The following is a 72,089-nucleotide window of genomic DNA, read 5'->3' as shown; positions in this document are numbered from 1 at the left end:
AAATCGACATGATTTGTCTGAGAAGATGAACAGATTAGACATTTTATCTCGTCAAGTCGGCTTGGTTAGGACCAGAATACGAGAAGTCGAGACACTGGATCTCGCCAAGTCGACTTGATTTTGACGAGAAAACAAGACATGGATATTGCCTAGTCGACTTGACGAGGAAGAGAAGACGAATAATAAAGATACTGGAGCTTGTCAAGTCGACTTGATTAGGACAAGAAGATGTGAAGATAGATTTTGCCTATGCTAGATCTAATCAAGTCGACATGAATTCGCCAAGAAAAACAAGGAGACAAAATTCACTATCTCGCCTAGTCGACTTGACTATAGGATCGAGACGAGATACTAGACCTAGTCCTCTCGTCCAAATCAAGTCATCTTGGCGAAATCAAGGATCTTATGTTCTCCTCTTCTCATCCTGATAAAGTCGATTTAACGAGATCCAAGACCTCGTCTTTTTATCTTCTAATCTTGTCTTTTTGTCTTCTTGAATCATTTTCCTGTCTTTTCGTCTAGCTTTCTCGTCATCTAAACCTGATTTATCTCGTCTTCTGGGGACACTTTTAAGCTTCCAGGGGTTGTTTCACAAAGATCCTAAGTCGAACTTAACTCTAGGTTGAACTTAAACAGTATGGAGGGCTATTTGCAGCCTTAAAATAAAATATGTTCAAATGCAAATATTCAAGTATTTCAAGACTTTTCATAAATTCCACATCAAGAACATGAAATCTCCTTAATAAGAGAAAATATGAATGATTTGAAACATGTTACGCCTTTTAGAATAACTTTTACAAAATATTTTCAAAGATGCTAACAGCTTTCCATAATTGTTAAGTCCAACTAAGAGATAAGTTCAACTTAGGATCTTTGTGAAACACCCCCAGATCTTTGTGAAACACCCCCAGATCTTTGTGAAACACCCCCAGATCTAACAGAAATAGATTCGCCGAGTTCCAACAAACCGACGCCTCGTCTTCTGGTCCTTAACAAGTCGACTTGCCGAGTTGTTCCTCATCTCATGTTTTTATCCTAAACACAAACAACTCGTCTTCTAGTCTTTTAAATTTATGTCTTCCTGTCCTAAATTACCTCACCATCTCGTTGGCACTTTTAAACTTCAGTAGTTAAAGAATTAACATAGAATCCAACCGACTTACATGTCAGTAAATGGTCATCAGCCACTGTCTGCAGGTTAGCTTTGATGAGGGCCTCTCTTAGCATCTCGCCCTGCCCGGTTCTCCCGGTCCGTTGATTCCAGTCTCGAAGCATTTGCAAAGTACCCTGGCTTGTGACGCTGCCGAACCGGAAGTTGCTTTTGATGTAGTTGCTGACGGGACCTTGTCGGAATCCGAGTGCTTTCCCAAGGTTTCCGATGTGGCTTTCATTGGTGACATCTTCTGCTACCCTGTTCAAGATCTCGTCAAAATCCTGTTCTGCTGGGCCAGCCATCCTGCACAACATAGCGAATGAAGTGTGAAGTTTGGAGAATAATAATAAATAATGATATTCCGCGTTTATATAGCACATAATCGACGATGTCTCTAAGCACTTTACATATATATTGTTATACCGGTCATCGGAGTATGGCCTGCGCGCACACAATGTATGCACACTCCACTCCCTGTGGAGCATTCCAGCCTGGCGCTATTTTACAGACGCTCATAATGCTGAGCAAACTACTTTAACTTTCGCATCCTACCGGGTATCCATTTAACATTTTGGGTGTATAGAGTGGCAAATGTAGATTAACGTCTTGCCAAAGGACGTTAGTGAAGACTGGGAATTGAACCCTGTACCTTGTGATGTACAGTCCGGTGATCTATCCACTCGACCACAGCACCTCTACCTGTTTCCTAATGTATGATCTACTGTTTTTACGTCAACATTTCTACTGGTAACCAGCCATGATATTCTATCCAGTCTTTGAACTTGTCATCATTGCGCTTTAATATAATAAATGTAAATGCAGATAATGTACATTGAGTGTAAGCCTAAACTACAATCGAAAGTTCAATCAGATAAATACATGCTGAGTTTAGCAAAATAATATTTTCAAAAGTGAATTAGAGAAACATAAAAAGTATCACGTTAGTATCGACTTAATAGTAGAAATTGCAGTGATTCAGAAGAGAGACTTATAATTTATAGACTTGTAAACAACAACATAGTTTTCAATAGGCAATTGGAAAAACGTGATGGACTTCAAAATTAGAAGTGATCACTCAAATCAATCTTCATTAATTATCTCTACTTTAACCCCTTTCTTATCAACTGACTTTTTGAAAGAATCTTGCAGGGAGAATGCATAAACGAGTGGCTTACTTGTTTCGTTTGTTGGCTCTCGAACGATTCCTGCGAAATAAGTGAATAACAAACAACATAAAAACGTAAAGAATAATACAAAATATACAAACAGTAACATCTTTATGTCGAAATGTTGTTACATATATATATATATATATTAACGAAATTAATATTTATATGACATACTATTATAAATTTTAAGTATTATCCGATTTATCTGTTAAAAAATTGCAGGAGACCGCAATCATAAGCGATGCTTGCCTAGGATGGTGGCCTCAAAGGAAAAATCTTAACGCGAAATTTCAAATAAACATTATTCGTTCATAATACGATATTTGTGTATGAGTTTGTGAGTGTATTGTGCGCGCGAGTGTGTTGGTGTAGCGAACGGTGGATGTGCACGTAGCTCTGTGTTGTATGTATAGTAGGGCAATAAACCCATGAACAACGTAACTATACTAGGAATACATAACAACCTTACAATTATTTGGAAATGCGCGTGGTACCAAAGACCTAATATAACACTTTCATAATTTCAAAATAGGTCATTCAAAAAGGAGGAAACATAAGAACTCTATTCGCGGATGTTTAGTGAACAACCATGCAGCAAGGGTTTATTAGGGGCTTTTAGATTCGCACGAAAACAATGGGGATTGCTACGACCGACGTCCTTTAATGCACTGCCTTGAATGGACGTCACACGTATCAGTCCACGCAAATCTAAAAGTCCTTATTGCTGCTTGGTCTACAACGTACCAGTTTGTCTACTACCCAATTGGTCTCATATGGTCTAATTATAATGAAATTATAAATAATGATAATCATTAAATGATTATTAGACCTTAGTTTACACCTAGAAAATTATTTCAAAAATCATTTATGAACAATAAGTTATTATACATCTGATGAAAGAGTGTTTTAAAATTCATATCATTGCGAAGGGGAAGCCTTACAGGCTTATATAATCATCTCTCAAAAATGTTGAGATCCAGATTTTCTGCCTTCAGCGGTCCTCCGCAGAGCGTCAAGATTCGTGACGTCACATGCGAGACACGGCTAAGCCACCCACGGAAAACGGGAAACCCCCTCTTTTTTATGGACAAAGGAAGAGAGTGATGATGATGCCAGATGCCGTGAGTCATTCTACACGTGAACAACATCTTCACCGTCACAAGCGACTGCTTTCTTCTGCTTTTCTATTATTCTAGGTAAGCTTATTCTCGTTTCTAAAATTATTAGCTGTACATGTGGTTGTTATCATGAATTTTAGGTATCACCCTAGCTCTAGATACTAGTATATTCCATTTCGGGAATAAATGGACCTTTATTAATGAGATACGTTCCCAACTTTGTGACTGTGAATATACACCCAAATGTTTGGACAAGTTTGTTAATGGTGAGTAACTTTAGTGTTGAGATACATATGTCGTCGGTATATTTGTTAGTAAACAGTATACCGAATTGATGAGTTTTGCACTCAATTATCCTTTCATCTAAAGGTTTAGCATAGCATATATATCCTGCTAAGTATAATGTTTACGTTTAATAACCAAGCAATTCCAAATTACTTTTGCATCCGCAAAATATAATAAGTCAAGTTAAAGGTCGGGTGAAATCCAAATACTGTATAAGTTGATTCCTGTTGATGTGCAGGGCTGCATACAACTCATAATTTGTTTAATATTTATTTTTTTAATCTAAATTTATTTCATAGATTTTTAAATTTTAAATAATAATAATAATAATAATAATAATACAATATTTATATAGCGCAAAATAAACATAAGTTTAAAATAAAATCTACATTCTCAGACCTGCTAAGCTCCACCCTAAAAAATGCTCCAGATCTCATTTATCTTGTGACATCATCTGTCAATCATTAGTGAGCTAACAAACTTCACCAGAGCTGCACACTAGTTTACAATAAACCATACAATACCAGATAGGTTGCTATGTCAGACGTGTTGTAGCATAGCCAGGAAAAGAAAGGTATAATGTGGATTTATTGTATGAGCATGTGAGCATGTGCTGAGCTAGGGAAAGTTACATACCACTGTCTCTCGTTAGCTTACTAATGATTGACAGATGATGTCACAAGATGAATGACATCTGGAGCAATTTTGTTTAGGGTTGAGCTTAGGAGGTTCGAGAAAATTCTTTAAAAAAAATGTTTTAAAATGTTTGAAATATATCAAGATGTTTGAATAACAAAATATGAGTTGTATGCAGCCCTGCAAATTAACAGGAATCAACTTATATTTGGATTTCACCCGACCTTTAACTTGCCTTATTATATTGTGGGGATGCAAAAGTAATTTGGAATTGCTTGGTTATTGAACGTAAGGATTAAAAAGAGCAGGATACATTCTATGTTAAACATGCTGAACTCGTTGGAACTGCAATTAAACCTTATACATTACCTGTTATATACTTGGTTATTAAGTGAGTTACGTGTTAACGACCGCGATCGCTAAGTTCGATTCAGGAACTAAGGTCGCTATTTTCCCACAAAAATACAATCTCAAGCTCTTTTGTTTTGAGGGAAGTTTTACGTTAGTATTATCTTTCAAATGCCGTTAGACTGTAACCTTTTCATTTGTTTGGCCTGCAAATGGAACATAGTTATGTTCCTTCAAAGGTAATTTGTAAAGTTGTTTAGATGAGAGGAAATGCTGCCAAGGAAGGGATTTCAATGATAGATGTACAATTAATTGAAATTAATTTCTCCCAATCATATTATTATCATTTGATTAAATTACAGGTGAATGTAAATCGTCACAAAGCAATGAATATTGGCTCTATATACCATTCCTTACATTTAAGTGTTGACAGATTTTAAAACTCTGCTGTAGCTGCTACCGACACGACCGTGTTGTTGCATTTGTTTTAATTTGGCAATCAGTCAGGATGAATTTTATTGCCACTAAGTTTAATGTTGATATCCTGAATTACAACTTACAAGCTCTTAGGATAAAGTTATATATTTTCATGACATAAATACAAATTAACATTTTAGCAGAGATTGCAAGACAGAGTTAGGCTTGGTTTAGAGCTGTACAAATTTGTTTGCTGGCTTATGTGCCTGCAGACTGTCTAACGGATCTCTGACCTTTATTAGAGTTATTTACTTTCCAGTTTTAGCATTATGTGTCTAAACCCAATATTAAACAGGTACTTTTATAAATCAATATTATCAAATAAAATAGATACAGGATAATTAACAGACCCTTGATGATTCGTGGATTTATGTTTGATAAATTTCAACCGATCTAACACACAAATATATATATGAGATAAAATCTATATTTGATTTATCCGACGGATAACTTAATAATTAACCTTTCAATGATCAGTTATGGCTGAAATGGGGGGGGGGGGGGGGGGGGACGTTACTGAAATTCCCCCAAAAGCTCGAGTCACAATGCTCCAAACGAACTGTTGACTCAAAGTAAAATGAGGGTATTTGGGTCATAATTGCAAAAACATTTGCGCACTAATACCAATTTGTAAGATAAGATAAGAAATTGATTCGTCTTTCTAGAGCATTACATTAGATCATGACACATAAATTTACAATGCAAAAGAAAACAAATTATGGCAATGATAAAAACAAAGTTAACTTGAAAGAAAAAAGACGAGGAGAGCGTGGTAAAAGCAGAGCCTTTGAATGTTTTTTGAAACAGATATATGACGCCATACAAATGCTGTTCATCATCATCCCCTCTGTTGCCCTTAACAGAATGGAGCAATTACAATTTAGAGTAGTCAAAATTGGACATATACACGCACTTTCAAATACTACCGACGGTATACATTGTATGTACACACACTTTGGAAACCGAGACGACGTCCTACATAATGATATACGAGGCCCGATTGATTCCCGCGTGATCTCTCCCAGATTTCCATTATCAAAGCAGTCATATTGTGAACAAATATTATTACAATGTAGTTATTTATTCAGTGCATAATTCTCCTACACGCACTCAACCATTTACAATCGTCAAACGGTGTCAAGCAGCACAGTTCGCGACCACTGCAGCTGCAGGCTACACTACCACTTGACTTCAGTCCCATGTACTTAAAACGGATGTCGCACTTCCGTTTGTATGATCTTGCTTTATCATAGGGAATTGCAAGTAATAGTATCAATTCTACAAGCGGAGTTCATATGATCGGTGAATAACGTGCATTTGCCCTATGGAAGGGTCAGAGTACGGTAAACATCATTATATATTCATTACGGCTATTCATATTCAAACACTGTTATAACTTACAAATGACCTCCTCTCTAGCTGAATAAATGAACTTGAACTTGAACTGGCTCTCGATGTCATGCATGTAGTACCGTAGTAGTAGTGCATACAAAATTACACGCCCAGTCGACTAGGTGGGTAATTATTATATTCGTGAGTATAGTTGTACTGCTACTACTATGTGCTAGCTTCATGTTACGTGTGTAAAATACATGTGCTTACCTTTGTTGTTATCTGCATGGATATTATATAGTTTCAAGTAGCAATAATATATCAGTGTTACGTTGAGGAATAATCCATACTGTCTCCCGTGGGTCGTGGCCGTGTCTGGTTTACAACGGGATTTCTCGATCCGGATATCTGACCTGCACCTTCGAATATCGCTGTGGTAGATATAAATATGACGTGTATGAACCGAGTTTATTGTGCATGAATATACCGGTAAGTGGGATTTTGCGGCATGCAAGTGTAGATTTGAGTCAAAACTATTTGCTATGTGAATAAATGGGAACATACACGATGAACTGAGCTAGAGGTAGGGGGCGTGGCCTAGTCAAAATATACGTCACGATATTTATGAATAGTCATATTGACAGCGCGCCGAATCAAACTTGATGTGAGCCCCATGTATTTCTTGGTTTGGTACAACAATCTGATATTCTTATCACATCAGTTCCAATTTGACTTTATAGTTCTTTCGGAAAATAATGAATTGTCTAATTGGTATTTACATATTTACAGGTGTAGTTGTAAATTGTAGGTTTGAGAATGTATACAAATATATAAAATAGCAATACTGGAAATAAAACATGAAGGCCTATACATATATAAATATATATACAATACTGTATGTCTTTATAATTCAAATTAACACAGTCTATTAAAAAGCCTAACATTTAATTAAGCGCTAAAAAACGTTTACCCCAGCTGAACATACCAAGGGAAAATTGTACGTTTTGTGTAATAATTACAAGCCAGAAAGCGATTAGACTGCTTAGAAAATTCATTGAAATGGAGGATAAAGTCCATTTTAATCATGTTATAGAATACATGTCATGATTACGGCTATAATATCGTCATTAAAAAAATCATCTCATAATAAACATAGATTACATGAAAACCTGATAAATTTGACAAATTGAAATATTTCACTGGCTGGTTTAAAAGTGAATATCAAAATTCTTCAAGGGATGGAAATACGCGAATAATAAAATATCCCTCCTAAAAGGGTTGTTTTAATGGCAATGTGAAAGTACTTCTTTATTTTGGAATATTTGTATTAAAAAGAGCTTCAATTTTGACGAAATGAGGAGTCATTCGAAAATTAAACTAGGAATGAGATGTCGTGTGATAGCGAGTAATAGATTTTATGAACTCTGATATGATATCTTCATCATCTAGAATAACACAGATCAATTACAGTGATTATCTTTATAGTAAGGAGTCTGCAGGAGTTTGCTTTTTGCTGTCCTTTTTCTTAAATGAATCATGTCTAATTTCGTTTATCTTAGTTGAAACAACATTCGTATAATTATGGATGTTCATGAAAGACTGGAAAGAGGTCACTGACATGGATCATCCTGAAATAATTCTTAGAGTATTAGCGAGCATATGCATGTACTCACTTGCATATCTTCCCCATCATTATCCCCAATATCGAACTGTAGATCCTCTTGGTGTAAGAATAACTTATTTAAAACATATATTTGACAAGTGGGTGGTTAGGCGATAAGAGGTGGAAATATTTTCTATCAATTTATATTGATAAGGTAACACTAAGCCACTAGTAAACTTAATTTGATACCAGTAATTTCACAGGGGTATGCTTTATAACTCTAAATAAGTTGTGATATTTGTTCCTGATAACTTGGTATTTGACATGTTTAGTTTATAATGACTCTATTTTTGTTTTGTTAAAAAAAGAAAGCTAATTTGCAAATCTGTTTCCCTGATGTATAATTTGGCCAAGGGCTGTGTTTTCTCAACGATTTCAACAGATACACATGAATGTATATCAGCTTTTAGTGAAGGTAGTGATGACGATCATAAATGTTTCTCCCGCCATCAAAATAATGGCTAAATGTTCCATCACATGAGAGAACTTGGACACAAAGAGATTCATGTGGATCATATATTTTTAGCTTTCTGAGCATTAGATTAAACCACATACTTTTCAAGTGAAACGGAAGGTACATTAACAAAATAAAATAATATGAAATTACATAATGAAAAGAAAATAGATTTCATTTGATTAGTTATTGTTGTGGTAAAATAATTGATATCGGATACATGATATTTTATATTATCAGACTTCGCTATAATTACGTTTACGACATCCGTTTCCTTGGCCCGTTAAAAAGGGATAAATGTAAATACTGTACTTGGTATCACATGGTTTGTAGCACTTTTTTGTGGTCATGCAATCTTTGAAAGAAAATAATTCTAGGTACAAACAAATCATGTGTTTTTGTCAGTTAGATGTTTCACGATTTGACTGATCTATAGCGTATACTTAATTTGATGGAGAAAATTTGTAAACATAAATGTTTGTCAAGTAGGCTACCTTAAAAGCTCTTTGATCGATTCATTATATAAACTCTACATATTATCTTTACATGCAATACCCATTAATTATAATGAGAAATCAAATGGCAAGATAATAACCCTAAACCAAATAAAATATTTCTTGTGCTCCTTATTTTCGAAGCTGGTGAAATTGATTTTCAGTCTATATGTAGTTGAATGCTGCATTAATTAAATGAGCGAACATTGGTGGGAAGGACTTGAACTTGAAAGCTAGCATGCTATGTTCAAGTTCATGGAATGAAAGGTTACAAAGCATGCAGCATGATCCTAGAAGATAATCACTTATGGAGTAGGGGTCGGGTATTTGATAAAGCACACATAAATATAAAGTGCGGAATTGAAGGTAGCATGAGCAGAGGCTCAGTTGGTATAAACAGGGACGTGATAGAGAAGGATTGGAATCAAGCCGCTCTCCTTTGACCCCATGCTCCAAGCCACCGAAAAGTTATGCGCTATAATCTGCAACTGTTGACCAGGTGGTGAGATAAAAGAGCGCATGAAATTTCAGGATTTAGAATTCCTACATCAGAAAATGGTATCACTGCAACTGTTCGCTGTCCCTTCCAATGATTTCTCATCCATTGTTGAATGTGTAAAGAGTAGAATAAGCGAACACAAACTTGTGTACTTTCATCCTTTTTTAAACTTGAAAAATACAAAAAACACGCGAAAACACGCATTAGCAAACTTAATGTTATTGAAGATTGTAAATCATGGATCAAATAACGGGACATTAAAGCATGCACAAATTAGCGCATCATCCTAAAATATTGAGTTTTTGACAGGATGTAATTTTTCTTTTACCAACTCTGGCACACAAATTAAAGGAAGGACGGAGTTCTAAATTTGAAAATTTGTTTGATGCACTATTCCCAATAAAATCCCCATATAAAGTTTTTGATTTACACTGAAATTTTGCCGGTAATTTAATATTTTGTAATAAATGTAAAACTGGTGCCTGGCTTCCGAAAGTCCCCGCAGTGGAAGCGCGGTTCGGAGCATGGAACTTCAAAGCCAAGTGGAATGTTACACATCCCATTGTTACGCTTTATAACTCAAGAATGCGTTTGAATAAATTACAAGAGTTTCGCCTCCTTTTCTTTCACCTCCCTGGTATAAAGCAGTGGTCTCGTAATCCGACGACCCGGGTTCGAAACCGAGTCGATGCGCTAGTGCCCTTTGATAAGACATTAATCCTCATTACCAGGTCTCTCGGAGAGGACTCAAAGCCGTCGGTTTTCTGGTTGCTTACTAACAAGCATTTATGCTTTTTTAGCAGTCAGGTTAAATATCCACCACGAGTCGGGGAAATTGGTTACCGAGAAAGGCCTCACCACATACATTATAGTCCGTGGGCCAGAGGGGGCTACCGTGCACCCCCCTATGATCCTACTTCTTAGGTGTCAATTTGTTCATTGGGATCCATTTTATCAGAAAAAAGGATGTTCCCAAGAAAAGAACTCATTTAGACATTGTTTTTTGCCACTTATTTGAAGATATGTAAGAATGTCGGTTTTTCGTGTTTTGCACACTTTCTTAATAGGATTTGTTAATTATGTGCTTACATTTCACCCTGTTATCCAGCAGATACAAGTCTAATCTCCACCAAATTGATAACAAATCTTTGTAAATCATACAAAAAAAAGGTAGACACAATTATGTTGACTTTGTATACACATTATGTTGAAAATCCATAAAGCGTGACGTATGCTCGACTTGGCCACTTCCCCGACCTCTAGTTCCGCTCATCGTATGCTATCCGGTCGACTTCTTCCGGGGTGCGTGGTAACAAAAATTAGTATGCCATTTATATCTTAACGCACCGGAAAACGGGATAGCTACTTCACACAAACAGTGGAACATGATTAGAAACATTTAAGCAGTACAGTGGTGAAATGAAGGCTCTAATTGATTCTCAAACGAGAGGAATTGTTCGATTTACTTTTCAGGTAAACTATAAACGACATGTGCCAGTTAAGTTTTACCCATATTGTTGTCTGGACCCTGAAGTAATTTGAGGGAGGCCCCCTGGACATGCCACTCGGCGATACGTATGACTCAAATTCCAATGAACAGGACCATGCAGTGACTCACTTCCGAGTGATTGTGTGCCTCACCACTTAACCATAAATGCTACATTATTGTTATTACGGTGCCATATCACGACACTACAGAATGACGATTTGAGTATTCCTACATTCAATACATTTCTCTCTTTGAAATTGCTCCCATCATTGTAATTTTCTTGCAGTAAATGTTACGCGCGATGGACGGGATCCCCGACAAGACACTCCTGGCCATCGCCAAGGCCATCTCGAACAATGAAAAGCTCCTAGCACTCGTACTGGAGTTGGACTTCAGCTACGCCGATTTCGTGAATTTTAAAGCGACCAATCACAGCGGAGGGGAGGTCACCTCGTCTGGGACTATCTCGATGATATTTACCTGGAAGGAGACAACGAGGCGAGAAGATCAAGTCAGGGTGTTGTCCAAAGCACTTGAAAAGGTGGGATTAGTGGAAGTAGTCGAAGAATATCTGCTTGTACGAGATGTAGGTAAGTGAAACTGATAATAAGATAGTAGTGGAAAAAGTTTAAAACATTCAATTTACACCAACCATCATACTATTTATTCGATGAGTACATACAATATCATCATGGTATTGTACGTTCTCATCGAAAAAAAATAGTGATAGCAGATCGTTTCTTAAGATCAACCTTCGGCGAATTCAATCGCCTTGTGCAGCACCTATTAACAAGTGCTAACACGATGATGAGGTGTTACGAAACCAGAACATGATTGCTATATGGGGCATTCAATAAGGTATTGAAATTACCCTTCAGTTGATATTGTGAAAACAGTTGCTATCGTTTAATGATAATTTTAGCTACATTGTCTAACTTACAAGTTGTTTTTTCTCCAAACAATCTTGGGAAACATTTGAACAAGATTATCGGGTGCCTAATTAATTCTTAAAGAAGAGCACGTGGAACAATAGTTTCCTCTTTCTTAAAAACAAATGTTTTAAGAGATCCACTACGAAGATGAATATCATATGGAATAATTTATAACACCCATTAAGCTAAATATTCCCGAAAAACACCTTGTACGTACGTCACCTTTTGTAATGTGCGGATGTTACAGTGACATGTTTATTTACTTATTCCGAACAACATTTTCATGGTACATACATTAGGGTTTATTTGTCGTACCTTTCGAGTTTACTCTTTCGGGTCTGTTTAACATTTTATTTGTAATACATTTTTAGCACATCCATGCTTTGGGCAGTGATTGCTCTAAATGCATAAACTGGGACTACACCATGTAAAAGATATCTGTGGATATTTTGGGTTAAAAACTATGTGCTTTACAACGAACAGGTTTCAAACTTCATCGTTGGCCTATTAAGTGATAACCGGCCAGGCTCCATGCACTAGGAAGAATTATGTGTATTTCTTTTTTTACTTTGAAGAGTTACTTTTCTCATCCTCTTGAATTTTTAGCAGATGGGTCGGAACAACCTTTGGGGGAGAGTAACAGTGCTTCGAACCAGGCAGAACCTGTTAGAAGGTATGGATACGGTACTAAATCAGTTTTATGAATACACCTAAACTTCTCCTTTGAAAAAAAAGTTATTTCCAAATGGAATAGCTTGGCTACTTTTACGATTCAGAAAAAGATGTGTTCTTCTTCATTTAATTTGTTTATTTTGTTCATGTTTAGTTTTGTTTTGTTTTTCCTTTCATACCATTTCCCTATTTATTTAAATTTCTGCATTGGTTTGACTTCCCTATTGAATAGTGCTCGACAAAAAGTCATGAAAATATTTCTAGAAACACTACACTAATTTCCATATACAAATTTGGTTAGGGCCTACGTATTTATATAAAGAGTTTGAATGGTAAATACTTTTAGTGCTTTCTCTATTAATGATGATAATAATAATAATATGTCTTGTTAATCCAAGGTAGCCTCATCAGTATTCATATTGTTCTCCTTGAGGGCCCTGCAATCGTATTATTGCCCCGGTCATCGGATTCAGGCTTTGCCGCACACAATTTAGGCACATTCTCCACTCCTTGGGGGAGCATTCCAGCCTGGCGTCACTTTTACAAGCGCACACTCACTAATCTAAGCACATTAGCTTTCGCATCCTACCGGGTACCCATTTGACACCTGGGTGTATTCTTGATAATTTGCTTACTTCTCAGTGTCTTATTCGCCAGTCTTTCCGCCTTCCTGCATTCAAACCATTTTTCTTCTTTTCTTCAAATAACAGTAGCAAAGGAAACAGAATCAACCATTACGTCTCCCAGGAGCAACTGAACAAGATCTCACGGGAATTTCCAAATGAAAACTTCGAATCCTTCAGCCTAAAATTAGGCATCGGGGCGAACCAGGCCAACAACATCCTGGTGAAACATTGCAAGGACTACCGGAAGGCCTTGATGGAAATCCTCATGGCCTGGAAGAACAGGACCAGTGGTCCTTGTCAAGACCTAGAAGATTACTTGAGTGCTTCAGGGGCAGAGGATTTGATAGCGAATATACTGTATCGATAGAGCCCGGGGTCGGTTATGAGCCAAGAGACCGAACTCCGACTAGACCAAAATGTAGGTCTCGTGGGCCTACTGTATAGGCTAATCTAAAGGTGTGTGAGAACGACGGCCTAACAACTGCCACGAAATCAACAGTCCTTGATTCCCTCCAGACTTTTACAATTTCTCACAACTTTTCGGACGACCCAGAGTTACCAGAAAAATATATTCGGTCTCGAGGATTGTGGATCTCGTTATCATTCTGTCGGTCTCTTGGACTGTGAGTCTGATGCACCATCGCTCTCTTGGACTGTCGGCCTCGCGGGTTGTGTGTATCGTCGGCAGTGTGCCTACCACTACCAGCATATACTCGCCATGCTGCACCCGGACTGCCTATAATCAACGTCTAAAATTTACAGATTATAAAACGCAACACTAAAAAATAAAGGCTGACATAAATGCAGCAGTACAAAAATCCAAAGAACATATCAAGTTCATCTCTCATATAGAAAATAAGAATTAGCGAAGTTAGTAATGATAACGTAGTCATGGAATATGTATATATCATTGGCTAATTTTTCCTTTTTAGTACTACTTTTTATGAGATATGTTAAAGAATATAGACAAAAAACGATCGCAATTACTTTTGAATTGTTAAATTACAGGTCATTTCAATAAGCTTGTCTGTCACTTTTTAAAATGTGCGAGCATTACAGTACGTAATCCGAACTTGAGTTGTGTAGGATATATATATATCATCCCGGGTGAATATATGGATAATAAATTGGACATACGTCAAGGAAATACTATTAAAACAGTTCAAATTCAAATTGGTCTATAAGTTATTCGCACGTGAAGGAATACTTATATCGTTTTAAAATATCTGATCATGTTGTTGTTAGAAGTGCAATTGCACAGAAAATTATTATCATTTATTTTATGATTGTGAATAATCCAAAATGTTTTGGAACAAAGTCTCAACATTTCCCAGAATAACAACACTTTTGTTTTATAATGAACAAAATTATTACAGTGATATAATTGTAGGCATGCAATGTGATTATTTAAATTCAAAATATGTAGTTTTTAAAAATCTATTTATTATTTTTTGCTTCTTAATGATAATAATAATAATAATGTCAACTTATAAAGCGCACATATCCATTCTAAAAGACTGCTCAAGGCGCTCTTGTACAACATCAAAATAATTATACAATATTAAAACTACGACATAAACAAATTATACAATATTAAAAATACGACATAAACAATCGGTGCTTAAGTTTCTTCTTAAATATTTCAATTGATGATGATTGTCTTATTTCTAATGGTAAAGTGTTCCATAGTTTGGGTGCAACGTTAGCAAAAGCCCTGTCCGCCCATTTGTTATTGGTTTTGGGTGAACATAACTGGAGCTGTGAACCTGAACGTAAATTCCGTTGTGGGGTGTACGGTTTCAAAATCTGAAATGGGGTGAAGAATGAAGAAGTGTTTTGCAAGTAATGAGTAACAGCTTATACATAATTCTTTTTGAGACTGATAACCAATGAAGAGATTTTAATATATCTGACATATTGTCTGATCTACTGCGGAGAGTGACGAGCCGAGCTGCCATGTTTTGAACTCTTTGCAGACGGGTTATTTGATTTCGAGGAAGGCCAATATACAATGAATTACACATATCCAAACAAAATGTAATAAAAGAATGAACAATCTGCACAGTGGCTTTCTGATTCAGATATTTTCTGATCCTCCAAATATTGTGAACATGGACATATCAATTCCTTCGCGCTCCTTTTGGGAGATCAACCGACCCGCGCGCATTTTATATTACATGACATATGGTAAAATTCTCGACATCTTTTTACACTTTTCTTTACCATTAAAAATCGAAATTGAGAATAATATCCTCAATCGAGATATGAGAAGAAGGAAACATTTCCTTTACATTCCATGTAAAACCATGCCCTTACTTGAAAAAAAACCTCCGTCACTTTGACGTTGAACTTTACAATCCATTTTAAAAAAATTACTCTCTCATACACAATGTCAATGGATCGGTCGCACTGTGCTCGATTGCCTTTCAATAAACCAATCTTTAACTTTGCAGCAACGCGTTTTGCGTCAAATTTGTAAATCCTCAATCACAGACAATGACATATGATACGTAAGCTTTTCATACATATAAATTTCATTTTGATTGATTCATTTTTAGCTCCGTCAATTTTCATGTCAAATCATGCTTCATGTCCCATTTTAGAAGCCCGACCCAGGGTTTTGTGTCAGCTAGCCCTGTATGCATGTACGTAATGCTATGCATACACATATAACTGAACATGCATAAGTACAGTACATGTACACACGCAGCGCAGCGCGTACGAGCGCACTGCACTACATTTCATTGGGTCAGTACCATTATGAAAATAGGGGAACAATGAGTGGGATGGGTTTAGTGCCGTCACAATAAACTTGCGCATTACACGCGTACGTATAATTAGAGCAATTTATGCACCCCCAAGAAATAATGAATACAGCCCGACCTCTCTACACACAGAACTGCACAGATACCGCACAGTCCGGTCAAGGCGGTACGCGTAGCGTTAAACTGCCAAATTTACAGAAATTGTGAGGAGCGCTTTTGCTATGAAAGGAATTGATATGATGATGCTGAACTAACAACATTTGAAATCTGAGATTTCACGGTCATTCCAGCATCAAACAAAACTCCAAGATTACGAACCTGATTAACACATTTTATTTCTGAGTTGCCAATCATGATCTTCTGTGCAGAAAATTTACTCAACTGCCTGGCAGATCCAATCAACATGTACTCAGTTTTATCTTCATTTAACTTCAGAAAGTTATCATTCATCCACTGACTAACCGACCTAAGGCATGACTCGAGAGTTGCCTACACAAAATAGAAAATGCAATTTTGCCAACATATTCGAAATCTATTGAAAGGAAATCTCATGGAGGGCAAATGTTTAAAAGTAACACTTTAGGAAAAAATGTTGATTATGTTCAAAAAACTTAAAATGAATTTTGTGATATAAGTGTGATTCATGTGTTTTTCTTTGTAATCAATACAATTATGTATTTTGTATGCAAATATTATTCAATTAATAAATGATGGAGAAAAGGAGACTTTGTAAAATTACTTGTGTTGAATAAGAGGGCTAATCTGCCTTGTTATTTCTTACATTACAAATAGTATATTGTCAGATACTAACGGTTAAGAATTTAAAGCGTGACAGTAGATGCAATATTTAAGACAATATAAAGTACTACCATAACGGTGAAGAGAGATACAAAAACAAAGCAAAAGATAACTTACAATTGTAAATATTTAGTGGGGGAAAAAAAGAGAAAGTAAATACAAACAGCTTGTTTAAATTAGCATTTATATACAAATTACAAGGCAATAACTGAGTTATACAGTAGGTGCGCCATGTGAGAGAGAGAGAGAGAGAGAGAGGATTGAGAAGTCCTGAAAAGGACTCTCGGTATTCTTTCTTGAGGATGTGTAGTCCTGAAAAGGACTGTTTGTGTAGTCTTGACAAATACTGTTGGTTATCTTTCTTAGCTTATAGTTCTAAGGAGATCTATAGCGCTTGGAGAGGATGAGTGTCGGGAGTGGCTCGACGTTTCGAACAGTTTGACTATCCGTCGTCAGTCTCCCACTTAAAGACATTATCAAGCCTTAAATGTCGTTGAAATTTCACCTTTTCATTTTTTTTGGCCTGCAAATGGGACATTGTACCTTAAAGCTTACATGTATTTTTTAATAAAAAAACACCTTTAACTTTTTTGAGGTACTATTGTAACTTCACCGTGTCCTTTATTTTCTCTTGTTGGATGATCGATATTAAAATATAATTAAACAAACAGTATGAAAAGTAAGGGGCCTCACAATGAACTATGGGGGGGGGGGGGACCCCGCAAGTAATTCCTATAAAGTCAGACAGTTTAGAATTATAAATAATACATTGACGACGATTACTAAGGTAGCTAGAAACTGTCAACAAAGGCCTTTGACAGATCAATGAATACACCGATAGCGAGTGAATTATGGATGTAGAGTTAACTTGATTGATCATTGCAGCTTTTTCACTTCTTCACTTTCTTTTCTTTTTCCCTCTCTTGCTCCCTGTTCTTGTCTATTCAAGTTTATGTTGTTTCCCCCTTTTTCTTGTAATGATTTATTTGTAATATGATATACCTGAATGATTTGTAATGTTTTTTTTTTTTCGTATTAATGATCTACATTGTATTTCTATTTATAATTTATCAATTTCATTGTACTGAATTTAATAATGTTCATAATCATGTTGAAAATGTATACAATCCAACCCTTTGGTTGCCATGAATGAATTAAATAAATAAATTATCTTCAGAGTGAGAGTTGAGCTGAGTAGTCTTTCCACGAGCCAAATTGATTTACAAAACGACAAATTTGTATAGGTTTTGTTGTAAATGATACGTTCTAGAATCTTGGAAAAAACAAAGAGTATTGAGATACGTCTTTAATTGCTAACTTGTTTCTACTCCACTTTTGAAAAAGAAATTGGGTTATTCTTGCTAATTTCATTTTATCTGGGAATTTACCGGCACTAAGTCATAAATTAAATACATGGTTCATACATTAGGTCAATAACAGCTTTAATAATTTACTACAATTTACTATATTGCCCAATGAATAAAGAGGTGGCGCTATTAAAAAAACGTTCACAGAGCCATTGATAACTACCTCTGATAACACTCATGGAGAGGTATTGCTGACTTAATGTGTAGAGAGCAACGAGTTGGACACACTATAATAAAAATGATATTCCGCTTTTATATAGATCTTAATTAATGCAACTGTTTCTAAGCACTTTACATATATCCTATTACCCCGGTCATTGGATTTTCCGTATACACTGTGTGCACAATCTCCACTCACTGGGGAGCATTTCCAGCCAGGTGTTACTTGACGCTCAAATACTGTTTGACCGGGTATCCATTTAACACCTGGCTGGAGAGTAGCAAGTGCAGGTTAATATCTTACCAAAGGATGTTAGTGCCGTGTCGGGATTCGAACCTTCGACCTTTGCATATCCAGTCAAGTGCCTTAAACCACTCGACCACGACACTCCTACTATAGCAAATACTGCTACTTTAGGGGAAGCTAAAACCAAAATAATATATGTTTAATGTTGTCACCAAGTAAATACCAAGATGGCCGAGTTGTGTTTAAAGATTGCTCTAACCACTGTACGTGCACATGGAATATCAAGTTGAAGAGAAACGAAGAGAGAGAGAGAGAGAGAGAGAGAGAGAAAGAAGCAGAGATTTTTTTATTTGCATATGCTTTACATGAAAAAGAGAAATACCAGTTCATTGTCACCATTCGACACGCTTCTACAGTTCCTTTATATTTTAGTCACATGATCAGCATACAATTAATACAATTAAACTGCTTTGAGCGCGGCAGACAAGCAATGCACATTTTGACTTTACCGAAAATGAGCGATAATTTTTCCCTGTCTCCTTGCACACGTGGAATAATATGTGAATAACATGAACTTTGTACCCAACCGAGTGGGCCACCCTGGGTGCAATCTGCCTGTTTACTACTTCATTTGTAAGAAATGATTTCAATTGTACAAACACAATACAGTACACAGTTTTTATATATGCCTCAAGTGACTCTCACACTCTGCCATGTAGGCCTACCGTGTGCCACCGTGCGCGAAAATGTCTGCGGACGGTGGAGAACGGCGAGGGCACACGGTGGTTCGTTATCAAAGCGGGTAACACGTTAATAGGGCGTTGGCGCTTATTTACACCCGGTGGGACCCGGCGAAAGTTTTGGGCATGTTAAAAACTTTGGCCGGCTGGCACCGGCCGCAGGCGGTAAGAGGACGGTGTTGAACGGTATGAGGACGGTATGAATACGTTATGAAAACGGTCACACTGTTTGAACACGTTCACAACACGCTCATAACTCGTTACAGAACGGTAATGAAAAATGGAGAGCGGACTGACCGTTGCCGTTCAAATCGGGGTATTTATGGCAGTCGTGTCATGACGTCAGCAGTCCGGGGACTCGCTCACAGGACGCTCCGAGCGGTGAGGGGACGCTAAGTGACTGGTAGGTGGCTGCTACAAACCCGGTGCACACGTTCGAGACCCGGTATGGGCCCGGTATGGAAACGGCCAAAATTTTCAACAAAAGTCAATCTGGGCGGTGAAGACGGTAGAAGCACGTTCAACACCCGGTATGCGCCCGGTGAGAACGGTCAGAAGATGGCAACGAAACGGTGAAAAGATTAATTTTATGATTTTTTTTGTTTTGCGGCCGGGGACAAGTTCGCTCAAAACCCAACGTTCTGGAAGCGTGTTTACTCATATACTTTATCAGTGAGTTCTGGTGCTCAACACACAATACCACATGTTGTTGTTGACGTGCATTTGCGCAAACGGAAAGCAATAATTAAAGATCAGATAGGACAATATAACTTGTAAAGGTTTACAGAGATATATGCACGTTAAGGAAACATCAGCAGCGAGAATAGAGCAATGAATACTTACTGTGGGTTTAATAGACTAACATTACAACGAAAAGGCTCAACTCGCAAACCTGTATCAGATGGACACATTAGATCACAAGCATCAAAAGTTGTGAAGTAATCATGTGTGTGTTCTTTACTCCCTTAATTGCTAGTAAGTTATTTCAGAGAATGTATTTCCATCATACCCCGTATACAAGAATGGATAATGCTGATAATCAGATTTAATAATGCAGTTGGTTAGCAGGCACAGACTTTGACTGGCATTAAGCATCAGAAGACAATTGAGGAAGCGAAGCGAGTGAGGGTGCAGGAGTGGTGTGGGAGGGGGACAGTTACCCATCCCCCAAAAAATTACCCCTCTCCCGGCAAGAGATTTTTGCATTTTGATATGTGTAAAAGTGCTCTTCGGTGAATGTTTATAGTATGCTTTATTATATCCGAGAATCTATTTCCATCATACTCTTTATAAGTTCAGCCCACGGTGAATAAAACATATGGTGTTGTAGAGGACAACCTGATAGTCCAGGCCTTGTATTTCCACATTATACAAATTGGAATCAATGTAAATCTGTAAACACCATCGAGAAGTTGTCAGTACTCATTATGTTTAATTTTACTTATGTCTGTAAAATATACGTTATGATTGCGATATGATATACATGTAGAAAACTTGTTGATATGCTTTACATAAGTGGGGTAGAATATTATCGCTTTGATTAATCAAGTATGTCTTTGATAACAATACGTACAAGATTCCGAAATAGAGTACATTCTAAGAAATCATGACAAAGTAGGACTTGTCAAAGTAACTGATTTTTGGAAGAAAATATCATTAATGAATACTAGAATCAACAGATTGTGCAATGCATATGTTAGCTGTCAAGAGACCCTTATATTATATATTTATATATAATCGAATTCAGATGTAATTATGATTGAACACATCACTAGAAATTGGTTATATCTATATCTAATTTAGCAGGGTACTGATGATTTATGTAGCTATAATGTAACTATGACTATAGAGAGAGGAAAGGGGAAGAGACGGGGAGAGAGAAGCTGGAGGAGAACATGGATCAAGAAGAAGCAAGTGAGAATGGAAGATGTAGGATAGACCGGGGCGGACCCGGGATCAGTTTTGACAAGAAAATCCAAAAGTGGAAAGGAAATAAGAAAACGGGAAGGTGTTAAAAACGATAATTATATTGCTGTTTGGTCTACAACCAGTTCATCTACTACCCCATTGGTCTATTCCCATATGGTCTCCACCCAGCACGTGTACTTTACACATGGTCTAATGATCATTTCGTATACTTATCATTTGGTCTAATTTATATTGGTCTACACAGTAAAAACGCTGTTTAAAAAAGTGATGTTCACTTATGCGGTGGTCACATCCCGCCGTACTTGCAAGTGCGTGCTGTCTACGTGCAAAAACGTGGGCAAAATTTGGGTATCCGTACGTGTTGAGTACCGCCTCGGTACGGATTTGGGAGCACGCAGACACACCGTAGCACTTTTAGTGCATGAGGAACTTTCGCTGCGTTCGGGCTGCGTTCGGGCTACCGATTCACCCCAGTGCGTGTGACGTGCGTGCCCGGTACTGCCAACGAGCGCACAACGCACTGACTCCGTGCGTCTTTTAAAGGCGCACGTTATAAGTGCGTGGTCCGTGCTTACTCGCCACTGATGCAGTAGATAGTCTCTTCGGTGGAATGGGCGGCATCTTGAGGCAGCAACAGCTGGGACTTCTGGAGAACATCGGAATGTCGTCCTATATATAAACACGAGTTCATCGCACGTGCACGCACTTACAACATGCGAGTGAGTAAGGACACCGTACGTGAGCAGCACTTGTAAGTACGGCCTCCGTACGATAACGTGGCAACCGCACGGAGACTGTACGTTGTAAGCACGTTGTAAGCACGTACAACGCACTTACCACGTGCGCAACGTACGATGCACGCAACCGTTCACGGCCAGGCGTGGCGTGCGGGCCACGTACTTACACAGTGCGTGTGACGCGCGTTGCCGGTACTCCCTTCCTGCCTTTGCCACTCCCTCCCTACGTTTTCAGAAAAACGTGGCGGCCGTTGCCTCCCCAAAAACCGTACGGACTAAAAACACGCACGGTGGGATGTGACCAACGCTTTACAGTTGTACACTATCTTAAACAACAGTTGATCAAATTGTGAACAATGTTGCTCGAAACAGAAGTAATTTTGTTAAACATTCGTTGTTTAAAATTTAATGACTGCTATATTTACTATACGAGAGCTTTTAGACAGTGTTGTTTACATATGACGTCATGTGTCTCGTGCCAGTAAAGTGCGTGTTGGCTAAAGGCTTTATTTCACATTGTTATGTTTAGAAACAGGTTCCTTGAAACTAACATGCAATTGAAATTGACATGCCACTTAGGGGGGGGGGGGGGGGGGTAAGCGGACACTTTTTTTTTTTTTTTTTTTTTGGTCTCGGAATTTGAAAATTTTACATTTTTTTTCGTTGGGGGGGGGGGGGGGGGTAAGGTCACTTTACGTTAGCCGTGGGCATAATTTTTTTTTTTAAATTTTTTTAAAAAATAATTTTTTTAAATTAAAAAAACAAAACAAAACAAAACAAAACAAAACAAAACAAAAACAAAGGGGGGGGGTTTAGTTTTTTTTAGGGGGTTTACACACATAAAAATTCCAAAGGGGGGGGGGGGTTGAAGCCCCAACCCCCCCCCCCCCCCCCCCCCTGCGTACGCCCCTGCAGCTGTTAGGGCACAGCTCATTGTTATTCATATTAGATGCATACACACAATGCAAGTGTATGCAAGGGTCTTAAAAACAGAAAATTGTTCTTTGTATAAAAAGATTATTTTGAATGTATTTAAACATGCACAAATATTTGATTTGTTCATTTGTGTGAAAATTATTAATAAATAGCTTGTGGAGGGCTCACAAATTGAAGGGGAAAAAATATGTACATATAAAATCGAGAATATAGTGAATGGCTGGATAGCCCAATCAGCTTTTTTTTATATGACAAAACTGTATACAATTATTTAGCTGTATGTGTACTTTGAATGAGATAAACACTGTACAGAAAAATAACTTGCTCTCTTCGCATTTCTTTACGGTCGTTTGTTTGTCTCACATACAATTTCTTACAAAACAATAGACACCAATTGACGCAAAATTAAGTATTTCATGTCTTGATTAGCTCCATGTCAACCGAATTACCATTAATTAAGATTAATCTTGCACTGGAAACAGTTAGATAATCTGAAAGGCCTTGGTATATCTATCCCATTATCAATACAATTTTGCATAATGAAATTATTAGACCTATGTGGCATTCAAAGAGACTGAATTCATTAAAATACAAGTCTTCCCCATTCATACGCTACTGATTACAATTAAAAATCTATGCATAAAAGTGGCGAATTGGACTTTGAATGCGATAGTTGAGTACCTGCAGTAATAAACTAAAGTACGTCAATCATATCTATATACAACTCGCTCCTAGATCATAATCAAATGATTGGTCAGCCTATGAAATCGATTTACTGAGACTATCATACGTTTTCTCATGACAAATCGTGCAATGGTTTCCAGTACTGCCCTACGATTGTTAAATACACGATGCACAGCAGTGCGTGAGGAGGTCAGTTACTTTTAACGTGTTTAGAGGTAATGTGCGCGCTGAGGTAAGACTAAAAGCGTTGGATCAAAACACTACATGGAGTCCGGCTTTTGCTGTATAAGTTTGTTAAGTTTGCTTATTACATAAAACTGACGAAAGAAAGTATACACTAGGTGAAAGAAATCAATGGAAATAAACACAATATGTAAATAAAAATTCGATCGCTATTGCCGGGCCTCATTCGTGCTCAAATCACAGTGACCAACACAATCACATCAAATCAAACATCGCTCAGTGTTTGTTTCGTTTATTGGTCAGTGGAGACCTCTTGGAGCAAATTTCACAACATTCTTTGTTGTAAACATGACATTTTAAGCCTTTTTTCAAAGGAAATTACTCTTAACACCCGTCTTCTCCAAAGGCTTCGTGGCTCGCTGCTACCAATTCCTTTTTTTCTTTTGCTGAAATTATAGTAAGGTTGACAATGACAATTGACAATGATTTTTAATGATTGCTGGTGAAACTTCGAGAAAATACAAATATGATAGTCGTCGTAGCGGATAAAAAGGCAAAGTTCGTATGAAAAAATAATTCTCCGGCCGACCGACATTATACATCTCACTGAATTCATCGAGCGAGAATAGGGACTTTTAGATTTGCACGACGAGAACGTGGACTGCGACGTGTGACATCCTTTTAAGGCGATGTGAAGGATGTCACACGTGGCAGTCCACGTTCTCGTCGTGCAAATCTAAAAGTCCCTACTACCGACACAGCTGGCCCCACACAGCAACATTTTTCTCCGTATCTTCCTTGCTTCCTCGACGAGATGACTCCACCCAACAACCGCCTCTCTCTCTTAATCCCACCCTCCTCTATCATGCTCTTGTCCTCCTCTCTCTCTCTCTCTCTCTCTCTCTCTCTCTATCTCTCCCCCCTTTTTTTGCATCCCCCATTTCTTCCGTTTCATTTTTCAATACGACATTTTTTTCAATGTGACGTGGCCCCGGAAGCTTAGGGGTTTGAGGCATTTAATTAGGGTCAGATGAGCATATTTTGATACCTTACTTGTGACACTGACAGGTCTCTAATTGGCGGGGGGGGGGGGGGGGTCCAAAGGGCTGAGCCCCATGAAGCCCTGGGATTTTAGGCTTTTAATTACGTTCATAATTATGAGCATCCAGTGGTCGCCTTAGGGCCCCTGGTGGGTCTAGGGGGTAGAGCCCCGGAAACCCAGTGGTTTCAGGTATTTAATTAAGGTCAGATGAGCATCCAGGGGCCTGCCTAAGGGCCCTTGGTGGGGTCAACGGGGCGGAACCCCCGTAATAATTTTGTTCAGTTAGGGGGGGGGGGGGGGGTTGGGGACTCAAGCCCCTTGAATCCCGCCGTCTGCAGGCTCTGACATGAAGGCTCCTAATTTATTTTTTGGGAATTTGCAATTTTCCAACAAATGCATAAAAAAAGAATAATTTACAAAAGAAATTGAGAAAAAATCCCGGAAAATCATGTCATTTCAGCAACATTTGTAAATCAATGGTATCGAATTAGAAATAAACCACGTTTGAATTTTATTTTTGGGGCAACTGCCTCCCTATCAGTATGCCAGTGTTCAGGGGCTGATGTATTCTCACCCCTATAATAATAATTTAAAAAACACGCGCTTTCCCATCCTCTCACAATATTTCCAGTATATGCGCGTATCGCTATTATAAAATGACTTTTTCTTTATTTTTTACTACTGCTACGGACACACAGAATAAAGGGAAATAAAGCTTGTTAAAATAAAGTTAAATTGTAACGTTTAATTTCCAATCATTTTTTCTGTTTCACACACTTTGTTTTGGCTTAAGTAAAAAATACAGTAGGTAATTAAACTTATCTTTAACAAAATGATTCTGATTGGGTAGTTTCCCGTCTGACATCGATGCCGGTCACAGCTCGTCTCGTCCACTTGGCCCTGGCCTCCGCAGACGGCGTCTTTGCTCCACTTGGCCCCGGTAGTCGCCCCGGATTCTTGACCTCCGCAGACTGAGATACGATGGTGTGCGTCCCGATCCCAGACAAGAGCTAGCCCCCGACGAAAGCTATGGAGAACCGGGTGGCAGTTGATCGAGCTAGCCTCTCGTCCCGACGTGGAATTACCCTCAGATATTGACTTTAATTGCCGACTTCTAACATGACGTTCAGTCTATTATAGCTTAGGTGGTTCTCCTCGATTGCAGAAAATCCACCTCTTAATATACCCTACGGTTACTAAGTAAATTCTAAAAACATGACTACAAATATTTGGAGAGAAAATGATCTTACAAAGGAAAATACTTGTATTGAAAAGAGGCTTCCTAAATGTGTGCCAAACAACAGATAAAACATGTACACTGAATTAATGACTTCCCCAGGCCTATTCATATGGAACAATACATCTTGGTCTGAAAAGAAAACATCTGACCTTAACATCTTCACCTGACCTTAACAAAGAATACTCCAGACCAGAGAGCAAAACAAATAAATTTATTTCCTGACACCCATCCTCTCACAACATTTCCAGTATATGCGTGTATCGCTATTATAAAATGATTTTTATTTAATTCATGTTTTATTATTTGTTATTTTCTTTTGGTAAAAAATACGGATAATTTTTACTCCCTTACTGCTGATTTTTTTGTTCTGGGGGGGGGGGGGAGTGAAAATGCGTTTTGCCCCCCCCCCCCCCCCCTCCCCACACACACACATTTTTGATTGGGGCATCCGGTTGAATTGGACTTTGATAAACTCGTTTAATTGCTGTTTCCTTTCCTGAAGAAGCCATTGCCATCAGGATATTGCCAGATCACTGTGTATAAAATATAACGTTTCGTCTTTCACGATTTCAGACTGACAAGGACAATTAAGAGTATACATATCATAATCATAACTTCTGAGTCATGGCAGACAGTAGTACTGCAGGTTCAGGTATGTTGATTTATATCGATAATAGCAAACAGGGAAAAAAGTAAAATTCTAACCTTCGATTATCTGTATATTTATGTCCCTGCTTATTAGACATATCTGCAAAATCACCGGACTGTGGATTACGTTCTAGTTTTGATGCCACAGGCACAATAATGTGATAGATTTACACAGTTGTGTATTGCAAAATATTACTCATTTGACCAAAAACATAAATCATTAGTTAGATGAGTAAGTTTGCTGTAAAGGTACTATGTCCCTTTTGCAGCCAACCTCAAATTCTTTAGGACTTTGCAGGAATTATGAATATGTCATGTATGTCCTATATGTGAAATTTAAATGTAAGCCGTGTCCCAATATTCAAATTATGCAAGAAACCTGTTTACTTGCTAGACTTCAGTGTCAGACACTATTGAGTGACTGACTGGCTTTTTTTCTTCTTCTTTGATAACAACATACATACAATGAGCTGTAAAGGGTATATGAGCTTTGTCTACATCAATAACCCACTTCTTGTGATGGCCAAAATTAAACTGATTGAATCTTTGCGCAGCGTAAAACGTATGACCATTCAGTACAATGGTCTGAAAATCAAGACTATTACTTATTGGCTCTATAGCTCCTAAGTCGATTTGACAACTAATAGTCGTTATTTTCCCACTTGAAGACATTTTCAAGCCCCACCTTTTTTTAGGGAAGTTCTAAATTAGTATTATCTTTCAAATGCCGTTGGAATTTAACCTTTTCATTTTTTGGCCTGCAAATGGGACATAGTACCTTTAAGTGATCAATGTGTGCGAAAATATAACATACAAGACAAAATGGATGTTCAATATGAATATTGGTCACTGTTTTCATCATTTGAGATAAATCTAAGACCATGTGAAAGCATAACATATTCCTTGAGGGATTGATTTATACCAAATATCAGTAGACTTATCGGAATAGGTCAAACTGCCTAGGCTCATGAAAGTTGTATGAATGTAATTGTACCACACAAAAAACGTATTGTTAGGGTCAGGTATTATGGGACCATCGAGACATTGAGGAGTAGAGCACCCAGGTGCCCCTTTGTAATTAGTTTTTCAGGCTCTTTATGTTATTTATCGTACTTGGTAAAATAAAGCACTGTCCAGCAGCCTTTTCATTGTAGGCAGGGGCGGTCGAGCGACTTCCAAAGTGTGGGGGGACCAACAAAAAAGGGCACTTTCTAGAGAATAAAAAGGGCACCTACAATGGGAAATCTCAAAGCGAAAATACACAGTTTTTTAGACATTGGCATAAACCCCTACATTGTGATTACATTATCAGGGATGGTTTCAATATTGGTTTCTCTTTATACATCGATACAAGTTGGATGGAAAGCCTAAAAATTGATTTGCGAGCGAGCGAAGCGAGGGAAGCGAACTAGGATTTTTTTTTTAAAGGTTTGTGAGGTCGCAGTGCGAAAAATTACATATAAAGTGGGAAATCCCCATCCTGATGGGGTTATGAGCACATTCTCATAACGGAAAAGACTAAAATACCTTTGATGGGTAACATAATTATATCATCTATAAATTTGAGCGAGCGTAGCGAGCGAGCTATGAGGGAAATTACTCTTAGTCACTTTGAATTAGGGGCACGTTTAATGCATGATGAGAGGAAAAGGGGACACTTATTAAAAGGGATAAGACACTTAATAGAAAAGAAAAGGAGCACGTGTCATAGTACAAATGGTAATTATCAGAGACGAAAATGAGGCACTTCTTACACCTGAAAAAAGCACTCACCTAGAATGAAAAAAAGCACTTATGAGAATGAGAAATGGGCATTTGTTGACGGAAAAGTATCACCCATCAGATTTTAATAGGGGGCATTTATAAGAGGTAAAAAGGTTTTTTTTTTATCGCACCTGAAAATGAAAATAAAAAAGGGGCACTTATAATAAAGGAAAATGTGCATTTGTTGAAAGAAAGGGGGCATCGATCAGATTTTAATAAGGGCATTTATTTGAGATGAAGGGGTTACTTATCAAAAGTGACAAGAGGCACTTCTCGTACCTGAAACGGGGCACGTACTAGAGATTAATAAAGGCACTTATGAGAATGGAAAATGGACATTTATTGCAAGGGAAAATGGGCACTTGTCGAAGTAACAGAGGCTCGTGTCAAAAAAAGGGGTAATTATCAGAGGTGAAAAGGGTGAGGGGCACTTTTACAAAATAATAGGGGCACTTTTCAAAGTAAAAGGGGCACTTTTCCCATGTAATAAGGGGCACTTTTTACAAAGTTAAAGGGGCACTTTTACTATGTAAAAAGGGGAATTTGGAAAAGCGAGGGGCCCCCTGCCCCTGGAAGGGCCCCCTCCGATTGTAGGAGCAGTTTTTCCCTGTACAAAGGCGACGCTTAATGAAATTGTCAGACTGGTTCTTTTTACTACTTTAAATTTCATTTAGCAGAAGTATCATCGCATTTTGTGTTTGACGAGGAATCAAAGACCTTAACTGTGAGACACGGTTACACACTCCATGTTGGGAATGTAGACACAGTCCAGGATCAAGAGGAATGTGAAGGTGAATTCATGTTTAGCATCGTTCTTTCAGATGAAGATTTAGATTCTTACTGAATTTTTTTTAAAGTAGCTCTGTATATTGATTTTATAAAAATTGATCATAATATCAAAAAGATATAAAAGCAATTTCGTCTTTCTGTAAACAAAAAGTTTTATAAAAAGTAATGTTTTTGCGCCATTCATTATTTTATACGTATCCAGGAACGTCTCATTCTGAGAAATTGCTTTCTCTTGGAAAATAATTACGATCCTGAGCTTAAAAGAATAAGTAACGATTTAGAGTATTAATAATTCTTTAAAGTTGTATTCATGTTTTAATGAAGCTTCAAGAAAAAAACTTTGGCTAGAACTTTTGTTTTCTATTATATTCATAGTTAAATACGAGGTCATAATGAAAGAATCATATCTGTTTCAGAGATGGAAGTGGATGCTTACATTGAGCCCATAAAAAAGGCTGGTGCTATTAAAGCTGATCCTAGGATTCTGCAGCTCCTTCAGAAAGTGCCTCCAGATTGTCACAACCCTGGAAAATGGAAAGTTAACCAACAATTGTGCTCCGAATTAGTATCCCTATTCCAGGAGCAAGGCGCTGCTCTAACAAAGGTTCGGTTTGACTCGGTGCACTTCTTCGTTAGTGTCAAACTCGGGCCCGATCACGATGCCTTTCTTCAAGCCTGTAGAGACGGCACACTCTCGCGAGGCTTGACAAAAATTCTTGTTACTCCAGAACTGGAGAAGGAAGTTGGAGTCAAACTCGGAGTAAGGCTGGAAGTGAAAGAGACATCAAACACAAATAACGTCTCGGCACTAGCAGGTTAGTATCACATGATGGGGTTGATAATAGCATTGATATATAGCAAATAGCGAAAATTTGTAATTATTAATCATCGATTATTTGTATATGTATGTCCCTGAATATTGGTCATCTCTTCAAAACACCGGACTGTTGATCACTTATGGTTTTGGGTTCGAGTCACGCCGCGGCACTAATTTCTTTGGCAACACATTTATGAACATTTGCCATACTCGACCAAAATGAGTTAAATGGGTACTTCGCAGGAATTGAATCCTCGAAATTCTAGGGCGGCGTAATATCAGTCATGTTACAGCCAGAGTAATAAATGTGTAGCGTCAGGGAAGTCAAGTCGGACAAACCTAACCTATTTAATACGAACCCACTATTGTCATTAATAGTATTACTAATTTATGAGTATCATTACTACAACATGTATTAGTATTATTATGATTATGATTATCATTTTCATTGTTATTATTGCTGTAATTATCAAACCAGGCAGGATGACAAATTTGATGGACATAAAGTTGAACAAGATAGGGGACGCTGTGGGTGACGACGAGAATCTTGCGGCTCTGGGATTACTTCTTGGTTTTGCACAAACCAAGGTGGACATGTTTCTTGCTACAAATCGAGTTGATGGCAAAGTGTCTGCAAAAGGCACCAAGAATATGCTATCTGCATGGAGCAAAAAGACTCGCGGCGAGAACCAGGTGAAGGAGCTCAGTGATGCCTTGGCGGATGTCGAATTGGGGTATATTGCTGAGAAATACCTACAGCGATTTTCCAGGGATACTCTTAGAGGACGAGTTGATGTCACCGGAATGTAACAATTATTGGTTGATTTCTTATAATTTTGGCAGTTTTTTAATTGTTCTTCGAAGCTACCGAAGTTTCATGTCAAATAAATATACTGGTATCACTGAAAGGCATAGTTGATTACATTATTTTAAAGGCCCTCTGTACTAATTGAAGCTAATTGCTCCCTCTATATAGAAAACTTCCACAATCGGTGCCTGTTGGTCCCCCATGATCCTCTATTTCTTATGTTAATTGAGAGCTGTCAGTGCCCTCGCTGTGTGGTCTAATCCCTCCTGGCCAAACTAGTGCAGATAAGCTTTAACTGACGAATACCTTTAAAGAGGTTTCCCAAATCTTTTAAATGGCAGTTTCCATTGCTCCTGATCTCACAATTTCCTTATGCCATTTGAGAAGAATCGATGAACATAATTCCATCTTTTAAATAGAAAGATATTTCATCTCTTGGACAACTTTTGGTATGAAAGTCATAAAAGGGTCTAATAAATTGATCTGTTTGGCTAGGCCTGAATATTGGAAATATTAAAAAATCTTAGTTACATTATATTTGTCGAGTTAGGCTCAGAATGTTTACCATTTTCGCTGAAGGTTTCCCAAATCTGGAAGCTGTCAAACATGCAAATTCTTTTCCTCCCATGGTAATTTGTATATGTATATTTTTGTTTAATAAAAATAAATAAATAAATATGTAAATCTAAAATGAATTTGATGACCAATCATCATAGCTAGGTTGCTTGTGATTGTTGATAAGGAAAATGAAACCACAACTCATCTTTTTGTTTATAAGTTACTTGTTACTATTAAGTACTGGTATTGTATGGTATTTCTTTTCCAGATCACTATATAAAAAACAATATCAACAATATAAAAAAGTACATGTTCATATAAGATTGAGAATATAGTGAGTGGCTAGATAGCCTACACAGCTTTTTAATACGACAACATTGTCGAGAAAATTAAATGAAAGAAAGAACTTACAATAAATAAAAACAAGAAACATATTATTCATAGTCGTAAAATTGATGACATCTAGAAAACACAAAACACTTCTAAAACTGTTATTGACCCACCCCACCCCCTACCGGTGGTAAATGTAAATTATGCCAGGAATCTTCCACGAGCTTTAATCAATCTTGTGTACTTTATACGCTAAGTTATCATACATGTATGTATCGAACCTGTATGCATTTATTCAGCTGTATGTCTAATTTGAATGAAATAAACAGACCCATCGCACAAAAACTTAACTTGCTTTGTTTGCCTTTATTCATGGCCGTTTCTTTGTCTCATATAGAATTTTGCACATAACAAAAGACCCAAATTGACGCCAAAATGTCATGTTTTGATTAGCTCCATGTCAACCTCTTTAACACCAGTAAAGATAAATCTTGCACTGGAAACAGTTAGATCATCTGAAAGTCTTTAGTATATCTATTCCATGATTAATACAATGTTGCACAGTGAGATTATTATGTGGCATAAAAGAGACTGAATTCTACAATACAAATTTTTAAAAAAATCCTCATTTACATGCTATTCATTGAAATTGAAAATGTATGCATAAAAATAGCGAATTGAAATTGGAATGCAATAGTTGAGTGACTGCGATAATGAACTGAATTCAACCATATTTATACGAATTCTTTTATTGAACGATCTATCCCTAGCTTCTTGTTGTATTGGGTCAATCTGTTTATGCATCTATCATACTTAGCCTGAATGCTAACCCTACGGTTTCTACAAGATCAACAACCCAACGGATAAAAAGAATAACACACAAACACACACGCACATACACACACACAAATGAAAAAATACATAGGAGGAGATGGAAACTTTAGGTCTCTATGGCTGTAGCCATTTACCTAAAGTGCACAGAGTATGTAAGACATGTGGGTAGCTCAATCAGTAACCCAATTTGTTGGTATAACCGAACAGACAGAGCATTTGTTTGTGACTCTGCAGATGTATGCAATAAAAAGGAGTTTAAAAAAAAGCATGTTAAAAAAAAACACATGAATATAATAAATTGTATAAACATTAAAAACATTAGAAAACAAAAGTCAGCGATTGTATATATTACCAGGCATCACTATTTATACAACTGAGTTAACATAAGATAGAATGATTTACAATTCTGTGGCGGTATTCAAACATATCTTGTATCTTGAATGTTCTTGTAACCTCACCATTGTAATAAAATCGGTATTCTTAAAATTCTTGTAACTTATCTTGGAAATTCTCTTGCATCTTTTCTATCATTAGGGGCATAAACTGAAATGGCACGTAATCCTAATTAACATATAATGAACGCAAGATAATATCATCAGATATTAGGTACAATGTATTCTGAGATATTTGTATCTCTTCTTTTATCTTAAATTCCATGGTAATAAAACATTATTTACAACAGATTAGAGAATATTTTATCTCATGATGGCAGCAAAAGGATGTGAAATATTAAAGATGTGATATCATAATCATCCATGTTAAATATGACAGTAAGTTGTAAACAAGTACAATAAATCGGTGTAATTTTAATCTCAATCCCGTTTTACAACATTAAAAACATATCATTTAAACAAAACAAAAAAATCAAATTTGCCATGCCTTTAAAAAATGGAATAAAGACATTATATATATCTCTGGATTTTGAAAATGATTTTGTTTTCCAGTACAGTTGTTTTAAAGCTGGTTTCAACAAATAATAATTATTTCACTTAATTTATATCAAAAGATTTTGATGCATAATAGTCGAAAGCACATCATCTTAAATCATCATTACCTAAATGTTGCTTGAAATTCCCGGTTCAGGAGTCTGTTAGAAACCTCACAGATATTCATAATAGAAAATCAATATACATATGAAGACCAAAATACTTATCAAACCATATCATTGTATGAGAATTGAGAACAAATAATATAATTCCACGTACTACTTATCTAAACCATTCATCTTTTACCTTTTTACAGTAAATTTCATTGTTTTTTAATCATAATTCGGCCATCATGGGTTCTTTGAAATATGTATTTCCTCAACTAGGAACTCAAGTACCGGACACTTTACAACTACATTTTGTATATTTGCTTTTCATACAGTATGTACTACTGATAAGGTTTTTCCCCTCGTAGTTTCATGCATAAATTTCTCAAGGAAATACTTGTGTATATTTTGCTAGGCTATCTTACATCAATAGAAACTGAATCTATGTAGGCTGAATTTGAAAGAAGGGTTACTTTTGTTTTCTTTTCACACTCCCGACACACTCCAGACACACAGTAAAATAAGGAAATGCAAGCGTTACTTTAAACATTTAGATTTTTGTTATTCCTGGCTCATTTTTCCTGGTTGAGATGTCATATGAAAGGGCAAAATATGTACTTTCTAGAAATGTGACTTTCCTTTTGAAATTCAGATACCGTTCGCCAAATGACTTTTTGGTACCCTTTCTACAAATTGTGTTTTATCACACATGCCTGAAAAATGCATCATATCAGTTGCTTTAAATAAAAGAGGAGGATCAAAGCTTTACAAATATGTGTCATTTATTAATCATAATTGTGATTAAGTTATGATAAACCATCGATAACTCTCGGTTTCGTTTTTTTCTGGGACACACTGTATATTGTACGTGGCTAGTAATTAGCAGGGGTCCTTCCTCTTAAAGGGAAAGTCCACCCCCAAAATAAGTTTGTTTCGATAGAGGCAGAATAATAAGAAAATCAGGTGAGTGAAAGTTTGGGCAAATTCTGAATGAAAATAAGAAAGTTATGAATTATTGAATTTGTGATCAATCAAATACAAATTGGCAACTCTGTGACTTATTATACGAGCTCTCCTTCATTTGCTTCGTGCATAATATTCCATAAAATCATGTTTTCTTCGTTATTGATGACGGAATATATATTTGTTCCTTGCAGGGGGAGTATAGAAACATATTTGAAATTATTATATTTAGGGTGCATGTATGGTTGAAATTTTTCTTGAGGGAAAATGAAAATTTTACATTTTTTTAGTACTGAGCAAATGGAAGTTGAGCTCGCATGATACGTCATAGAGTTGCCAATTTGTATTTGATTGATCACAACTTCAATAATTCATAACTTTCTTATTTTCATTCAGAATTTGCTCAAACTTTCACTCACCTGATTTTCTTATTATTCTGCCTCTATCGAAACAAACTTATTTTGGGGGTGGACTTTCCCTTTAATGATTAATTGGATGCTTTCGGCATACGGAGACCATGGCATCACAAAGAAGTATTTCCCCGCCATCCATGCCGCCGTTGTGCAGATGGCTAGCTATTATGCTTGTTCAGAAGCGGACTCGATTCAGTAATTATAGAAAATGCAGTAACGAGTATTCCAGATAAGGTTCACTTTTTAATCAAATGAAAATATCTCGCTAAATTAAAAAAAGTAAAACATTTAAAACCTCCTAAATGTCATTGCAGCTTAACCCACTTCATTTCTTCTTCCTCCCCAATAAATGAGATTCAAATTCTAGTACATGTCGAATGAATAACATTGAAAGGATACATCAGCATGATAGTGTTTGTTCTAACATCATCGAACGGTCCTTATATCATTTCGATTATGTTCATATGTCATTTCTTATTGCAGAAAGCAAGGTTTTTTCATGAATGAGAACAAAAAAAACAAGACATTATTTTGCTTAATGAGATCCTGCATGTGTAATCAATTATCTTCAAAATGAGGAGTAGGTCGCTATTATGCGGGAAAATGTATTAGTCATACAACAGGCCAAGTACCCGCATCTATCGTGTTTAGGAAATACATATCATAACCGAAACATGTGCAGGGAAGTTTTATGTCATTTAGAATATATATTATTACATTCTGTTAATTGTATCGTACCGTTTTGAGCTCTTTGTGATATAAGAGTTCTTATCCCAAACACACACACACACACCACCCTAGCACACACGTACACACACACACACATAAATGATATAAATTCATTCAAACAAATTAAATAAATGTATATACCGTATGTGTGTGTGTGTATGTGATTATATACATTATATTAAAAGGGTTCCGGAATAAAAGCGGGCATGAGTGGCAATGACCACCTCCCTCCCCCTCCTCCCTCCCTCCCCAGTCATCTCCGTAAAACCCATTAGGGTATTGAAAGTAATTACCATTGAGTTAATTTCTCGAAAGTCTTTGTTATTATGTTGTCGTTTTCTTCTCGCTATCATAGATTCCACTGGACAACATTGTACAGCAGGACAAAGTCATTCCTCAACATCTCATGGTAAGGTATTCATATCTAGGGGAATCTTTTTTTCAAAAAGAAGCAAAACACATTATTTTCATTTGAAAATGGAGCAAAGCACATTGATATTTATCATATATTCTGTCAATGCTTCTTCTGAAATGATTAAGAGACCATATTAATCTATTTCACGACCCTAAACATTACTGTCAAGATTAGTTCGAACTAAATTCAGTTATGCTTTTAGTTATTATTTCTTAAAGGACACCTTCCCGATAGCAAATCCCCTAAATTATTCTACATTTTGTTTCGATGGTGATACATCTTCTTTCTAAAAAAGTTAGTCCTGAAACTTTCTACAATATAGATTTAGTTTTAGCACCAAAAACATAAATGTTGCTGTTATTATACTTGTTATTGGTAGTACGTGTAGTATATTGATGGTCTTGATGATGATCGTTATCATTATTATTATCATTTTATCACTATCGACACCACCATCATCTTCATCATTGCAATCTTTTGATCATCCGTGTTGCGATTTATATTACTGTCGTTACACCATTCGTCCTAGGTGGATTGCAGAACCGTACTGTGAGGCCAGCTGACCCGAGCCCTGAAACATTGGACCGTGTGATGGTATGATTTCATAAAGTATCAAATACCTTAGTAATACCTCCAGGGGGGTGTTTCACAAAGATCCTAAGTTGAACTTATCTCTAAGTTGGACTTAAAAATTATGGAAAGCCGTTAGCATCTTTGGAAATATTTTGTAAAAGTTTTTTTGAAAGGCATAAAATGTTGATTCAAATCATTCATGTTTTCTATCATCAAAGAGATTTCATGTTCTGGATGTGGAATTTATAAAAAGTCTAAATTACTTGAATTTCTGCTTAGTCCATAAATTTTAAGTCCAACTTAGAGATAAGTTCTACGTAGGATCTTTGTGAAACAACCCCAGACCAACACTACACTCACGTACCAACACAAAAACTTTTCAGGGAGAGGGTGGCCTGTCCAGGTTTTCTCCCACACTTTTCAGGAAAATTAGTTTCAAAATCATTCGTTAATGCAACCGTGTGTATGTGTGTGTGTTGAAGAGTATTGAAGCAGGAGACCGTCAAAAACATGGATATACGTCGTGCGGTAATTCGAATTACCACACAACATAAATAATTGCGTTGTGTAGTAATTCGAATTACCACACTACCTAATTACTTACGTAGTGTGGTAATTCGAATTACTAAACAACGTAATTCCGAATTACTGCTCAACGTTTTCACGTCATGACGTTAAATAATGATTAAGGTTGTTATGTTTAGATTTCCTAAAAACTACGAATTTCTTTTGACCAAATTATTGACATCGAATACATTGAATACATTGCTGTGATTGATAGTAATGACTCACCCAGTAACTTGGTGCAAGTGAGATCTGGCAGTCTTGTAAAGATTGTCTGATGTCAGTCATGCACGCAGAGATTCAACTGAAAATGGTACTATGATGTACTTGGAGGATATAACTCTATCAAGACATATCATGAAACCCATGATTAAATATTCATATTTTAAACAATAAAACTTTTTAAAAATGGGACATTTTTTTCTGACTCACTCTGTAAATCGAATACATCATAGCATCCTTGTTACTGTTGCTAATAAAATTGCAGTTATTGTTATAGTTGTTGTTTTAACGCATTTCTGCTTTAATTAGCATACAGCTCCAGATTTCTCATTATCAAATCTTTGAAAACGAAGTGTCTTACCGTAGCATAGGCCAAAATAACCAACCAAGTGGAGGAAATGGAGCAACGAATTCTTCATATTCAATACAAATTAAAAAAAAAAAAAAAAGAATCTTGTATGAACCGTTTACTCCTCTTCAGTGGCCAGAGTTTGTTTCTAGTTTTAACCATAAAATCGCAAATGCCACATATTTTCTGCTCCTTTTCAATGCCAATAAAGTAATAATCATATCTTTTCTCGGTTACTTTATGATATAAAACGCGCTTTCCATTAGGGTTCCGTTCACATGCATATTGACACTCCATTTTAATTGTATAGTGAAAATCGAACCGAAAGTACAACACCTTCAATATGCTTGGAAAGCATTATCCCGTCTCCCATGGCTTCGGCTACTAATAATCAGTGCAATATGGTTGTATTGGCGTGTCTATGCTTGAAAATGGCACTTGGCTGGAATATTTTTTGGGAACAGAGCGTGTACACTATCATTCAAGTTCAAGTTTATTGATCATGCACAGTTACAAGGCATACAAATCGTTTTCCAGCTGTTTCTTCAATATATATAACATCAATTAACATATATGTACTGTCAATTTATACAAAATACTAAACCAGGAATAAAAACAACACACAATAGGAATGAGTTCAAAATGGTATACATGTAGGCTTTGGTATAGAAACATAATAACACAAATTACAACCGTAGACATTTGTGAATTATTAGTCGAATCCAATGACCTGGATAACAATAATAACAATTTAAACCATTGAGAAACGTAGTATTAACTGCTTTACAAATGTGACTGACATTACGTGGATTAGCAGAAAGAGAATGCGTTTGTGGTACCTCACACTGCTTAATCGTTCTATCATTTCAGTTTATGTCTACATACATTCACTTTTGGTTGAAGAGAATTGTTTGGATCGTAGATTTTTTGTCATAAGAAGTGAACCGACAAAAATAACACCAAAACATGTGAATAATTATAATGATAGTCTGGGCACAAATAGTGGTTCATCCATGTATTATCACTCCGGTCATCGAATTCAGGCTTGCCCGCAAGCAATGTAATATAACAAATTTCAATCCGGACAGCAGAAATCCAGATTTACACCAAAATTGTTTAATTTTCAGGTTCTGGGTTTCTCTTTTACTTTTCTTCAAGGCTATATGAAATATACCAGTATCTGGACACCAGAAATCCAGTAAACAAACGAGGCTCAAGAGATAAGTTTAAAGTATCATACTCTTGTATAAGAATTGTTCTATTTACAGAATGATATATACAGGAGGCCCTGAGCAAATTCAGTGAATGATTTAGCTGACAGAGATGTCCAGATCAGAAGTGTAGCTGTGGTCAAAGAGGCTACGTTTCTTCATCTTGATAAAAACGTAAATAGTTCAAACCAGTACAAAAACGAACAAGCTAATAAACAATTGAACACCAAGAAATGGGGGGGGGAAATGAAATATTAAGAGGGGTAAAGAAAACAGCCGCGGCAGATAAATGATTTTTGGGGCTTGAGCCAGGTGGTCACTGACAAACGTTTGACTATTCATTGCTTCTATCATTATTACCATTAATAATGGGCCTGTAATAGTAAGCTATTACAGGCCCACGTTTTACTTTCGTATCTTTATCACAGGACATCGACTTTACTGGTGTGATAGTCTGAGAAAGTACGGTTCACGAATATTATCTACCGCGAAAACTAGTTCTCTTTCGTTATCATGATTGCTAATGCACAATTATTACCCTGTGTATTTGCATTTCAATAAAACACACATTCAAGTATACACACTCACTGATAAGAGGACACTAGTGTATCTCTGAGTCACAAATCTGCAACGGTCGGAAATTCGTCGCCATAGGATCAACATTTCGAGGTGTGATTAAGTACATTGTTTTGAAGGTAAGAAATAGAACAGTACTTCTTATTAAGGAGAAGATCGAGTTATGATAAAGATGGCTGGTACCTGAAAAGCTAGTGAAGTGCACTTATATTCGAAATTTGACAAGAACTAGCTCAACCGTTTGGACCGATGTCGAATGTGTGTGTTGTTTCACATACATAATTGTGTATGTAGTCTCACATGCCTAATTCTGTATTTAATCTCTCAAACGTAATTGCTAATGTACTTTGTCATACTTAATTATTTGTGTAATCTCATATTCCTAATTATTATGTATGTAATCTCATATTCCTAATTATTATGTATGTAATCTCACATACCTAATTATGAATGACATCTCTTATACCTAATTATGTATATAATCTCTCATATGTAATCGTGTGTGTAATCTCTCATACATCATTATGTATGTTATCTGCCATACACAAATCATGAGTGTATTCTCTAACATATAATTATGTATGTATTCTCACATACCTAATTATTTTTGTAATCGGGGTTGTAATATTATGAAAACTTTTGAAGACTTGGTTGTAGAATTTGATATCCCAATAACTGACCAACGCAAGTATGATTCCCTGATGAATGCGTTATATTAAGATTGGTTTATTGATCATCAAGATGTTCATGAGAATATTTTTGATAAGATCGTTCTTGAGTTACTAAGGAAGTTGAAAGTGCCTATAGCTATGCTTATTCGGTACTACGTAACAAAGATAAATCATTCCAGGCCAAGATTGGTAATAAGTGGGAAGAGTGGCTTGGTTTGGATAGAGATGAAATTGAATGGTCTGTTATACACAAAAATAATTTCAAATGCAGGGATAGTCCTTTGTATTACTTCTGTCAGGAGCTTCCTGAAACCTTGATTCATATATTTTGTAAATGCACAGTAGTTGCTTCAATGTGGACAAAGCTTGCAGATTATATTGATAATATGACGAAGGAGACAACGATTTACTCTGTTCGCTCATATATTTGGTATTGATATCGGTGGCAGGCATGATGTTTGTATTATTTTTTTAATTATTATTCCTGTTCCTCAAATTTTATATTATTCGAGGTAAATTTCAAGAGGTAGAATTATATTTTAAGGGCTTCCTTTCTTTTGTAAAAATGAAACAGAAAATTGAATATAAAATAGCAGAGAAGAAAGGTAAACCGATTTCCCACTTTAGGAAATGGTCACTTTCTTTCTTGTAGAATTTTCGTCCCCTGGTATTTAATAATTGTTTTACTTCCTTATTGTCAATTATGTTATTATATTGTTAATATTACTTTATTTCAGTAAAGCCTCTCCTTGACGAGTTCAGTCTCGGTTTTCTTACATAATATACAACCTTTAAGCATGTCAGGGTAAGCTTTAGATATGCACAAATGTAACTGGCTAGAATGAGGCATTTGTGTTGTGCTGTGTTGTGTTGTATTGTCCTGTGTTGTACCGTGTTCTGTATACATCCTTTTACTTTATTGATATGTTATTACTGTATGCGATGTCGTTGTGTTTTATTTTCAATAACAAAAAAATACAAAAATGAGAAAATTTCCTCTCAATTTGATCATTCAGGAACACGTAGTACATACCGATTGTCATATCCTACGCAATCTTTATAATAACACCAAACCGATTTATCCTCACATCAATTATTGGTGTCTTGAGTGTTGTGCCTGTGTTCTGTGTTAAGAGGGTTGTAATGGGGCCAACCCACACAAGACACTGGTAATTTGTAAATATATTACGTTGAACAAAGTAATGTTCCCTTATATCAAGTATTGGTGTCCTGTGTTCTCTGCATAATTCTTCTCTTAGCAAACGAGTGACCTTGGAGAAAGGCGAGGAAAGTAACTGACTAGTAATATGCCTAAATTGTACAAAATTACTCGCTATGCATTGTTTGTGTTTAAAGTTGTTGTGCAATACGTTTTGCCATTGGTATGAATATGTATATAACAGGGTAAAGATATTGCGTTTAAAAATAGAATTTACTATCACATCAATTATTGGTGCTTCGTGTTTTGTTCTAAGTTTGCTGTGTTAAAAAAGGAATGTAGTGAGGCTAACCGGGACCGGAAACGGATAATTATAATAAAATGCCATGCAGAAAGCAATTTACCCTTACATCCATTGATGGGGGCTTGTTTATTGTATTGAAATTTTCTGTGTTAAAAGGCTTGTAATGGAGTTAACCAAGACCAGAAACGGGTAATCTGTTTAGACATTGCGTTGAATAAAGCAATTCACCCTCACATCAATTGTTGGTCCTCTGTGTTTTGTGCAAAATTGTTCATTTGGCAAATGAACGACAGTGCCGAGAGGCAAAGAAAGCAACTTACCAGCAGAATGCCCAAACTTTACGAGAGGATTCACTTTTCCTTTCCTTGTGTTCCAAATACTTGTGCAGTTCATTTTGCTAATGATATGAACCCGTAAATAACAGGGTAAAGAAGATGGCGAAGAATACAACAGAAGGAAAATTTAAATAGCACCGTGCATGAGATACTGTACCTGATTAATCCAAAATTAGTCATACAAATAATTCAAAGGGTATTGCAGTAACTAGTACCTTTTGGATTATTTCATCGATCTCCTTAAAATAACTAGAGCCTTTGATAAGGAGAGTTTTGCTATCATTATTTGAGTTGGGCACAATATGACAACCCCTGCTTTGTTGGGAAAGCACAACATTAAAGAATAGAATGCTGTTAAATGGGAACATTTCCTCCAAGATGAACAATGAAGAGAGCAAGGTTGTCAAGGGCCCAGATGATTTTTATAAATCTGGGTCTGGATGACATTGACTACGGAGACTTCAAGCTCTACTTTCTGGCCAAACTGAGAAGGCCAAACTCTCTACATTGAGCTGTGTAGGCACGCCTTTAGCAGTGTTCAGGGGTAATACATATTTGGAATGTCCGCAGAACAATGACATGAAAACTATTTAAAGCATATTTCTTCTAAATAGCGTATGAAAAGAAGTGGAATATAATAGTTTTATCCTGGATTGATGTTACGGTCGAATGCCTAGCATCAAAGTACTATTCATGAATCACATCTACCGTGGAAACTAGTAATCTTCTATTATCCTGATCGTCAATGCAAAATTCATACTGTGTGTATAGCTGTATTTCGATTAAAAAAAAACATATTCAAGTCTTCACACTCACTGATAAAATTACTGTGTATCTCTAAGGCACACATCTGCGACGTTCTTCGCCATAGGATCAACATTTCAAGGTATAAGTAAATGCATTGTCTTGAATGTAAGTAAATCGTACATGAACTTTCCCCTGAAACCTATAGAAGTGTGCTCATATTCGAAATTTGACAAGAACTAGCTCGAACCAATGTAGGATGTGTCTGTAGTCTTACATATATAACTCCATGTGTTATCTCGCATGCCTAATTCTGTATGTAATCTCACATACCTAATTATATGTGTAGAGTATGAGATCTTCAGCAAGAATGAGAAATTTCCTCTCAATTTGATCATTCAAGAACACTTTTTACACACCAGTTGTTATGTCCTACGTAACCTTTATAATAACACCAAACCAATTTATCCTCACATCAATTATTGGTGTCTTGAGTGTTGTGCTTATGTTCTGTGTTAAGAGAGTTGTAATGGGGCTAACCCACGCATGACACTGGTAATATATAAAGATATTGCCTTGAGTTAAGCAATTTACCCTCACATCAAGTTTTGGTGACTTGTGTTTTGTGCTAAATTGTTGTGATGGTGCTTACCAACACCAGAAACGGGTAATTTTGTAAAAACATTACGTTGAACAAAGTAATGTTGCCTTACATCATTTGTTGGTGTCCTGTGTTCTCTGCATAATTCTTCTCTTAGAAAAAGAGTGACTTTGGAGAGAGGCGAGGAAAGCAACTGACCAGTAATATGCCTTAACTGTACAAAATTATTCCCTATGCAATTGTTTGTGTTTAAATTTATTCTGCAATACGTTTTGCCATTGCTATGAATATGTATATAACAGGGTAAAGAAGACAGGAAGATTCAAGTAACATTTTGCATGAAATATTGCAGTCATCGAAAATTATTTCTTTAGATAATCCAAAGAGTATTGCAATAAATATACCTTTCGCATTATTTCTCGAAGCTCCTTGATATGGCAAGAGCCATTGATTAGGAAAGTTTTGCTAACCCTATTTGAGTTGGGCACAATATGACGTTCACTGCTCTGTTGAGCAAGCACAAAATAACAAAAAACCCATTTTGTGAGCACATGAAACTATGTTGGCCAACCTATGTGTATAGGTACGGAGCCCGGGAAGGGACATGGTAAAAATATTTTTATCTCGTTAAAACGAGATAGTATCTCGTTTTAATGAGATAGTATCTCGTTTTAATGAGATAGTATCTCGTTTTAATGAGATAGTATCTCGTTTTAATGAGATAGTATCTCGTTAAAACGAGATAGTATCTCGTTAAAACGACATAGTATCTCGTTAAAACGAGATAGTTATCTCGTTTTAATGAGATAGTATCTCGTTAAAACGACATAGTATCTCGTTTTAATGAGATAGTATCTCGTATAAGTCCATTGCATACTGGAACCGGGTGGTCCCTGTATTAAGCGGTTCTAGGACAATTACCCCCTGGGCAATCACCCCCCGGAAATTTACCCCCCGGAAAACTACCCCCGAAGGACAATTACCCCCCGGAAAATTACCCCCCGGAGAATAACCACCCGAGGACAACTACCCCCCAAGGACAATAACCCCCCGGAAAATTACCCCCCGGAGAATTACCCCCCGAGGACAACTACCCCCCGAGGACAATTACCCCCCGGAAAATTACCCCCCGGACAACTACCCCCCGAGGACAATTACCCCCCGAGGACAACTACCCCCGAGGACAATTACCCCCCGAGGACAATTCCCCCCAAGTACAACTACCCCCCTCTTCCGAGGACAACTATCACCGATGACAATCACCCCCGAGGAATTTGTAACACTGTGACAAATAATGCGAGCTTCTCTCCAAATTGCTCTTTATAGAAAATTTCATAAACTTTCAATTTCTATGTTATTTGTGAAGTTCATTTCAGTGTTTTCAAGTTATTCACTTCGATGTGGGGGGGGGGGGGGTTGGGAGTTGCCCAATTCTCCCGAAGTTTTGCTACCGAGTAAATAACAGAAATTACATTTTTTAAAGAAATTCAATAATACATTGCGCGCAGATGAGTACGCCTTACAGCCTCTCTCACCAACAAAATGGCAAAACAAAGAAATTAGGATGTAATATTTCATTTACGCATCCTCTGTCACTTTTTAAGCTGATCGTGTATTTGTCTTTGTATAATGGGCCCTCGACCATGATCCGAAATTAAGGTTTTCTTCACGTTATCTATATATTTCTGTTATCTATATATTTATGTTGTCATGCGGGAGTATGATATGCGCAGGTCGAGGGTTCGAATCACGACACCGGCACTAATATCCTTTTTCAAGATATTAACCTGCACTTGCTACTCTCCACCCAGGTGTTAAATGGGTACCCGGTAGTATGCGACCGTCATTGTTGGTCCCTCCGTGGTTGGGGGGGGGGGGGGGGTGATAGGTGCCAAAATAATTTCGGCAATGGATAAAAGCAACCAAGAGGTAGAAGTGTGTGGCAGGTTGCACCCCCTCCCTTACAAGTTATTAATTTTTTCAAGTCACCCTCAATAAAGATAACATTTCAGAGAATATGGGACCCATGTGGGCTTGCAACTTGGGTTATTATCCTCTCAAGCGCGTAGCAAGGATTTTATTTTAGGGGGGCGGTAGTGAGCACGCGAAGCGCGCTCCCTAAAGGGGGTGGCTGCAGGGAGGGGGGGTTTCCCCGTCCCACGCGAAGCGCGGAAGCTTTGAAGTTTCATTTAATTATTAGAGAAAGAAGACGATTCGTTGTACCGTTCTCGACTCTTAATCCTTGTCTAAATTCAATTTCTTTTGACCTTTAATTAAATTATTAGAGAAAGAAGACGATTCGTTGTACCGTTTTCGACTCTTAATCCTTGTTTGAATAAAGTTCCCCTTCCTCCGCGCGTAGCGCGGAAGCTCTGACATTTCATTAAATTGATAAAGAAAGAAGACGATTCGTTGTACCATTCTCGACTCTTAATCCTTGTCTAAATTCAGTTCCCCAACCCCCCCCCCTCCCACGCGAAACTTCGACGTTTCATTACATTATAAGAGAAAGATGACGATTCGTTGTACCGTTCTTGACTCTTAATCTTTTTTCTTCCTACGTCCTCTTCCTTTTTTCTTTCTCTCTCTCTCTCTCTTTTTGGCCGGCGTTTTTGACGCGCGCCTGTATACGCGCCTGTATCCTCTCTGTCTCTCCCACTCTCTACTTCTTTTTTGCACTTTTGCGCTTCGCGCTTGATATTTAGCTCGTTGCTTTTTAACGCTGCGGCTTTGCATTTGGCGCACTGCATTTATATGATGCTGTTGATTGAATAAATTGATCAATTCCTGATGAAGCCGTATGAGCGAGAATTCAATTTATTCTTGTTTCATATACGGATGTCTCATTTACGTATGTATTATGAAAATGAGATTGCAAAATGTGTATACTGATGGTCATCTTGCGAGTAATAACCATTAACTACTCTCATCGGGCTCTCATCATTAATGTTTCTCTTCATTTTTTTTGTATGGTGAATTGTTGGGGGGGGGATGATTGGACAGGCCACCCCCCCCCCCACCTGAAATATTTTTTGGGGGGGATATCCCCCCCCCCCCCCCCGGATCGACACCCATGAACATAGCACTTGGCGAGTGCCTGAGTCATGCAAAATAGATAGTCTGTGAAGAATTTGGGATTTGGGAGAAACTTTTCATTTTTTAAGAGGGTACCATGACTCAAAAAGTTGAAATAACGCTGCTCAAGAGAAATGTATTTCTATGCATTTTGAGAAGCGCTTGACAATTACCTAAAACTTACATCCTTCGTGGAAATCAGCAGCCGCACTGCCGTTGTATAACTTATATGTATTAAAGGGAAATGTTTAGTAACGAGGAAGACAACGTGCTAGTATTTGAGCGAATATGGGTTCATGAAGGGGGTCTTATAGGCTCGTAGCCATCTCTCAATGTATCAGATCGTCTTTTGCTATTGAATCCTGATTGTCCACGGGGATAGTTGTCCTCGGGGGGTAATTGTCCTCGGGGGTAGTTGTCCTCGGGGGGTAATTGTCCTCGGGGGTAGTTGTCCTCGGGGGGTAATTGTCCTCGGGGGGTAGTTGTCCTCGGGGGGTAGTTGTCCGGGGGGTAATTTTCCGGGGGGTAATTGTCCTCGGGGGGTAGTTGTCCTCGGGGGGTAATTCTCCGGGGGGTAATTTTCCGGGGGGTTATTGTCCTTGGGGGGTAGTTGTCCTCGGGTGGTTATTCTCCGGGGGGTAATTTTCCGGGGGGTAATTGTCCTTCGGGGGTAGTTTTCCGGGGGGTAAATTTCCGGGGGGTGATTGCCCAGGGGGTAATTGTCCTAGAACCGCTTAATACAGGGACCACCCGGTTCCAGTATGCAATGGACTTATACGAGATACTATCTCATTAAAACGAGATACTATCTCATTAAAACGAGATACTATGTCGTTTTAACGAGATACTATCTCATTAAAACGAGATAACTATCTCGTTTTAACGAGATACTATGTCGTTTTAACGAGATACTATCTCATTAAAACGAGATACTATCTCGTTAAAACGAGATACTATCTCGTTAAAACGAGATACTATCTCGTTAAAACGAGATACTATCTCGTTAAAACGAGATAGTATCTCATTAAAACGAGATAACTATCTCGTTTTAACGAGATACTATGTCGTTTTAACGAGATACTATCTCATTAAAACGAGATACTATCTCATTAAAACGAGATACTATCTCATTAAAACGAGATACTATCTCATTAAAACGAGATACTTTCTCATTAAAACGAGATACTATCTCATTAAAACGAGATACTATCTCATTAAAACGAGATACTATCTCGTTTTAACGAGATAAAAATATTTTTACCATGTCCCTTCCCGGGCTCCGTAGTATAGGTGATTCTGGACTGAGCTTGTGTTGGCGCGCCTTGTTGAAGGAGTATACAAATTGGGTATGAACGCTGTACAATAAAAAAGCAGAAATACTATTTTAAGCAGATTTGAGCTAAATAGCGTATGAAAAGAAGTGAAATATAATAGTTCCATCAAGACAATCAAGCTAAAACTTACACAAAACATACACAAAGAAAATTACTGACCCTGGCTTTGATGAAAGATTGCCGTTGCGGCTCAATGCCTAGTATCAAAGTACTGTTCATGAATCTCATCTACCTTGAAAACTAGTTCTCTTTCATTACCATGATCGTTAATGCACAATTATTACCCTGTATATTTGTATTTCGATAAAACACATATATAAGTCCACACACTCAATGATACAAGGGCAGTACAGTGTATCTCTGAGTCACACATCTGCAACGTTCGGAGATTCGTCGCCATAGGATCAACATTTCGAGGTGTACTCAAGTGCATTGTCTCGAAGGTCAGAAATAGAACAGGTTGAGTTATACTGAAGATGGAAAATAAATTGTGAGTTTTCTCATTGTTTGTATGTCACTTTAGAAGAATATCGTAGCAGGACCAATGCCCGAAAAAGCTATATAGAAGTGCCCTCATAATGCGCCTAATACTTTGTTTCTAGGCGCGGAACATATTATTATCCACTCCCCGCCATTTTACAAGCGCCATTTGCTAATCCAACCTCATTAACTTTCGCATCCTACCGGGTACACATTTTAACACCTGGGTGGAGAGTGGCAAATGTAGATCAATGTCTTGCCAAAGGACATTAGTGCCGCGGCGGGACTTGAACCGCGGACCTTGTGATCCACAGTCCGGTAACATATCCACTCGACCACGACACCTCTACATATCTACTTCTGTGTGTAGTCTTACGTGCCTAATTATGTGTGTAATCCCACATACATAATTCTGCGTGTAATCTCATATAACTAATAGTGTGTGTAGTCTCACATGCTTTATTCTCTATGTAGACTGCGCATGTGATCTTCGGCAAGAATGAATCATTTTCCTCTCAATTTGACCATTTAAGAATTCATAGTACTCACCAATTCTCATGTTCAACATAATCTTTCTTTCCCAATTAATTGCATAATGGTTTCGCATCAATATGATCACATGACCAGTGCTCATTTTTTATATTGAAACTTACTTTTCACATCCAACAAGTTTAGGTTGTCGTTGCTCTCAATAATTATTTTTGACAATAAAATGGCATTGCCTGCATGCAATGTAAATATCTGCATAGGATGAAGACAAATCAAGAAAGTTATGGTATTTTCTTTTTCAATGAGGTTTTTTTTATAATTGACCCGAAATTGATTAAAACGAAATCTGCTATGGGTATTTTTTCGTCAACAGTGTAGGGTCAACGGTTTAACAAGTTAATTTTATTTATTCGTTCAATTTTTTTTTAAACTGACCTCAGTGGAAGTCTTAACTATTTCCCCCTGTTCTTTTATATATATATGCATCTAGAATGGCGGGTACAAACAGGCAAGATTTCGATGATAAATTGAAAGCAGTTGCCAGAAGAACAAAGCAAGATGCAGAAATAGATGATCTCGGAAAGGCACTAAAAATTCCTTCGTATGATATTCAAAGTGCTCAGAAAAGGAACAGCCAAGATCATTCACATATGGGGTCGTTGGAGTTGCTGAGAGACTGGATGAAAGGACAAGATTCATCAACAATGAGACAGACCTTGATTGATGCCTTGGTAAAGATAAAACGGAATGACATACTCGAAGAATGTTTTCCGGAGGACGGTGCTGGTTAGTACAGAGTACTTCTAAGTTCTATCTAAATAAATTGAAAGTTTTGAGCCAGGAGGGCGTCAATTCATATTCTTTAACCCATGATTGACGCCCTTCTGGCTCTAAATAGACGTAAAAAGATTCGAACGTATCACTTTGCCTAATAACGTATTGCTAAACCCATCGACTGAGCGCAGGGCTGCCATCCAATTTCACGTCGAATTTTCTTACACCCAAGAAAAAGAAAAATAAGGTCGCGAACTACTCCGTTTTATTATTAATGTGGAGATGGGAGTGCTGAGAGCAGTCCCCTCAAAATCATGAAACGGTCAATATTCGGAGAAAAGAAATCCCATTTTAAAAGTGAACTGTTTGCCTTCTATCATTGCATCTAGTAAATCATTTAAGGACCAACTTACATTCAACATTGTTGCTCTCTCTTAGAAATGTTACACGTAATATTTTGGTAGGGTACGTCAGCATTCGATCCCCTCCGCCCCAAGCATAATTCTGCGTACACACCAATATAGATAATAATAGGTATTATTATCATGATTAGAATGTCTGATTTGATATTTTTATGCAATGTACTTTCATGATGGTGTGTCTCTATAGTGTATGATTTAAACATAGACCTTGAAAAAGTTGGATTGTAGATACCCAACCAAAACATACATATGTTGTTACCAATACCGATAATTAAATAATAATGATTATAAAAATACTACGTCTAATGATAAAAATAATGATGACGATGATGATGATGATAATAAGAATGATTAATGGGCATTACCAAATGTAATTATCTGTACATCTTCGGGCCTCAATTTAAAATTGCAATTGGTTAATTTCTTTTAAATGCTCCCTAATTTTGCATAACTCCAATGCTAAAAAGGTGTTTCCATTTGTATTAAATTCAACACTATATTTCTTTTCCTCGCAACCACCGATCTCTCAATACCTAAAGAAAATAACAAAAACTCACCTTTCCTGTTAATAACTTAATTGTAAAACGCATATGAACATACGTGGAAATTACAATCTATAAATAAGGTATTACTATTAGTATTATTAGTATTATTATTATGATTGTTATATAGATACTGTGACCGAACCTACCAAAAGAAACCCAGCATCGCGTACCTCTGGACTACTAACGGGTAAATAATGTAGTATTTGTTTTTCCAGTAGAGTTCATGAAAAATAAGATCATGAAATTATTACAATTACTGTTGAATTATACAGTATATACATGTACACACACGCAGACACGCACACGGACACACACACACACACACCCACGATAAAGACACACATGTGCGTCTGTGTATGTGTGTGTGTGTGTCTTTCTCTCTCTCTCTCTCTCTCTCTATGAGGGTAGTGTCAGTGCCAATGTGAACTGCATGGACACAATTAATATTTGGTGTTCATCCGTCGCTTTAATCTCAAACCACCCATGTCATTGAAATTCAGACAATAGAGTAACTCGTACTTTACCCTACATAACCGCTAACTGTGAACAGATATTTGTCACATCGATGTTCCTGGTTCAAATAGAAGGCATTCCCTTTTCGAAGTAGTTCATAGGCCCCTAACTAAGTACGTTCATGCAATTGCAATCCCATGTGATTCATATGGATGCGTGCATTATTACCACTGAACAAACGCAAACAATTCGGGTACATTTAGGGTCCACATACTATATCCAGATACGGATTTTTGTTTTAAACTTCCCGTTATGTTTATATTTAAGCGATGAATGAAACTACATAGTCTTTCTTGTTATTGGAATCCGTTTAGGCCTATTCTATTATACAAAACAGCTTGTTTATACTTTGATGGGAATTGTTGATATTGTAATCAAATCATTTTGGTTAGAGACATTTCAACTTTCTCTAAAAATAGATATCTGTTCCTACCATGTAAACAATAATTGTCTTAAAAGGAAACCTCACCCCGAAGAATAAGTTTAGGTATTCTGAAAAATGAGATATAATTCCTGCCCTTTGATGTACAATATTCCCTACGGAAATGAACAAGAGATATATAGATGAAGATGTGATGCCTTTTAGCATGGCATGGGTGCAGTCATTTTCTTGAACATGTGACGTACCAGTTGAAGTTATACATGTATTGTGCACCAAGCGTTAGTTGGAAAGACTTTTTTCTAATCAGTAACAAAACCTTTACTTTTCAATGATGAAAAATCATAGCTGAGAATATAAAAATTAAAATTGATTAAAAGGATATAACAGGGAAACGATACTTTAGTATACTATAGCAGTTGTCAAATATAATTCATAAATGAGAAACATTCACCCCAGCTTGATAGTTGTGGTAGCGGTCGACTAGATAGTTAGCTTCACCGACTTATTAGTGCAATTTGCGTTCTGGAAATTTTAGTACATTTAATGTAATAACAGGTGAATAAAATGCTTCATCAACGCACACACCTGGGAAAGAATCATCTATAAATTTTAATACATTTATTTGATAAAAGACTTCACATAGTACGTCACATTATCAAGAAAATGGCGATGCCCATGTCGTGCTGAGAAACTGTACATTATTCTTGCTTTATGCCTCTCCCATATATTTTGATGGGGAATCTTGTACATAAATGGGCAAGATTATACTAAATCTCTCAGAATAAATAAAGTTATTTCTTGGAGTGATGTTTAGTATATTCTTAAAATGATCATGAAGTACCTAAAAATGAAAAAAAATCTTTGAGTGACCGGTATTACTATACTCATTTTTCCCAATAGACTGTAGTGTTATAAAAACCGTTAGGAAAACGATTTTTTGAATTTCGATTTCGTATCTTGAAAATCAGACAGGCGATCGGCTTGTAAAAGTCATGGGGTTCCTTACTGACTAAAAGGTTATAATTATCATTGCAACATGAGCTAAATCCAGGATTTATTTTGAGAATCTGAGACAAAGTTACCCAATCCTTTTAAGTGGCCTACAAACTGAAATTAACATGTACTTTGAGATTAGCATCAGGACCTACAGCTAAAACATAACCAAGATAACAAATTTCATACCGTATCTGGACAGCTACCGCCCGGACATCGATCCCCAGATAACCCCCCCCCCCCCAATCGTTTCAGTGCCCCATAAATCTATGAACTCGGGCTGCGCCACTGCTCATATCCCCAGGATCTAAACCCTATGTTAACTGGGGGGGGGGGGGGCAATTTGACCCCCCTGTAGTAATTTAGAGACTAGTCCGGAACCGCGTCAGATATTAAGTTTTCCTTTCGCGACTTTTTTCTTTCGAGTCTTACGCATCTTTTAAAACATTTTTTTTTTTTTAAATCGGACGTATAGTTACAAATTCACGTGAATTTTTGTGTTTGCATGTCAGCCCGAAAATCGCTCATTTGTTGTGATTTGTGTACAAAACATATGGAAATATCATTTTTCCTAAGAAGAGATAAAACATTGGTTATTTGGTCTTCTTTAAAGTATAGGTGTTTATTTTGGGGTCAAAATAGTTGAATTTTAGTTATAAATGAAATAAAACAACAAAACAATAAAATACATAACTTACAAATTATCAAAGCAAGAGATAACATAAGGAATAACTTGGCTCTTCCATTTCCATTTTTTGTTGTCGTATTCTTATTCCAAATGGTCTAACGAATTTATGTAGTGAAAAAGAATGCTTAAATATGAATTATATATGATACATGGGTAAAAATGAAAATGTTATGATCTTATTTGCATATATTACCATAAATATGCAAATGAGTAAATTTTTCAAAAAATTGAAATTTCCATAGTATTCTACACACTTCACTTGATATGCTTGCAAATTTTCGCTGCGATCGGCTGTGAAACGGCCGAAATCTTAGGGGGGGGGGGGTCAAATTGCCCCCCCCCCCCCCAATAAAAACCTGGTCTGAAATAGCCCAGTTAAAATAGGTTTAACCGTCACAAAATGTAACAACGCCCCCCCCCCCACCGTTCTCGTTGGCAGATCGCTGTGTCTTCGCGTGGGTGAAAGTGACTTTGCTCTCTTGTTTTTTGTCATTTGCTTTCTTTTATGGACTCGAGAATCATTGCCGTATCGCTCTGTATACTGTGTACAACTGTATATGCAATATAATGTTTCTTCTGTCACGATTTTAGTCTGTGAAAGCCAAGAGCATACATTATGCTATTGTCACATTACCCAAAAGTAGCCTGCTCGGCGGCCGAGCGGCGAGTTTTTAACCAATTTTGCCCGGCGGCTGCCCGGCCACCGAGCGGCGGCCGCCCAGGCACCGCTCGTTTTTAGGGCATCGCTCGGTCGCCGCTGAAGTTTTAGCGCGGAGTTAAAATTTGGGCGGCGCCTGCTCATTTTTCACTAGCCGCCCAAAATACGCTCGGTGCCTGGGCGGTCGCCGCCCGGGCACCGACCTAATTGCTGGGCGATGCTTAATTCCAGCAGCGACCGAGCAGGCTACTGATCGGTCGGTCGCTGCTCTGATTTGTGACCATAGCTTAAGAGCATGCATAATGGCAGTCATGTTAAAGCCAGGTTAATGACTGTGTAGCGCCAGGGGTGTCAAGTCTGACACTCTTGAGCTCTTTAATAAGAGACCACTATCGTAATTGATATAATTATTGTAATCATTATTTTAATTGATATTATTATTATTCCTTCACAAAATATTATTATAATTGATATTATTATTATAACTTCACAAAATATTATTATTATTACCATTAAACCAGGCGGGATGCTGTCTTTGACGGACCTGAAATTGAACGAGATAGGGGAGGCTCTGGGAGTCAACGAGAATATCATGACTCTTGGACTATATCTTGATTTCCCAAGATCCAAGGTGGAAATGTTTCTTGCTACAAATCGGGCTGATGGCAATGTGTCTTCCAAAGGCACCAAGAATATGCTATTTGCATGGAGGAACAGGACGCCCAGCGCAAAACAGGTGAAAGAGCTTCGTGATGCCTTGGTGAAAGCCGATTTGAGGCTCGTTGCCGACGAGCACCTTCGTAACAGTGCTACGAACCCGGCAGAACCTGTTAGAAGGTATGTATAAGGTACTAGATCAGTATTATGAATTCAACTACACCTCTCCTTTTGAGATAAAGTTATTACCAAATGGAATATGTTTGGCTACTTTTACAAATCAGACAAAGATGTGTTTTCTTCGTTTAGTTTATTTGTTTTGTTCTGGTTTATTTTTGTTTTGTTTTTCTTTTCATACCATTTCCCCAATTTATTTAAATTCCTTTCTTTCTTTATTTATTTATGATATAGACAGGGTGATTCATTATTAGCAATATCGGTGGTCTTACATGAGGCCCTGTTAAACATAATGGGGAAAAATATTTTAACAAATATATATATAATGATAATAATAATAACAAAATCATGAACATAAATTCATAACAGCAATAAAGAATAAGTAAAAACATGTATAAACATATATACAAAGTATTCGGTATCCTCGTAATGAATGAATGGTTTGTTTATTTTAGTTTTGCCATGCTTTTTCGTTCAAGAAAACGTTGTTGCATATTTATAATATCTTAATGTAACATTTTAGTATAGACGGTAATTAGTTTTTAAATCCGATGAAAAGTAACTATAGTTCGATATGTATTAGACTTTGAAAAAAGGCAACAGATACAGTTCTTAAGCAAATTATAGAAACTACTTAGGCTCAGTTAAGAAAGACATTAGGGATACCAAAATTGTTATGTACATACTTACAACAACAACAAAGATTACAGAATAGTAAATTACCGGATAATATGCCAAATTAATGCTTGTGATGTAGTATAGAAAATGAATGTACACTCTTAAATAACATTAAAAATACAAATGCATTTATAACTGATAATCAGTTATATGAAATCATTCTTCAAGTTTGAAAAGCATTATATCGTCTGACATTCAGGGCTAAGAAAAGAGACAATCAAACATTTTTTTTCAAGTAGGAAAATTACAAATGTCATATCCTAAACAAAGTGAACAACAAAAAAGCATCAGGCGAAATTTTCCTAGCAATAAGGATGTTTATGAATAATACATTTTATCAAGTTGTTCTGCAACGGCATAATTAACTAATCGTTTAATTTTTACAAGAGAAATGTGCTGGAAAGCTAAAAAGGAATTAAAGTAAAACTGAAGTAGAGACACTAAACAAAATTCATCTTGTCATCTTATCTTATTGGGAATCGATATTGCAAGATTGTTTGAATATGTATTTAAAGGTGTTCATAGAGCTTGCCATTCTCAATGATCTTTCCAATTGATTCCATGTTATAATTGAAGATACGAGGGAGTATGGTTTGAAACCCCTATTAAATGGTGCTCGACTAAAAATCATGGAAACGTTTCTAAAAACAGTACACGATTTTTCATGTTCTAATTTGGTTACGTAAAATAGTGCTTTCTCTATCCAAAATAACTCGCTTCCTTTTCATCGCTTTATTTGCCAGTCTGTCGTCCTCCTCCATTCAAACTAGAATCCTTTTTTCTTTTCTTCAAATAACAGTGGCAGAGGAACAAGAATCAACGAGAACGTTTCCCAGGAGCAACTGGACAAGATCTCGAAGGACTTTCCAACTGCAAACTTCGTATCCTTCAGCAAAATATTAGGCGTTGGGATGCACCAAGCCAACGGCATCCTGATGAAACACTGCAAGGACTACCGGAGTGCCTTGATGGAAATCCTCATGGCCTGGAAGAGCAGGACATGTGGCCCTTGCTCAGAACTAGAAGCTGCTTTGAGTGCCTCAGAAGCAGGGGATTTGATAGCGGATATACTTTATAAGTAATTTTAAGGGTCTCATTTTTCATTAAAAGGTTAGGGCCGTCCTACATTGATACCAATATTGTCAAAATGGAGAAATATACCAACCTAACATGCCAATTTTGTTGCAAATGTTGCTGTTGTTGCCTAGAACCAAACACAAAAACGTTTGTAGCAATTGTCGGGGCGGCGACCATTAATAACAATATTATTTTATATGCATTCACGAGCGGGATAGACGTTCGCTTCGATTCACGTTGTCACAATTGTCTGTGATTGGTAAATGTTATATTTTGTCCCTGTACAACTACGTACAACTGGTGTCCTAAATCATTGAATTTGTATATAAATTGGTATTGTCATGTTTATTTCTATAGTTATAGTTGCCCATTTCTTTAATGTATACAAAGTGCTAAAACATAAACTATGTACAGGGACCCTTTAAACTAACATGTATTCTTTCAATAAAAAAATTCAAAACTTAATAATAATAATAATAGTAATGATAATAACACTCAGATTGTATATAGCGTCAATAACAACTAAGTCTTTAAGCGCTTTAAACTTGGAGATTATTACCCAGGCTTTAGCTGTGCTGCCATTACAGTACCAAAGCAACTTCGCCATGTCTTGTATTTCCTCTGGTGCATATAAGATTCTTTCTTTTACTCTTCAACAATAGCTTGTCTGTGATTGATTCATTTTTTACTTTGTCCCTGTCTAATTACGTCTTATAATATTGTATTTCCTCTAATTTTTAAATTATTAGATATATTTATTACTACAAACTCCTGGAAATGGTTATATTTTCTTATCAACGCTTATTTTATATATTTTTAATTAAAACAATTTATTATGAATAATGTCATGTTATTATTATTATTATTATTATTATTATTAACATTATTATTAATAATATTATTATTAATAATATTATTATTATTATCACTATGATTATTATTATTATAAATATTATCATTATGATTGTTATTATTATTATTATTATTATTATTATTATTATTATTATTATTATTATTATTATTATTATTATTATTATCATTATAATTATTATGGATATCACCAATATTGTTGTTATTATCATTAGTATATAGAAGCAGCAGGAGAAGAAGAAGAAGAAGAAGTAGTAGTAGTATAGAAGGCCTAAAAGTAGTGGTAGTAGTAGTATAGAAAATCCACTACTGTGAGGACGAAGATAACACTGTGATTAAATATAATCGATAGTTTCTTATTCAGAATATCACATGTCATTTTTTTTTCCTCATGGACTTTTAAAATTAAACGAGTGAAAATCTTATATTGGTCGAATATATTTTATTTCTTGTTGGAAGGCATTAAAGGAATAAATGTAGTTAGTTTTGACATCAATCCTACCAGGACCAGCCCCTGACCGTTCCCCGCACCGAAATGGTCTCTGTTAGTTCATCCTTCACACTTCCGTAGATACAGTGTGGCAAATGACGAAGAGGGAACAAAAGAGATTCCGGGCAAAGAGCTGGGGAGAAGGTAAAACTGGACTTTTAAAAAAAAATCCGAAAAGACCCATCCCGCACCTTTCCGCTTGTATTGTAGTATGCATGGTAAACCGCTCCGACTAGTGCCCCCTTAATGGCTAGACCTTGCCAGTGGTCCTTCAAATCGACTGGAGCCGTGCTACACAATAGTTTGGTTGAAGAGGCCTGTTTATGTTATTAAAGTTGCCATTACCGTATATGACAGTACGAGTAGATCTATGCATTTATTCTAACAATATGCAGCAATATGTAGCAGGATAGAAATAAGTTTGAATTGTATGTAGCCTGAGACGAGAAAGGAGAAAGTGAGAGCGGGAGAATAAGGGAAAGACAGAGAAGACTATGGGTGGTGTTCCGGTAGCGCGTACTAAGTTAGAGCGTACTTAGTTAGTTCACACTTTTATGGAGTGCCAGTTGCCAACTCATTTAACCTTTACAGATTATTTTAATCCTTCAATGAAAAGTGTCCCAAAAAATAATTTTGCCATGAAATGGGAAGAAAAATATAATATGAGTATGAACTGATTTTCAACAAAGTCTTTGGTAAATTATCTTTGTCATGAATATTGAAGGAGGAAGATGAAACCTAGCATTCTATAGAAGTGTGAACTAAAAGTCTTGTTTAGTCTGGACTTAGTCCAGGCTTAACTTATGAGAATACCACCCTATCTATCTGGGCAGAGTAGTTAGCTTTCAGGTCGAATGCATGACTTTGTAGTACGAGCTCAGGGGTCACTGCTTGGTAACTGAGTAAAGGAAATTATAAATTAATGAATGAATATTATTTTAATCAGTACTGTATTTAATGAAAGAGTAATATTTTTTGTTTTAAGCTGTCGAGACTTGAAAGCAAAAGTGCCAAACCTTTATCCCTCCCCCTGAAAAAGGGATCATTACTAAATGCGTATCCAATTCAATGAATGCTCCCGACCACTTTGTATTTCCGCTATCAATGGCGTGGCAGCAGTCGGTTAAATGAATGAAAGAAGCGTGAGAAAACAGAGGAACGACAAGGAAAAAGGCAAACAAGAACAAAATAAGTCGATAATGATGCGTATGTCACCCTAATACCTTCCCCTAAGCTTTGGCATTATAAATTCGGATGTCTTTTTCGGAGTAAGACCAGTCCGCCCCCTCGTCGTTCCAGCGCCCCCTAAATCTTTGGAGTCGGGCTATGCCACCGCTCCTACCCCCTGCCCCTAAACCTCCCAAAAAGGAGCAACGCCCCCCCCCCCCGTCACCTCCGTTGGCAGATCACTGTATCTTCGCCCGTTTGAATGGGACTTTGATCATATCTTTTAATTGCTATTTGCTTTCCTTATGGAGAAGCCATTGCCATATCACTGTGAATAAAATATAACGTTTCGTCTTTCACGATTTCTGTCTGGCAAAGACAAGACATGGCAGAGAGTAGCATTGCAGGTTCAGGTATGTTGATTTATATTGATAATATAAGCAAATAGCGAAAACTGTTAGTTTCTAACCATCCATTATTGGTATATATATGTCCCTGAGTATTAGACATTTCTTCAAAATCACCGGACTGTGTATCACGTATATGGTTGTTCATTTGCCATACTCGATCAACGTGAAGTAAATGGGTACCTGGTAGGAATGAAATCCTCTAAATAAGCGAGTTCACGGTTGCAGTCTGAGCATGAGCAGATCAAGGTCATTGCAGAACAAATTGTGAAATACACGGAGACGAAATACTGGATACGTGCTCATGAAAGTTATGTAATCGTTATTCATTCTTGCACATTCAGTGCAATCCATGGTACACAGGTGGAAGTATTCTTTCAAAGGGGAAAACAAAGGCTATGTTATATAGCACCTTCATCGCTGTAGGAATGATTATTTCACAATGTAAAAAGTGGGACCTCTTCATGTTTTGAAGATCTGTGGATATTCGGGGTCATTGCAGTAATGTGCTAACCGTGAACTGGTCTATTGTAGAGCGACATAATGGCAGTCATGTTAAAGCCGGGGTATTAATTGTGTAGCGCCAGGGATGTCAAGTCTGACACTCCTGACCTTTATAATGAGAACCAACTATTGTCAGTTTCGCATGGAATATTTCGTATTTGAAAAGGCTTTGTGTTTGACTGGTGTAGCTTACCACTTTTGAAACCTACCTATTGACCTTCTCATTATAGTGAATAAGGCAGCATTGGCAAAGTATAATCATGTCTGTTCATCATTGTGTTCATAACATCTTTAGTAATTTAGTAACTCGCTTTGTGTTTAACTGGCGTAGCATAACGGCAGTATAAATAATTGGAATGAAATTATCCGTTTGTCATAACGCGCAGTACTGTGTTATTAATTCTCCGTATAAGTACCACATCTCCATGCATAGGTTCATGTTTCGACTCCATACAACGGAGTACTCAAGATGTAGCCTTTCAAGACTTTGCATTAATATTTTAGGTTCACCATCTTGCTATACAGTACATGCCCTTAGACACCCGAAAATCCATATGTTCCAATGCTTCGCCCCGTTCAAGGCCTGTTTTAATATGACTTAGTTGCATCTAAACCCGTACGGTAAAGACAATACCTTATATGTAGCATAATTTTAGTATTACACACCGTATATAAAAATAGAGAGGCTACAAAAAACAAGAAAGTGACTTATTGATCACATTATGTGATTATTTCTTTTCTGCGTGTTTAACAACGTATATCAAATATGTGTGTTATATATATATATATATATATGTGTGTGTGTGACGTTAGTGCCATGGCGCGCGTAATGGCGTGGTCTTCCAGGCGCCATTTTTTTCCGTTTCGGTCCGTTTTAGGCCTTTCTTTCGCCCTAACAATCTCAACTATACCCTAGAAGCTACAGTCTTTTAACAAATTGTTCTGGATAGTCCCAGAGAGGTTCTTTTATTTGACACGAACGTGTTACGATTTTAATTTTTAGTATCATCATTACTATTATTATTATTGTTATTATCCAACCAGACAGGATGCCTCCTCTGACGGACCTCAAATTGAACGAGATAGGGGAGGCTCTGGGGGTCAACGAGAATGTGATGACGCTTGGACTACATCTAGGTTTCCCACGACCCAAGATGGAAATGTTTCTTGCCACTAATCGAGCTGATGGCAATGTGTCTCCTAAAGGCACCAAGAATATGCTATTTGCATGGAGGAACACGACTCCCAGCGCGAAACAGGTCGCAGAGCTTCGTGATGCATTGGTGAAAGCCGATTTGAGACTCGTTGCCGATGAACACCTGTGATTTCAAGTGAAACTTTTAGAGGACGAGACAGGTTGATGTCTCTGGAATGTAAACTGGGTTTTGATCATTCGAAGGTACCGAGTTTTGGTTTAAGCCTATGTTTAAAACAGATAGCCTGGCGCCTCTCAGACACTAACAGAATATTACAACATGAGTCGATTTCTTCAGAGTTATGATTCTATTTGAATATTTGAAGGAACCGTTTGTTCGGTTATATCTATAACTGATGGCATGGTCAGTATTTCAAAAGGCACCGAAATTATATGTGCATGCAGGAACAGGACTCCCGGGTCGAATCAGGCTCAGAATCCAGGATGCGTGTCCAGGATCTCCGGGCAGCATTACTAAAGAACATCTACATGGATTTCAGTTAGTTAAGACCACGAAAACTTCTTTAGCTGCCTGTAAAAACAATGAACATGATGAAGATGGTCGTTACTGCCATTATCAATATATGGCTCTTACGGCATTCTAGCGGGCATGCAGCCGATGAAACGATGTCATTTGAGAGATTTTTACTTCTAACTTTGGCAGGTTTTTTTTTTTATTGTTCTTCGAATCTACCGAAATTTCATGTCAAATATATCATGGCATAACAGAAAGGCATAGACGATAGCGTTATCTTAAGTGACGAGGTTTTAAAGGTCTCTTCTTGCATGGATGTCATAAAAGGGTCCAATACATTGATTTGTTGGGCTAGCCCCTGAAAATTGGCAAAGTGAAACATCTAAGTTAAATTTAATCTTTTCTTGTCGAGCTCAACTCAGACTTTTCACCATTATCGCCGAAGGTTTCCCACATCAAACATAATTTTAAGTTTTGTTTGTGATTGTGTTTTCTTATATTTGTATTATATATATATATATAGAGAGAGAGAGAGAAAGAGAGAGATATATGTTGGTGTCAAGTACATTTAAATTCATTAACTCATTTGGTGACCAATCACAAGAGCGAGGTGGTTTGCGATTGCTCATAAGAAAAATGAAATTATGTGTTTATATGTTAAGTGTTATTAAACAGTGGCATGTTATAATTTGAAATCTATCTGCCAAATCATAATATAAAACAATGCAACAAAATAGAAGAGTAAATATGAAATCAAGAATAGAGTAAATGGCTTTGTTAATATGAAAAGACTGTTCTTCTTTGGGATCCAGGGGAATTAAATTAAAAGTGAACTAAAAATAAACAAAATTAGAAAAAGCAATTCTAATTATAGTCGTAAAGTTGTAGACGCCTAAAGAACACAAAATACATCTAACACGGTAATCAAGCCGCCCCATTCAATCCCCTCCCAGCGGTAAGTGTAAGTTATACCAGGAATCTTCAAGTAGTTGTTTTTACACAATTCCTGCGTATTTTGCACTTTAAGTTATTATATGTATCGAATCTGTCTGCACTTATTCAGCTGTATGTTTCCTTTAAATGAAATAAACACTACACAGAAACTTAACTCTTTCATCGCATTTCTTTTAATGGACGTTTGTTTGTCTCACATACAATTTCTCACAAAACAATAGACACCAATTGACCCAAAATTACCTATTTTATGTCTTGATTAGCTCCATTTCAACCGAATTACCATTAGTATAGATTATTATAAACCTCACTTAAGAAATCCAGCCATCTGATTGGTCGAAATTGCATTCATAAACTTCAACTATTCCTGTAAAATTCCCGGTAAAATTCCAAACCCATGTAATAGTTCAAAAAATAGTTCGAAAATCCCAGTTACCATGGTTACTGGGAAAATAGTTCAGTCTTGGTGAAATACCCATAGGTTTACATGTCAAAAAATGGTCTGAGCGATCGAGGATACCGTACGTGTGCGATGAATTGGTCAGTAATTTCAATACAATTGAATCTCGATCGATCTTACCGACAATTTTATTTTGCATTGGTGACATGAAGACGAAAATAAACTTCCAAAAACAACATTTGCCGATAGATCTTGATCTAAGTTCGTGCCAATGCATTGCAAAAGTAAAAGAAGGGCCCGTTTAATGGAGCTGCCGCGAAGCATCCAGCACCCGAAGCCGTTTTCAATCCATTTTAATGTATACATCAGAGAAAACTGCTAGGTATGGTATCAGTGCGCGATGGCCGAGCGGTCTAAGGCTGTGATTTTAGTCACATCATCGATGATACGCAAGAGATCGAATCCCATCTTCAACAAAAACAAAAACAAACAAAATATATATATATTTTTTAGTCTACTCTCAAAGATACAGTCATAAGAAACAACCGTGCAGACAAACTTGATGAAGGCCCAGATGGTGTCATAAGTTGACTCTTTTTTCGGCATATAAAAGTATTAATGACTGCTTTAATATTCGAGAAATAGTTGTTTTTATACGCTCTCGGGAAGGTTACAATTGGGCTATTGCCCTCGGCACGCCTCGGGCAATAGCACAATTCTAACCTTCCCTTGAGCGTATAAAAACAACTATTTCTCTCACAGCAGTCATTAATACTATAATATTGCAAGGGAAACCGTTACATCATCTGGAAGCCTCATGTATATCTATCCAATGATAAAAACAATTTTGCACAGTGAGATTATGTGGCAAAACAAAGAGACTAAATTCTTCGAAATACAAGTCTTCTTCATTCACATGAGTACTGATTAAAATTGAAAATGTTTGCATAAAATAGTTAATTGGACTTGGAATGCGTTAGTTGAGTTTACAAGATGATGAAGCGGATCCTAATAAAATGATAGGTTGAGAGTGTACACGTGACCAGGCATTTATTTTGCCTAACACGTAATTTTGATAATGACCGGTCATTAGCAAATAACTAATGGCGTGTCATTAGTAAAATCATGTTATAAAACACCATTTTATAAAACAATTAAACCATCAATTTTCTAACAAATAATACACATCATTTTTTTCGGGCATTGGTATAACTACCCACACTCGGCACCTTCGAAACAGTGTGGGTAATTCTTATTTATGCCCTCATTGCTGTGTATTATTTGTATAAAAGTCGATCATATTTACACAAAATATTTTATTAAATAATCTCCCTTCTTGATGAGTCGATCTGTTTATGAGCCTTTAATACTTAACCTGGCTGCTTCGTATGCTTTCTACAAGATCAACAACCCAACATATACAAAAGATAACACACACACACGCACGCACACGCACTCAGAGGGGACAAAATACATAGGGAAAGATGGAAAACTATCGGTCTCTATGGCTGTAGCCATTTACCTAGAGTGCACATACGTGTGACGTGAGTTTACGAACTTAGGGAAGATTAATAGGTTTCTACTTTTCAACCTAGAAACCTCAAGTAAAAGTAATTTTGGAAGATTATAGGAATATTAGCAACCGCGCACATTAGGATTCAAAATCTTAAGATTTAGAAACTGAATTAGATAGACTTTAATTTTGTATGAAATTTTATGTTCTAGATTGTTTGTCTGAGGCCAATAAACTAGGACTTTGGTTTCGATACGTCTGATATATCTATAAGACTAATCACTCTGCAATATGTACTTTGAAATTCTAATAATAAATTAACTGATAACCTATTAACAAGTTCATTGCATACCTAATCAAATATGGACGCTGTTAATATTTATCACCAAAAAACAATTATACGATATATGTATTCTGATTATTGATATGCATTTACAAGGAAAAGAGTGATAAGGCCTTGAGAGGTCTGTTTTCAAAGGAACAGATTGGACTCTGGTCCAGCTTTTTCCTGCTGTCATATTTTTTTTGTAATGAATTATTTTATCAGACTACTATCAGTTGTTAATGTACCAACACACAGAAAAGCTGACTTCTTTGCCAGTGAGAAATAAAAACTGGGCCTTTGCAACAAGTCGAAACGGCTTTTCAGGTAGGTAACTTCTTATTTTCATCTACAGTAGAGGTAATATGCCTTCAAATTATATTCTGATATCAATAATCCTTATAATGTTCATAACATTAGCAGACCCATTTGTATGAAATAAATCTGTTCTATTTACCCTCACCATCAAAAAGATAATAATGATAACGATGATAATAAAACAGTTCTTACACAGCGCATTACAACTTTGTGAAAGTTCTGAAACCACAAAGAAGTGAAAAAAATAGACAAGCTGCAGGAAAAAGTCTAATGAGTAGACATACTCATTGATCAATAATATATATGCGTTTTTAGAGCACTTTTTAACCATTAAAGCGTCTTCAAATATTTGTATTATTCTCTACTTAATTATTATCGAATTACTTTTGCCCTTAACAAAAAGGAATCTTCTCAATGTGTGTGTTTTCTTCAGCTTATATTCTCCTCTGATGCACTAACCATGCTAACGTACGTATCACTGTTTTAATAACATCTGGCACGAGTGGATTTCTGTATTCCATTTTCAATATTGATGTTGCTCTTCGAAGGCGTATATGGATAAATGCAAAGAATGTATCACTTGAAAAAATATCAATTTGACCTTAATATGTAAGGGATAGAATTATATGTATACAGCCATTAATTTGTTCACTGGAACGAATTATTTTGGTGTATTTTGTTATATTTTTAAATGGGACACACTATGTAGATATCACCTAAATAACATGTAGATTTTCTTCAAATTACAAACTATTTATTTTTCATATCTTGCAGCTATTCCTGAAATCAAGAAACATCTGGTGGTTAGTACAACAAAAATGAGGTACGTCAATGTAATATTAACGATTTAATTGAAGGTGTTTCTGTTATCAATATTAAGGTTATTATTATTATTATTATTATTAATATCATTAGTGTTAGTATTATTGATATTATTATTAATAAAAATGCCAAGTACCCATTTTTATAACAGGTGGTCTGGGTGGAGAAAGGCAAATGTGGATTAATATCTTGTCGAAGAACGTTAGTGCCGGGTTGCTATTCGAACCCCCAACCTTTGGATTGAGACCCTTCCCATACTTCTTTCATCCCCTATTTTATTTTCTAGAAATTGTACAAACCATGTTTCAAATCACCTCAACGATGAGAAGTTCTATTTTTTAAACAAATTCATGGGTGCATAGATCAAGAACTTCTTTTTTCTACCACTGATAGTAACTTTGCTATCTATATTAACTACGCTAGTAAAATCACTCAGAAGCCAATTAAATCAAAGTTTCCATGAAAGTTACATAAATTACAAAGTTACCATCAATGGTGAGTTTCATGCAACGGGGCCCTCATTCATAAAATACTGAATATTCATTTGAAAGGAGCCTTTTATAATATATTCTCTCTTTTTTTTCTTCTCATTTTTAATATGTTTTATGTCTTTGTTTAATTTTCTTGCATGTATATAAATTGATCTCTCTATTTTCTCTCTCTCTCTTTCTCTCTATTATTCTATTTCTGTTTCTCTCACCCCCTTTGTGTCTCCGTTGCTCTCTACTTTCTCTCTTCCTCTATATTTCCCTTTATCTCATCCCTTTCCTCACTCTCTTTCTCCCTCTATCTCTAAATTTCTCTCTCTCTTTATCGTTCGTTCCCTGTTTCTCGCACTCCCTTTGCTCTCCTCTCTCTCTCTCTCATCCTCCTCCTCCTCCTCCTCCTCCTTCTCCTCCTCCTTCAGTGCCAATATCCCAGTTTCCGAGGTCCAGTTACAAAGGCTTGCAACTGAATTTCCCCATGACAAGTATGGCCCACTGTGCTTGAAGCTTGGGGGCACTTCAAACCAGGCCCAGAACAGATTGGTCAAACTCAATAACGATTACCCCAAGGCAGTCATGGAGGTCCTCATTGCGTGGAAGAATCGTACAGGAGGTTATATGACTGTATTAACCAATGCTCTTAATGAGATTGAAGCTGCCGGACTTATCCCGCTTCTACATGTAAAATAGGACAGCTTTCATTTTACACAAAGTGTCTACATCCAAACGATTCCCAGCATTCGAAATTAAATCATTGGGAATAGAAAATCATGTCTACTTTGTTTTCACATCCTTTCAGTTTATACCAAGCCATTGTCGCATTTGTAATCAGCTATTGTGAAAATGTCTCCTACACTAACCGAAGTATTAACTTCAACCCTGTGCTACTATATCTCACACTCACCTAACCCTGAACCTCAAAATAAACCTAAAATTAAACCTAAACCTAAGACCGAATTGCAACCCTAAGCAAGACCCCTTGCATTTTTGAGAAATGAATTCAAGAGTGATTGAGGCACACACACAAATATACACACGAGATACCACACTCAACAACACACAAACAAAATTTGTGCGGCACCTCCTGTAGCGGCAAACATTATTGCATACTTTAAAGGTAAAGATCAGTTATGGTCATGCGATTGCATTGTGAAAGAAACGTTGTGGAATCGATCAGAAAAGGTTGATCATCTAGCATCTAGCATCTGCAAGGTTCTGGAATCATCAAAATGATAAGAAATTTGGCCCATTCTTCGTAAAGTTACAAGCACTATACACAGAACGATGTTTATGGGACTACCCTATATCTCTCACAGACCATGAGAGAAACAAATTTACCAAATATATGAATTAGTAGGCGGTTTCCCGGTAAATTTTTTATCATCATGCATTAGTCAAAACATATTCTTTCACATGATTGGTATTGAGAGCTTCCATTTCATTTTTTGAAATTGGGCGTTTCCAATACTGGTCTTTACCATTAAACCTGATTTCTTTACAATGAGGTAGTAAAATTGCCCTCAGGCAGGTGTAAATGTATGATTTCTTACACAACAAAATCGATCGTGATATTGCTAAATTTTCGGTTCCTTTCATTAACATAAAAATACATTTTGGTCTGGAACACTTTTTCTCATATTCCCTTACCTCCTACTATGTATAATGATTTACTGCACTCTTAAACCTTCCACTACTCATTGTTTTGCGTTTATGTTCTTTGAACAACAAACGTTAAGTACACAAATATTTTTAGATGTGAGTTCGACATTAAATTTTTTCTCCTCTGACAATATTTTTTTAAAGATTTTATTATTGTCATATTCAATGATACCAGATGCAATAACAATAATGATTCAATTCGTTTTTTGTAATACTGTTGTTGCTTAATTTAAGATAATGAGTCAGTTAATTACTCTGTTGTAGTGGTGTTACTTTATCTCGAGAAAGCACGTGCTAGCTCTAGAGAAATCAGTGGGCTCGATAACATCTGTAAGAGTGGAAATTATTAAGTCCGCCTAAATAGAAGTATAATGACAAAAAATATCCATGATGAATGACATTAAAATGAATAATTGAATTAATTTAATTGTAATGCATTTGTACGGGAATGTGAAAATGTAACATTAAATGGCGCTGTTTATAACTACAAGATATTTAATGTATTGTGTGTCCAAATTATTCTGGTTGATCTAGCGATCAAGTTTTGTAATGAACTGTATACATGAATCTACGAACTCGTACCTTGCTATGATTTCATGCATGGTTATTATTCTTTATTGGCAGTTATACAATGTTAATGAAATGCTAGACAAACAAAGAAGATGACAAGCAAAGCAAATAACCAGTTTAACATTGCTGAATAAAGTGCGAACAGTTTATGTGTGACATGCTTGTGAAGGCAAAGTCCAAATGTGTTAATGACTAACTAAATGCAAAGGTTTGTAACCATGGTAACAGTTGAATAATAGATATGATGATAATTAAAGTACATATGAACAGTGCAATATTTTCACATTTGATATTTTAAATGAAATGACCTATAGTATAGTCCAAATTTATCATTAGCGGTTCAGTCACTAAGTCACGAAGTAAACAGTGTTGACCCATTAAATACCCCCTCCCTCCTCCAGTGAGATAGAGAGAGAGGGAGAGAGAGAGAGAGATAGAGAGAGAGAGAGAGAAAGAAAGAGAGAGAAGGGAGAGAAAGAAGGAGAGAGAGAGAGATAGAGATAGAGATAGAGAGAGAAAGAGAGGGGGAGGGGGACAGTTGCACAATTGCCTCTTTGCATATTTATCCTGGCGGGCGTTTAATAAATCTTTATCTGAATATTCTACATGTATATGTGAGCCTATTTAAGCCCCCCCCCCCCCCCCCCCCCTCGAAAAAGACCGACCCCTAATCTAAAATGATTTTGCAAAAACAGACAGAAAGAAATACTTTTTACAAAAAAGTAGTCATAGAGTGTTCGCTTTGACAAGGTCGGGGGCCCGTTTTAAGCTGAAATTGAGTTCTAGTCATGTGACAATTATAAGTTATAACAAAAGAAAGAATTATTGTGTAGTTTATGAGAATGATTGTGTATTTGGGTTTTTTTAATAGACAAGCTGACAACAAACCAGTTAATCTCTGCTGAAAATTGCCCACAATCGCCATACACAATATGGGCAAGTATACGCACAGGTGACATTCAAATTTGGTCCTGAGAATTGGAGTACTGAAATGTTAAGTCACCATTTAAAAGAGCCGAGGGGTGACCAATTTTTCAAAAATGGTAGAATAACACTTTGAACATGATTGATTCAACATTATAAACGTTGAATCTAGCAGGTTAAAATTATCAATCTGACATTTTGAAAGAGTGTTCACTCCTCGGCCCTTTTAAATGGTGATTTAACATTTCAGTTCTTAAAGGGTAGATGTACGTACTTATAATATGAGCTTAGTTCATGGCTAGACTCGCACTCAACTGCTTTCAGTCAGCTTCTAATTGACAAAGCAATACAAATAATGGTTATGATGATGATGACGATTATAACACTAATACAAGTCATAAGTTTGATAACAATAATAACAATAATAATATTGATAATAATTTAATGATGAGTTAAAAGTTTTCTCCTCATTGTATCTTTCATAGAATTAACCTTTAGTTTGATTTCCAAAGACCTTTCGTGCTTTTACTATAAGTTTAACCATACTAACATCCTGAGTCGTGAAAGGCGGGAGATCAAAGTGTCTAACACGTGAATTGTCTTGTCTGTAGTGAACTAACCGTAACTCGTCGTGTGGATTCAAAGATACCGCTTCTCCGCCAACTTTGATGGCATGAATTTTGAAATAATGGACATACTTTGGTTGAAGAATGTTTTTGTCCCGGCCACAGTTCTGCGGTGAAGGATAGCTTGGTCTCCACGTATTTCTTTCTATGATCGAGTTATTGGTAGTCCCCGCTGACTTATCGAAATCATGGCGGCCGAAAAACCAGTTCTGCAATCTAGCGGCCCCAATCGTCTCAAAATATGGACCTTCCAAATAATCTGTAATTTTTCGCTTGCTAGCATTCATTGGTTGCACAAACTCATCGACGTCTATTTTGATCATCCATTTTGTTCGGTACCTGTTTCTCCATAGGCAGTCGTTTTCATGAGCAATCTGGACTTCCAAATACGTCTTCTGTCCCAGGGCAATGTGTGTCCATGGTATGACTGTAACGACGCCCTCCGCGATCTCCCGACGTACAGTCTTCCGGAGTTTACTCGTTTCCTCTGGCTCGTTATCATAGAGGAAGAAGTGTTGCACACCCACATACCTATGGAAAGCAATCCATTCTGGTAGGTAGTGATCCATGTTTCTCACCATGGTGCACGCTGATAGGAGATACCGTTGAAATTTCGATGCTCCAGATTGACAAATTGTCAGGTTGTCATAGGCGTATCTGCGATACTTCTTGACATTCGAAATACGCTGCAGGTTCAGCGAAAAATTAAGACGCTTGTGTAGAAACTGTGGAAGCGGGCAAGTGAGAACGATATTGAACTGTGAGATGTATCCAAAACTAAAAAAATCTTCCACGATAGGATCACACAATCTTCGCTGACCATTTTCAAAATGGGCGACGAATGTTTCGCGCGTCCAGTTGTCTGCGAGAAAACGCGTGCCGATAAAGACGACGTTGTGGGATACGGGATCAGCGAACGCCGAATGAAGTTTAGGCATTCCTTCTGCTTCCAAAAAACGTGAAAAGAAACACATGTCACTCCTCGGGAAGGGAAAGTGATAGAAATCTTTTCTTGCGAAATCGGTTTTGTTCTTCGATTTCACGTAGACGCGTCCATCCCAATCAACCAAATGGCCAGTTCTTATAGGTGGAGAGCTTCCGGCAAACGTCCTGAACATGATTGAAAAGAAAGAACACAACAACAAAAATGTTGCCATATTAACCAACACCCATGTGTAGTCCATCTTTCTTCGTCGTAAACACAGTGTCCGGTTAAAATGCGGCATGTTGATAGCTGATCACGTCAAGCTAATATACCTCTGGATATAAACCTTTCCTTTAATTTGTCACTGCTGGGCATCATTCTTTGACCAAAGGTTCACTAGCTGTTCGTATTAAAGATTTCGTCTGATGGAAAATGTAGAAGAGTTTTTTTCATGTGGCTCACAGAGGATAGCGCTCTGTAAGAATAGAAATAGTAAACAAATAGGAAAAATAAACATGCTAAATAAAATTCACAGTTTTAATAAATTATTAATGCGTACTCTTGGTGTATAATAATTCTCTAGTTAATTGTAAATACTGTGTTTCCGTTTTGATTCAATTAAACATATGAAAATACAAAATAAAATGAAAAGATAAAATATACAAAAGCCCTGTATACTACATGTATGTCAAAAAAGATACAATAGTCAGGAAAAAGAAGTTTTCTTCAAAAAGTTAAATTTAGTTATCCGAGCCTTTAAAAAATACCCACATATCACACCCCTACTCGCTCAAGCTCACCATATTACACTAATACCAAAAACACAAAAAGATTTATATGGATAGTGAAGAAATTATAATTAAAATTACAGATAAATTTCAGTTTCTGCCATGTAATCTACATCAGCAAGATACAACTCCGGAAAACCGAGAACAGG

At 36.8% G+C, this 72,089-nt stretch overlaps 6 protein-coding genes across 7 annotated transcripts in view; 5 read left to right on the top strand and 1 right to left on the bottom strand.

Annotated features, from left to right (window-relative positions):
- Positions 1-7,093, bottom strand: part of LOC100891655 — an 11,011-nt gene extending 3,918 nt beyond the window's left edge. Inside the window, exons 1-3 of one of the 2 annotated variants that reach the window (XM_003729761.3) lie at positions 6,789-7,092; positions 2,329-2,358; positions 1,164-1,456 (exon numbers count right to left, since the gene is read on the bottom strand). In XM_003729761.3, coding sequence (XP_003729809.2) covers positions 1,164-1,455 — 292 coding nt within the window. In that variant the 5' untranslated portion in view covers position 1,456; positions 2,329-2,358; positions 6,789-7,092. Of the gene's footprint in view, positions 1-1,163; positions 1,457-2,328; positions 2,359-6,788 lie in introns of both variants that reach the window. The other variant, XM_011666322.2, reaches the window with a different exon arrangement.
- A 3,849-nt stretch (positions 7,094-10,942) lies between these two features.
- On the top strand, positions 10,943-14,802 carry LOC105438477. Its single transcript, XM_011666317.2, has 4 exons — positions 10,943-11,101; positions 11,404-11,707; positions 12,656-12,722; positions 13,432-14,802. Exons 2-4 carry the CDS (start codon positions 11,407-11,409, stop codon positions 13,712-13,714), a joined length of 651 nt encoding a protein of 216 aa, XP_011664619.1. The 5' UTR covers positions 10,943-11,101; positions 11,404-11,406; the 3' UTR covers positions 13,715-14,802.
- An 11,838-nt stretch (positions 14,803-26,640) lies between these two features.
- LOC105445475 lies at positions 26,641-31,210 on the top strand. Its single transcript, XM_030977676.1, has 4 exons — positions 26,641-26,826; positions 29,264-29,377; positions 29,792-30,190; positions 30,671-31,210. The coding sequence occupies exons 1-4, from the start codon at positions 26,799-26,801 to the stop codon at positions 31,000-31,002; spliced, it is 873 nt and encodes a 290-aa protein (XP_030833536.1). The 5' UTR covers positions 26,641-26,798; the 3' UTR covers positions 31,003-31,210.
- Positions 31,211-39,615: 8,405 nt separating this feature from the next.
- Positions 39,616-57,361, top strand: LOC115920912. The gene is made up of 5 exons (XM_030977675.1): positions 39,616-39,889; positions 49,453-49,748; positions 50,831-50,890; positions 54,459-54,774; positions 56,249-57,361. The coding sequence occupies exons 2-5, from the start codon at positions 49,454-49,456 to the stop codon at positions 56,529-56,531; spliced, it is 954 nt and encodes a 317-aa protein (XP_030833535.1). The 5' UTR covers positions 39,616-39,889; position 49,453; the 3' UTR covers positions 56,532-57,361.
- A 2,005-nt stretch (positions 57,362-59,366) lies between these two features.
- Positions 59,367-61,701, top strand: LOC115921462. Its single transcript, XM_030978962.1, has 2 exons — positions 59,367-59,466; positions 61,009-61,701. The coding sequence occupies exons 1-2, from the start codon at positions 59,439-59,441 to the stop codon at positions 61,287-61,289; spliced, it is 309 nt and encodes a 102-aa protein (XP_030834822.1). The 5' UTR covers positions 59,367-59,438; the 3' UTR covers positions 61,290-61,701.
- Positions 61,702-65,007: 3,306 nt separating this feature from the next.
- LOC105438478 lies at positions 65,008-67,544 on the top strand. The gene is made up of 3 exons (XM_011666324.2): positions 65,008-65,150; positions 65,916-65,964; positions 66,871-67,544. Exons 1-3 carry the CDS (start codon positions 65,066-65,068, stop codon positions 67,136-67,138), a joined length of 402 nt encoding a protein of 133 aa, XP_011664626.1. The 5' UTR covers positions 65,008-65,065; the 3' UTR covers positions 67,139-67,544.
- The last annotated feature ends 4,545 nt before the right edge of the window (positions 67,545-72,089 follow it).

The sequence above is a fragment of the Strongylocentrotus purpuratus genome, unplaced genomic scaffold, assembly GCF_000002235.5.
Source record: "Strongylocentrotus purpuratus isolate Spur 01 unplaced genomic scaffold, Spur_5.0 spur5_scaffold_1, whole genome shotgun sequence".
NCBI lineage: Eukaryota > Metazoa > Echinodermata > Echinoidea > Camarodonta > Strongylocentrotidae > Strongylocentrotus > Strongylocentrotus purpuratus.
The sequence above is the reverse complement of the archived record's forward strand: the minus strand, read 5'-3'. Positions and strand labels throughout refer to the sequence as shown.

Coding starts and splice junctions, on each gene's coding strand:
- LOC105438478 (XM_011666324.2), top strand. CDS start 65,066: ATGTACCAACACACAGAAAAGCTGACTTCTTTGCCAGTGAGAAATAAA. Junction 65,151..65,915: donor AAGTCGAAACGGCTTTTCAG/GTAGGTAACTTC, acceptor CATATCTTGCAG/CTATTCCTGAAATCAAGAAA. Junction 65,965..66,870: donor GTTAGTACAACAAAAATGAG/GTACGTCAATGT, acceptor CTCCTCCTTCAG/TGCCAATATCCCAGTTTCCG.
- LOC115921462 (XM_030978962.1), top strand. CDS start 59,439: ATGGCAGAGAGTAGCATTGCAGGTTCAG. Junction 59,467..61,008: donor GAGTAGCATTGCAGGTTCAG/GTATGTTGATTT, acceptor TTATCCAACCAG/ACAGGATGCCTCCTCTGACG.
- LOC105438477 (XM_011666317.2), top strand. CDS start 11,407: ATGTTACGCGCGATGGACGGGATCCCCGACAAGACACTCCTGGCCATC. Junction 11,708..12,655: donor TCTGCTTGTACGAGATGTAG/GTAAGTGAAACT, acceptor TTGAATTTTTAG/CAGATGGGTCGGAACAACCT. Junction 12,723..13,431: donor CAGGCAGAACCTGTTAGAAG/GTATGGATACGG, acceptor TTCAAATAACAG/TAGCAAAGGAAACAGAATCA.
- LOC105445475 (XM_030977676.1), top strand. CDS start 26,799: ATGGCAGACAGTAGTACTGCAGGTTCAG. Junction 26,827..29,263: donor CAGTAGTACTGCAGGTTCAG/GTATGTTGATTT, acceptor TTCATTTAGCAG/AAGTATCATCGCATTTTGTG. Junction 30,191..30,670: donor TAACGTCTCGGCACTAGCAG/GTTAGTATCACA, acceptor TTATCAAACCAG/GCAGGATGACAAATTTGATG.
- LOC115920912 (XM_030977675.1), top strand. CDS start 49,454: ATGGCGGGTACAAACAGGCAAGATTTCGATGATAAATTGAAAGCAGTT. Junction 50,891..54,458: donor TACCTCTGGACTACTAACGG/GTAAATAATGTA, acceptor CCATTAAACCAG/GCGGGATGCTGTCTTTGACG. Junction 54,775..56,248: donor CCGGCAGAACCTGTTAGAAG/GTATGTATAAGG, acceptor TTCAAATAACAG/TGGCAGAGGAACAAGAATCA.